The 60,948-nt window shown below is 46.0% G+C and overlaps 5 protein-coding genes across 10 annotated transcripts in view; 3 read left to right on the top strand and 2 right to left on the bottom strand.

The window, feature by feature from the left end:
• Positions 1-328: 328 nt before the first annotated feature.
• On the bottom strand, positions 329-9,682 carry beta4GalT7 (beta-1,4-galactosyltransferase 7). Its single transcript, XM_050185900.2, has 2 exons — positions 9,178-9,682; positions 329-8,342 (listed from the first exon to the last, which is right to left on the bottom strand). The coding sequence occupies exons 1-2, from the start codon at positions 9,451-9,453 to the stop codon at positions 7,746-7,748; spliced, it is 873 nt and encodes a 290-aa protein (XP_050041857.1). The 5' UTR covers positions 9,454-9,682; the 3' UTR covers positions 329-7,745.
• A 1,168-nt stretch (positions 9,683-10,850) lies between these two features.
• On the top strand, positions 10,851-24,743 carry LOC126539153 (uncharacterized). 2 transcript variants are annotated; one of them, XM_050185899.2, is made up of 2 exons: positions 10,851-10,919; positions 21,412-24,743. In XM_050185899.2, exon 2 carries the CDS (start codon positions 21,580-21,582, stop codon positions 24,553-24,555), a length of 2,976 nt encoding a protein of 991 aa, XP_050041856.1. In that variant the 5' UTR covers positions 10,851-10,919; positions 21,412-21,579; the 3' UTR covers positions 24,556-24,743. The 2 variants fall into 2 exon arrangements, with proteins under 2 accessions (XP_050041856.1, XP_054931197.1); XM_055075222.1 differs by lacking the exon at positions 10,851-10,919 and adding an exon at positions 18,164-18,338.
• A 3,312-nt stretch (positions 24,744-28,055) lies between these two features.
• On the top strand, positions 28,056-37,555 carry LOC126539152 (secreted frizzled-related protein 5-like). Its single transcript, XM_050185898.2, has 2 exons — positions 28,056-29,144; positions 31,210-37,555. The coding sequence occupies exons 1-2, from the start codon at positions 28,589-28,591 to the stop codon at positions 31,503-31,505; spliced, it is 852 nt and encodes a 283-aa protein (XP_050041855.1). The 5' UTR covers positions 28,056-28,588; the 3' UTR covers positions 31,506-37,555.
• Positions 37,556-40,857: 3,302 nt separating this feature from the next.
• On the top strand, positions 40,858-55,002 carry LOC126539150 (NHL repeat-containing protein 2). The gene is made up of 4 exons (XM_050185897.3): positions 40,858-41,926; positions 43,572-44,487; positions 45,235-45,457; positions 46,265-55,002. The coding sequence occupies exons 1-4, from the start codon at positions 41,752-41,754 to the stop codon at positions 47,015-47,017; spliced, it is 2,067 nt and encodes a 688-aa protein (XP_050041854.1). The 5' UTR covers positions 40,858-41,751; the 3' UTR covers positions 47,018-55,002.
• A 3,090-nt stretch (positions 55,003-58,092) lies between these two features.
• Positions 58,093-60,948, bottom strand: part of FipoQ (F-box/LRR-repeat protein FipoQ) — a 695,691-nt gene continuing 692,835 nt past the window's right edge. For all 5 annotated transcript variants that reach the window (XM_055075220.2, XM_055075221.2, XM_072285447.1 and 2 more), the window contains 3 exons: positions 60,940-60,948; positions 60,677-60,879; positions 58,093-60,062 (listed from right to left, as the gene is read on the bottom strand). The exon at positions 60,940-60,948 is cut by the window's right edge and continues 158 nt beyond it. In XM_055075220.2, coding sequence (XP_054931195.1) covers positions 59,711-60,062; positions 60,677-60,879; positions 60,940-60,948 — 564 coding nt within the window. In that variant the 3' untranslated portion in view covers positions 58,093-59,710. The remainder of the gene's footprint in view (positions 60,063-60,676; positions 60,880-60,939) is intronic.

The following is a 60,948-nucleotide window of genomic DNA, read 5'->3' as shown; positions in this document are numbered from 1 at the left end:
TGCCACAGTTGCCAATTGCTTGTTCACCAGCCTGCTTTCTCCACACTTTTGCAATGAAGTATACTGAGTTTGTACTTTTCTCATCGCTAATTCAACATCTTCGTAAAACTTTTCTGTACCTTCATCATTGTGAGTGTAGCGTGGAGCGTATGGTTGTACTACCTTTATTCTATACCTCCTATTCAGCTTTATTATGACTACTACTGCTCTCTCCTTACTGCTGTTGAGCCACAGAAGTCAGAACTGTGGTTGGCGCATCCCTACAGCTGCAACAAGAGAAGCATTCAATGACCGGAGCACGCACCCTCACACAGTAATCAGTCACACAGAACCAACTGATGCATATATTTTATGGCACAATTACACAGTCATGCCACTAGACCACCTTTCAAATGCTTGGCAAAATAATAACATGGCACTGCAATTACATCAGGAGTGCAGAAAATGAAGTCTGGGCTTTCAGTGACTTTAAACAGCCTGGCCTGATGCAAACAGCCCAATAATACAGTGCTACCGAGACTGTACTCGCACCACACTCATCACAGACATGCACAAGTGAAGCAAATTACCTTCACACAAATCCTACCAAGTGCCACACACTTGGTGTCAAAAAATCTAAAAAACGTCACTGTGCTAGGTCAAAAGTTCGGCCCTGCCAATTCCGTGCAGTAATGGAGGTACTGCAAGAGCATGAACCTCTTGAGCAATTTCTCATGCCACTTTTCAGTTCTGCCTACCTCTCTACAGTGGTGAATTTGATCGACCTATACTACTGTGCACAGATTTCAAAACTGCCACAGCCAAACATCTCTGAAGCAAAGAACAGATTAATGAAGCAGAGGTGACCTAAAGCACTTGGACAGCACAACAACACTGTTGGCCGAATGAGGGCAGACTAGTTGGTGCTTGACAGAAAGCCAAATGGCATATTAGACAGGGCTGAAGAATAGAGAGAAGCAGACGACACAATGAGGAACAGACAGAACAGTGCCTGTGTAGCCCGCTTCTGTCTACTTCTGCTTCATGTAGGGTGACTTGTGCTTTTCCCTTCTTTAGGTATTTAAGAGAAAAACATTGGTCATTATATAGTGCAGTTTGGCTGTGGTCTTCCTTTTGGACAAAATGCCAACACACACTGTGCAGTGGTGTGGTGAACTGCACGAGCTGAAAAGGGTCCATGATTTCAAAAGTAATAAAACTGATGTATTCCACGGATGAGTGGTTCCCATTTCTCATAATCAACTCTGCCACACTGAAAACCAAATCCTGCAGTACTGCACAGAATTAGCAAGGCTGCATATGTTCCCCACAGCAAAATATGGTTTGAACACAATACATAACTGGAACACCAAGATTTTTAAAAAGGCCACTACATATAAAAAAAGAAGTGATGCAACACAGGGAACAAGGACAAAAACACCTCGTTGAGCTCAAGGTTTCCTGCCAAGAAACTACAACCACACATACATACATTGCACAAGCTCAAGTTACAAGAAATATATTTCACAAAGCCATGCATCACTTCTCATACATGTATAGAAGAAATACTACTGATACACCCAACTATCCTCAACAAATGTGACCAGCCCTGTACTTCAGTCGACCAAAACAGAGATCCAAGTGCCACCTCTTAATTATATTTGTCTTAGATCTAGTAAACTCATACTAACATGAAACATAAACACACAAGGAAATTGCAGGAATAGATAAATTTAGTATAAGGCTGAAATTTGTTTTCCCCCATATAGAACAAACTACAGCCCACCAAGTTTCTAATCAACACCACTAGTTTCTCTTGAACGCAATGTTAAGATTTTCCAGTTTATTTATCTTTGCACAGTAGCATCTCTACTCGATGGCCACTCATTCGCCAGTACACTTCTATTCAAGATGTATCCACGATTACATTCTTTTTTTAATCAATAGTGGATGTACAAAGAATATCTTATGCTGGACCAAGCCAAAGCTTTTTCGACAAAGTGACTATCTTTGTCCGCTTGCCCAAACATTTGCTCCAGCCCAAGATGTCCCCTGTTTGCTAAAGCTGAAAATCAGGAAAGCAAGTACAGGCTGACCATATTTAACTATCATAAACAGACAGTGCACAAACAGAAAAACGAAAGAACACAAGAGCATCGCATTTCCATTCTTTTGTTCGTGCTCTATCAGTTTGTGCTACAGTTAAATATTAACTATTAAATATTATATTATGGCCTTTACCAACTCGCCCAATTCGTAGTACTTTTGTGTCCCCATTCTTGCGTGCTATCTTTTTATGCTACAGTTAATTATGGTCATACCTTGCCTGAATAATTACTTAGTCTCCATCTATTTCTGAATCTCCATCTCGCCTGGACTTTTTTTTTTTTCAGTAGTGCTATGTGAACATAATCGTCGACGGTAAGAAAACACCACGTGCAAAAAGCTGCAGAAAGAAAAAATTTCAACGAGAATCACGATTACTACTACTGTTCTAAATAAAAAAATTAAAGTGTAATAGACTAATGCATGCTTCTGTTGGAGAGGCAATAGTGCAGTGCCTGCTAAAACCTGCAACGCACGTCACCCTAAACATTGCAGCATCAGTAGCATGGTGAAGTGCCGCAACACAGCTCTGGCAATTAGCAGTAACAGCAGCATGAAATGCGACAGAGATCATCAGATTATAAAGCACATTAAACAATTCAAAGGAGAACTGACACATATTTTTGAAGTTGTGAACAGACTACCGCATGCTTCTAGCAAGAAAGAGGACGACGCTTAACAAGTATGAAGTCGTCATTGACATGACTGTGACACCATAACACAGAGTAACTCAAGTCACACATTTGCAATGGAGGGTTGCCAACTCTCGAGTGGACGAAGTCGGGACGAGGGAGAGAGACCCGACAGTACCAAAAGCCACCAGTCTGTAGATGCAACAAAGTTACACAATTTCTTCAGTCCTACTTTGTCGCAACATGCATCAGTAAAGGTGCAGTATAGTTGCCTGGTTAAAACGGCTACCAATTCAGATAGAGTTATGGTGAATGGTTAGGGCCTAGAACAGAACTAGAAGCAAGACTGAAGCAAAATTGCCTTTATGTTTATTACAACGCAAGAGAAGACAAAAGAGAAGAACATGCAACCGAGCTATCAAGCATTAAACATTAAATCTGATTTACTGATCGTTATTCAGTAAGGAAAAAGAAAAGTTGGAACATTTGCCAATACCGATTGGGTTAGGTCGGGACTCCGGCTTTTACTCAAAAGTTGGGGTTGTCGAGCTAAATTTTGGACAGTTGGCAAACCTGCACAGGTGTGGTGGTGTAGCTCATAAAAGAAATTCAAAAAGAAATGACAGGACTAGAACGTAAATTTGGTACTCCGTAAACTTATCATGGTTTCCAAAATGCTTTAGTACAAACGTGCTTGGATAACTGAAATGCACTTCCGTTGTTTTCATAGTAGTAATGGCAGAACAAACAAATGATACCAAGTCAGTCCACAAGAAAATAAGAACAATTACTGCATGCAACCAGTGAACTTGTTGAAGGCACCAAAGTGAGTAATGTCTGTAAAATACTGACAGCTGTGCATAGTGCCTAATGATAGTGAGTGACTGCTCCTGTAACGCAAAAAGACATGGTTATATAACCAACAATAATGCATCTAGGTCACAGGCACTGAGAAAGATGAACTGTATTGTAGAAATTAACACTCAAAAGTTGTGTCATTTAGGCACTTGCATTTCTTGCATGCATTATATAAAACAAGAGATGTGCACATCCATGCTGGACCTCTGCTATGTCAATGCAATGCATGCTTTGCATAAGAGAAATGCAATAACGTGTGAAAAACAAACATGTCACTGCAAGACAGGATGGCATTCATCAATGTGAACTGCTAGCCTGTCATAAAAAAGCCAGAGAATGTACGTCAGCGTAGTTGCAGAACATGACAAGGAATCAAAAGTCAAGGGCGTATGACAACTTCTGTAAGCAAGAATAGAGAGGCGCACACACTCATCTCGTATTCAAATATTGCACACAGCCACAGACGCCTGCACAATTCATCGAGAAGTTTGACAAAGTCAACATCACTGTAGATGAGCTTTTCAACAAACCATTAATCATGCATATCAAGAGGAGCCAACACACAAAGACACCAAGGACAACATAGGGGAAATTATTTGTACTTAATAATTGAATTAAAGAAATGATAAATTAATGGCAATGAAAGCAGATGAAGAAATAACTGGCCGCAGGTGGGGAACAACCCCACATCTTAGCATCACGCGTGCGATGCTCTAAACAAATGAGCCACCACGGCGCCGTTTTCCCATCCTCTTTCTTGGGTATTTCTGTTTTACAACTAAAACTAACCTTGGGAGTGTTAGCCAGTGCCACCACTCACAAACCTTGGTGGCAGATGACATCTATTGTGCCACAGGCGTCACGAGTACGTGATCTTTTTGGGTGAATGCAACTGGTCAATAAAATAAATTAATAAAAATTGGGCCCCTCGGTTAACCCCCTTTCTTCTTGCTCATAAATCATGCATATCACGCATAGCCTTAAAATTGCCAAAAGAGAAAAGTGACGAGTTTTTAAATGCGTAAGCATCTCTATCCCTACCCAACGAGAAATTTGTCAGTGATGTGTTTTTAAATGCTTTCTATGCTTACCCAATGAGACATTTGCCTGTAAGTAAGACTATGAATGGCTCATAGCCCCTTAAGCAATGGCTCATACCCACGTAAGGCAGAGGCTACAAACAGTCAGCAAAGTTTAGTGAACAGTGCATACATTAATTGAAATCACCCATACAACGCACAGAACAGCATACATTTCAATAAAGAACTAGCTCAAAAAAAACATCTGAGCCATCAATAAAGCATTGCATACCCCCCTCAGCAAATGTAGTGGTAGTTCTGCAACAGCTCCACTAAATTCGCCCTAATTCACTTTAATTAGCACCAAAAGCCGTAGGTTCGACTCCCACCAAAGATTGAGGGTTTGAGTGCCTTAAATAATTTTATATCAATGAACTGTAGCTAATTAACACCAATGGCCTTGGGTTCGAGTGCCATAATGAACTCTATCATAATTAAACTTGCATTATCGTCAAGTTCCATAACATTGATAATGACGCCGGGCTGCGTGGAGATGAGCACATGCCATAATGCTTACGCACGCTTAACAACAACTGCCAGAGGAGTTCCTGAATGAATTTTTTTTTCTCCCTATAACAAAAGAAATGTTTCCTGATCATTAAAAGAAAAAAAAAACGTTTTGCATCGTGCCAGCTTTAAATGCAAGCAAAGGACGCAGTGCTTGTCGACACCTACATACCACAAAGGTTAAAGATGCAAAAGTTTTTGCACACACTGGCTACTTGCACCTAAATGTGGATAACTATTTATTCATTCACATTCATTCCAATTATTTTACTTCAACTAAGAACTACAAATATTTTCCCTTATGCTGCCCTTCGTGCCACTGTTTGTTGGCTTTTTATGATTTAACTAGTAAATCGAGCGTTCGGTTTCCTTTCCTTCCGATCATAACACAGTAATTGATGGTCCCAAATACAACAGCAGTTTTATAGAAAGCTTTCTCTTTGTATTTCTACACTGTATTTTTTTTTTTTGTGAGTGTTTGGTGTAAAGGACCTATTGAAAAAGCAAAACGTGTTGAATAATTTCTTACAAATTTGACATAAGCAGGCTCAACAAAAACAAGGTAGACGTACGAGTTTGTGTCTCTTAACACACTCTTGGTTCACGAGAAATGCATGCCAGTCAACTTCAAATTTATTAATAATCACCTTATCTTTAGAGCTTGTTTATGACTGTCATACAGACACCAATACTATTACAATTTTTCATTTGCATCTAGTTCAAGGCAGAACTAATTTCAAAGGAATATATTTACAGTCACCGATTGATTCTTCAGAGTATTACTTTCTCTGATCAGTCGATTATTTCGACATACCCACAGTAGCGACTCTAACTTATAGAGTCGATGTATAAATGAAGTGGAAAATTCAGTTGTTGTTACATGAATATTCATGAATAAGTGTGATAAGCAATTTTGTTTGTGGCACAGCTTATTCATGTGGCCATTCTTACCAGAGCAGAGCCTGCTTACAACATCCCTACAAAACGATGTTGACAAACGTTTAACAATCAACATGTTGAGTAACCAAGCATTTTTTTTAGCATACTTTATTAAATTTTAGTATTTTCTAGCTTTAGATGCACTGTTTGGGGATTCTAAAGTTGGCAGGTCTGAGAAATGGTAATGCACGTTGACCCTTTCAATTTTTCCTGCAATTGTTTTTCATGCCATTCCATGGACCCTTGTTGCAACTTACGAAATGTCAAAACATGCCCTCATTTTTGACAGTAAGCAGCACCTGTCAGATCAGTGTCCTGTGCTAAAAGTCCAACAAGACTTGTACGCCTACTGGTGGCAGGCACTGTGTTCAATATTGAAAACTTTTACCTACAACTGCAAGCTCTGTAACCGAAACACACGAGTATGCAACCAAGAGATGGCAAAACAACTACAGATGTTTCATGTTTGCGCAAATGGGTGCTCTCATAGATTTGATAGCAGCTTCAGCAAAGAATTTAACAATGGAACCTTCCAACGTGACCTTCATGTGTATATATCAAGTATCAACCAACTCAAGATCTATAATGTGGTATCGACTTTGTCTGCACCTAAATGAGACTGTGTTCTGCTCTTGACAATAAGCTAATTTGTTAGCAATGCCAATTTGCTGTTTGAGGTCTAAGCAGTAAGTGAGAGTCATGTTGCCATGGGAAAGAAACATGGTGCTTGTGCAGTGTCAGAAGTTGCTAAGGAAAATTTTTTTTACAGCAGTCAAAACAGTGCAAGCTCAAAAGCAGCCAAAATAAAAAAGGCAGAATGAATATTGTCAAATAAAATAGAAATAATAGTTAAAAAAGTTGCAAGCACTTAAACATATACTACAGTGACTAACTAACGAATTATGCGCACTGGTGTTACAAGTAAACAAAGCTGAAAAATTAATGGGGCTAGTTGGTTCGTGTTCATTCTAAGATTGGATTGGCTTGAAAGCACAACACAAATTGCAGACAGACACACGCAGGTGTCTGTCTCTGTTATTTATGTCACGCTTTCAAACCACCGCACTTTTAAAATTAACAGAGCTGGTTGTAATCCCACATGCAATAACTGAAGCAGCTATCTTGTGGAACAAATAACTTCACAGAACCTGTTCCCAATGTTGAGTGGTGTGTAACCTGCAAAAGAATGTTCCAAGGTTAGAGTGCAAGACTAATATGTATAATGACAAATCTCTGAATACCCCTATAGTTCTGACAGTACCCAAAGTTTCAGCTTTCCTTCATCATAATTACATTTCTATGACACTGAAGGTTGCCCTTGAACAGGCAGTTATGGCACTATCATGCAGCCTGTTAACAACAAAAATATAACACCCTGAAGAACTGCAAAATTATCAACATATGGGAGCTAGTTGGCATTTCGTTATACGTAGTTCCACAACAATGTGAGCACAAAGTAACAAGTGGGAAAGCCGGCCTGCCAGATTGCAGCAATGAACACAGGCACTCCAGTTCTCACACATGTGACCGATGACAACATAAACACCTGCTAAAGAAAAAAGAAGGAGGGGGGGGGGGGACCACACCACTGTTTGATGCAAGAAAAGAAGAGTCCAGTGGACACCAAATAAAGTGTCCATGCCAATCAATTTACAGGTAATTCACACCATGGCGTGTCAGTACGATTGCAAAGCAGTCTAACATCAAGCACATCCACAGGTGCCCCGTCAATCTTAAGCTTGTGTCTTGCCTTGACTTGATACCTTATGTCACCCAGCCCAGTTCGGCGGTCCCTACGACGATTCTCGCGCCTCTGCTGTGCCGTCCGCGCTGTGTCTCTCGGCCGGCGCCGGCGGTCGTGCAGGTGTCGAAACGTGTCTTTTTTTCCTGTTGTAATGCCAACAGGTCGTGTAACGTTGAGGCCAGCTTCGCGAATACGTGCATAGAATTCATCATCCTCGAGTCCCCAACCCCAGTAGCGGTTCGAGATGCCGTTCAACTGGCGGAAGCGGGCTGTGCTCAACAGAAGGATGCCACCAACAAAGGTTGGGTAGTGGTACCGCGGATGCAGGCCTGGTGCAGCGAGGTGGTGCGGGCCACCATTGGGAGGGAATGCATAGCTCAGCTGGGGGTTCAACGGCAGGAGGTCAACGTCGTGCATGGCAACATAGTCACAGTCTGCCTCGCTCTCCAAGAAGCCAGCATTGATAAGCGAGCCTCGATTGAATCGCAGCGTGTCAATCTGCAAAATTCAACAAGACAAAACTACAGTACAGCTCAGCTGACAGTGTTTCTTTCAAAATGCAGTGAGACGTGTCCCTGTCTACACTCAGCGACAACATAAATGTTCTGTAAAGGTTCCACCCACAAAGCCACACTGTACTTGCCCATTATGCTTCTAATCTCCAAAACATTGTTCTCGAGAGGCGCCAATATTTAAAGTAGTTCACCTACGCCATGTTCTTATGCAAGCTCGTAAACACAAGTGGCTACTTGGACAGCAGTGTACTTGACACTTCAATTTTACATTGTCACTGGCTATAGGAGTCTCACTTCAACCTGTGAGTTAATCATTAACTTCTATATTTCTTATCACAATCATCAGCAATAAACCAAAGCCAATATTCTGATTGTACCTGCAGGTTCTATATCAAGCCTTCCTAAGGCACGTTTGGCAAACACTTCACACGACGGGTACTACGACAAGCGAAGGATATGTAATAACACAACCATTTGTGTACTTCTGAACTGTTCAGCGAGCGACATTTCTCACGGCAGTGATAGGATAACAATTGAAGCGCTAAAGTTTGAACTGAATGGTCGCAGAAACAAATGACGCCACAGGCAGAGTTTCATGCTTTGCGAAGCAGGAGGCAGTGCCGCTGAGACAGATTACTGCAGGAATGCGCTTGGTTTTAATTTAAACGCAGCCGTTAGTCAGGCGTCAAATTATGCAAGAGAGAAGTGCAAGAGAAGTGCATGAACACGCGGGAGGTGACAGCAAGTTTCGACATGACATCCCTAAAGAAACCACCGCGCTCTGACTTCACAGACTCAAGCAGCACGAAACTACGCACCTGGTTCACCACAACCAGCCTGTGCCGAATCCCCTGGTTGCGCAGAAAGCGGTGCAAGTGAGGCGCCAGCCGCAACAATTCGTCGAAGCGATCGCGAAACGGAATGATCACTGCTAATCGGTGGTCCCCCGCGCTTCCGCGTTCATAGTCATCGTCGTCTTCGTCACCAGAGCTGCAGGCCGTCGGCGAACGTAGCACCAAAGTAAACGGCACAAGCAGCGTGCAGAGCAGGCCGCACAAGAGCAGCGCGAGTAGCACGCGCCGCCCGTGCAACATCGCGATGTCTCTCCGGCCGATACAGCGCTGCAGCCCGTTGGCTGCCGCCTGACGCCGTTGTCATGCAGAATGTCGCGTGCACAGGACGCTTACGCCGTGCTGGCCGACACCTGGCAACGGCCGTAGCATTGCGCTCTTATTTCTCCCGTTCCAGCTCCAGTGTCTCGCCGTTCTCGACAATCACTCGAGTGACATGCCCACATATGCCCATGCACACTACTCAGACAACCTGCGACAATTAGTGGCTCCCCAACCATGTTTTCCTCCAGCCTCGGGGAACAGCAATTTTCTATGACCGCCGCTAAAAAGGTCTTGGCGCTGAGGTAACGAGCGTTGCTTATTGTCATCGCTTAGTCAACGTCTAGGTTTATTTAATGTGGACCAGAAGGCGACTGGTTGTGATATACAACCAAAGAGGTTTTAAACCTTTTGTATACAAGCACAGAATAGAACGTAGCCTGGAATTCCGAAGATTCCGAAGTGATTCTGTGAGATTTCATTTAAGAAGTGAGTGGTGCTTGAGAAAATAGTCTCAGATAGTCTGTTGAAGCTGCTAGGTCCTACACGTTTTTCGTAATAAGCAAATTGATGGAGATTTTGAATAAACAGGCGTTTTGGTCAGTGGTGTAGACAGCATTCCACAGAACTTGTCCAGAAACGCAAAATTACATGTCCGATTTGTGCAAACTTATGCCATAATTGACTTTCAGAGAGGGTTCGAAACTCGAAATCATACATCTGCCTACTCCTAGCTCTAACGCTCGGGATCAGCTCTAAAGTTTATGCGGTTTTGGCTGTAAGCGGTAAAGTTTAGAATGGCGTACGTACTTTAACCAGATTTCAGAGTTCTTCGGTCATTACTCTGGTTGCGGGTAAATTTGAAGGAATTTGGTTACGGGGCCAAGTCAGATATCTGACAGCCTTCTGTTTTAGGGGTAGACAATGGAGCAGCCTTTAGTTGCACTTGATGCAAGACACTAAGAAGTCACACGCACTTATCGCCTTCAGTAAGGTAGAAACTTGGGCCGGTTGGTTTAACATAGTTCAAATACTGGAAGACCAGCGCTTAGAGAAGATAACAGAGAATAACGACACACCGCAATGTGTGTCTCCTTCTATATATATTTGGTCTTAGCGCTGGTCTCCAGAATTTGAGCAGTTATCGCGGATGTTCGGAAGTATATTGCGGATTTCTCAGTTACTGAGAACGTTGAGAAATCAAGACATTGCACGTATGGCTCATGGCAAATTTAAAGCATATTTAATGTGTGCCTTAATGTAATTTCAGATATTGTTTTGATTTTCTTCTTTTTATGCCACCATGACAACTAGCGCCTCAAGCCACCTAGTGGCTGCTGCTGCATGTGTTCGTCGAAACCCATTCGAAGATATACTGACGTCGCACTGCATCGAGCATGGCATCGAGCCTTCTTGTGAGCGCTTTGGTCCCTGGGAAAACCATACTTGTAAGTAACCGTGTGCCTACTTTTTTTATATATATATTTTGTTGGGGCTTCAAGATGTTGCACGTTAAATATGTTAGATTGTGATCGGCTGACCAGAGAAAGCACATGTATTTACGTGCTCACAAAACGTATCGCAGCTACGGCGAAGCCTGGGGATTTCAGCTCGCTTGATTCCGTAGATCTTTGTGCTAACCGCGCGCGAAATTTGAGTTAGCAAGCTGCTGTGTTCACCGAACTACCACCGCGCTCGCATAATTGGAATGGTCACGACATCCCTCCCTTCCTATTTCTCTCTCAACAGATGTGTGAAGCCGCTTTGACCTCAGTCGGTGCGCTGTTGCCACTGCAGCCTGTCAGCATGCGAGCGTAAAGCAGTGGCGTCATTAGGGTTAGTGGCACCCGATATGGTGGACCGCCGAGTACTGTTAATGTTTTGTGTCAACCGGCTGAAAAACAAGAGTGTGTGCGCATTTTTTTTTAAAATAAACGGCGCAAATAGTTATCGTAAAATGAAAGTGCAGATTAAGATAAAAAAGAAAGGTGCTCATGACGTGAACAAGAAATGCAAAATCTGAGCATGTAGAAAGAGATCAATTTCTATGCATGTGCACACAACACACACTGTACGCATAGCCGCGTCCGGTGCACATTGCATACGTAGCCGCATAGGTGTATACAAGAACTTGAGAGGAGGGGAAACGAAGACGAATCAGAAATAGTAGGCACTGTGCGAAGAAGGATACAGTTACAGTAGAACACGCGGTATTTCAGAGCCCCTAAACAATCCTTACTGGAAAATCCATATGCCCCATAATTCCCATATCCAATAATCCGATATGAAACATATATGATCCCATATAAAAACCAGATTTTCCAGTGTCTAATGTGATGTTATTGGATATAGGAGTTATGGGGATCGATACGGAAATTTTCAGTAGGGATCTGTCGTTTTTTTTTGTTTTTTGTTTTTTACACATTTCAAGTAAATGCGCGCATCGTGTAGAGAATTCCGTGACCATCGTCTTTGGTGAATGCGGAAACGCTACACGCCGCGAGATCGCCACCTTTTTCATGGCGCGGCGGCATCAGCCCAAGCGGATTAGTCGCAAAACGTTTTGGAAAAGTCGCACGCCGCAAAGTCCTCCGAAAAAAAGAAAAGAAGCGCTCGGACGCGCATTGCTGCAAATACTCGCGCCATGTACCGCGTTGAAACTCCACTAGTAAGTCGACGTCGGTGTGGTGCCGAAAACGTGCGTAGCGTAAGACTGCAACTCCACTTTAAAACAGAAAGCGGCCAGAGCTTCGTCCGAGTGTTCCGGTCTACACCGTGAGCCATGTCGTCGCCGCCTGATGGCTAACAAATTTAACGAAAAGCCCCGTGCGTTACACTTTGGCGACACTTAAAAACACGTTGCCGACGAAGTCTTCTGGCAGCGTGGGCCCTCACTTGATGGTAGTGGCAGCGCGTGCCTGACTTCGCGCACTGGTTTAAGGCGCGGTAACACTTGGTCGATACGAGACCGACAAGACGCTCGCGCCAGCGATTGACCGTCTATTCAGCACAGTGCGTCACTGAAACCATCACAGCAGACCGACAACGACTCAACCATATGCAACGTAACTGACGAGCGCGAGTTGTACTGCGACGGGCTTTGTTGTCGACGGCACCAACAACATCAGCGTGCCGACCATCGTTCGACCGAACCCCGCGCGATCGGCCGTCGAACCGACAACACGATAGTGACAGCGTCTTCGCTTCTATATATAATTAATCGCGCTCAAAATGAGTCAAACATGCCAACCCAGTTGAAATGCACAAGCTTCAGCCCTCTCGAGCCGCGCACATGAAGTTTGAGGCCTAACACGGCTAAGCCTAACACGGCTCAGCTTGGCTGGTGAAGGCTAGTAAAGTTGCTCAAAACTAAGCGCAACTAATTGTTTGCTGCTTGCAGAATAACCTCTAAATTGTAATTAAATGCTAATACACGAAAGTCAAAATTATTATTCCTATCATAAAATGGTATATTTTATTTAATTATTTCTAATAGCTTTTCTTTGACGCCATAGTGGCGCTGTCAGCGCAAGACGCTATTTCAGGTATCTGTACAGGCAAAACATTGATTCACAGTGGAGGAAAAGAACTAGGAAGCTACCAGCAAGTATGCGGCCTGTGGGGTGGGCAACACAGCAACAAGGAAGGTCAAGCGGAAAGTCAGAGAGGCTGAATTAATCTCATGGGTGGCGGCAATGGAAAAGAAACCTACCATGAGTAACTACTGAAGAGGAAAAAACGTAATCAGGAAAGAAACCATTTATGACAACTCAAAGGGAAGCTCATTACTTTTCGAAGCGAGATCTGGATGCCTTAGAACACGCACCTATAAAGCGAGATATAAGAAGGAAGAAGAAGCATGTGCTTGCTGCGGTAAAGCTAGGGAAACGACGGAGCATATTTTATTAGAATGTGAAGACGTCTACCCAGCGGTCGATTTAGGCACCACTGGCCTCCTTGAAGCCCTTGGGTTCAGCGGGAGCAGTGGTAAAGCAAACAGGTCCGCAATAGACATTAGTAAGAGGCGATTGGAGGATTGGTGGAAGAAAAGTAGGGAAACGACAAAAGACGAAGACGTACAAAAGCACAATTCGCAATAGGGGATCAGAAAGTTTGGACGCGGTAGTTCATAGTGTTTTTTTTTTTCTTTTTTCATTGGTTAACCTAGGTAGAATATTAGGCAGCATAGTAGCAAGAGCTTGGTGGCGCAACCCACCGCCCCGTTCCAAAGGGGACGCTCATAACATCCATCCATCCACACCAGCTATCCGCAAACGTAAAACCCTATTCTAAAACTCTTCACTCCTACGTGCCCCAACGCTAACAACCGCAAAGCTCTTTGGGGCCCCAAACTATTGGGGCCCCTATTCTAAAACTCTCTAATGTTGACGCTGCCGTAGTCAGCGCATAGTGCTACTGTTCCCATCAGCGAAATGCACCCTGTGCCTTTTCGCTTGTTTGACGAATAACTATTTGCCGTTTCACGAGGATTAAATCAACGTTATTGTATAGTAGGCTGATATATATAGTAGCGTTTGATTTATCATATTTAGTGTGTTAACTATAGGCAGAAAAGTACGTGGTTGCACAGCGCATAAACAGAAGGTGGCTGCTGGTCACGCTTGTGAAGAGCCGACATCCCGTCGTAACGCGAGATCCACGAGCTGTACTCGCCTTCGGCACACGTCCGTAATGCGATATAACTCGCGAGACATGGTCTGCTGGTGCCGGTCTCGCACGGCTGTATTGCAGTGTGTTCCTTTGCACTTCTCCTTATTCCCTCTCATGGCCATTGTTGACGACAGGATTACTGCACAACTTGTGATCAAAGTGACCTTCTACTGTATCGGGCGGGGTTGAATGAAGTCGCTAGGGCAACGCAACGCGGCTCAATACTAAACGAAGAAATTATTATAGAAGAAATTGTTCTCAGCCACACCTTTAGCACCACCGAACCTGCGCACAGCCCACTACTGTCCAGGAGGTATACGGCGGTGGTAAATGACACTCAATGGTAACATTGCGTTTCTTGTCGCTGAGCTATGACCCACGTTTGAGGGAGAAGTGAAGTCAGTGGAAGAGAGTTTTTGGTTTTACCTTGGACAGCCTTGTAGGGCTGCGCACGTGTCAACGGAGAAGCCAACACCCATGTTTGTTCCGAGCCGTCTTGAAGTAATGCGCGTACACAATCAAGGAATAAAGCACGTAGACGTTTCTTGCAAGCGGTCGACTTAACGAGCCACTTTCTTTTTTCCATTGCAAGTAGCCGGGGGCGGGGCGAAGTGTAGCCGGGGTGATACCCATGCCAGTGCCAATGCTTAGGGTGCCTCGACACCAACCCCTAGAGTTACTACAATACATGGCTCCCTTTAGGGAGTCATAGTTGTGCCACTATTTTCCGTGCGCCGCTGGCGCCACCGCCAGTGATACTAGCGATGATGATGATGACGATGACTTGAGGCTGACGCCTTGGTAACGGGTGGGCTGCTTTAAAGCGCCCCAGCCAGAGAATATACTACATACATGGCGATAAAGAACAGTGTGTCTATGCAGGGGGTGGGAAGACAGGCTGACCCCAGCTAGTCTGTCCACAGCCCGACCTGGTGCACAGACGCTGACGTTGAGGCACTGTAGTTCACCTGTTCCCTTGAGAGTTGGTCATTCTGCGCCCTTGCCAAGTCACGCGCCACCACTGTGTGACTCTGTTCTTCGTTACGCGTACTGAATTGGGCACCGCCGCCTTAGGTTACTACATTTGCTACTAGTAAGCCATAAATAGTAACTCTTACTACCTCTGTTTGCCGAGCGCCATCACGTCCTTAGCAGGACTGAACTCCGCGCGCGTTGGCCCCTTACGACTAAAGCCACTCCATACACGTTTTCGCCGACCTGGATGGAGGGGCCTTACGACCTTCGCGAAGGGTATGTTTGCCCTGGAGGAACGCGCGCGGAGTCCTGTCCGACCGCGCTATGGAGAAGCCAACATTTTACAGGCGACGCCAACACTCCGCAAGGCCCGCCGACCAAGTACAATTGAGATCGGCACTGTTGTTGTTGCTTCTTCGATGCTGCTGGCCGAAAACAAATGCGTTTGCAAAACGTCCTCTCGGTTAAATTGCAGAATGAATATCGTACGGCGCACTGACAGATCCTGCAGTGTGTCGGGGTAAAGAAGAAATAAAATATCGGTTTATTTTCTTTTTCTCTAGGCGCGGAACTGCAGAAGTTTCGCAATTCCATGTACCCACGAGAATTTTTACACGTACAATAATTGCGTAATGCATGCATCCTTAATCAGCGCGTGTTTCTGCTACATATCATACACACAACACGGCGAAATTTGCCCATGACCTGTAAAACGCGACAAGATAACCGTTCTGGGTTCGTTAAATCAATGTAGTGGTGCATAGCCAATGCAAACAGTCTATGTGTGCATGCAATTATCTCGTGCGTTTCACCTGGATCATATTCATCACTCATAATTTAAACACGGGGAACGTTGGACGCGACAGCACTGTCCCCTGAATACGGCCATTCACGTCTTTCACCTATCGTGCAGCGTTATCTCTCACACACACGCGCGCGCGCACACGCACACTAAAAAGAGCGCGGCTCCTACGCGTGCAGGGAATGGCTTTCTCGCTTGACATTAGAGCCCAAGATGACAGACCTTAATGCAGCCCTGGATCCCTGAAGGGAGCCATGGCCGTATACAGTAACTCTGCTAATCCCTACAGGCGCTAATCCCCGCTTGTCCTATACTGGTAATAACAATTGCGCACGTTCGTTTACAGATGCTAAAGTTTGTCAAAGTGTGTCATCACGATAAATGTTTGCAGGCAGGATAAGCTCCAAAGTGGTGCAAGGTTTTGTCAATCTGTAACGTTTCCCTGTTTCCCTAATACTTACTTGTTACTCAAGCCGACAAAGCGTCCTTGGGGTCGAAACTGTCGTCTTGACCTATACTGCCAAAGGGTCTGACGCATAAAACTCAGTGAAACGGAATGTGCAGATACGTCCAGAACACTCGTGAGGGGTCGGGCGCTTTGTTTTAAAAACCCACTCGCTCCTCCCTAGCCAGCTGACGACAAATCGCAACGCACCAGCGAACTTGCTGGGTCAGCGGGCGTGCAGGGAACATTACTTCATTGCCCATTGCACTACCAGAAAAAGAAAGGGATCGGAAAGACAGCTGTCGATTTTTTTACTGTTTTTTTTTTCACTCGCGTCATTTTGTTCTCTGAAAATGGAAACGCGAACCACCTCCGGAGTCAGAGTAAAGCATTACGCCTACTTTACAGTTGTAGTACAGTGTACTAGACTATTCTAGTATACTTCACCTACGGTACCTTGATGTACTGGCTCTACTCTGCGGGGGCGCGCGCATGGCACACTGGTTGGAGAGGCTTCGCGCGCTGGCCTGACTTTCGGTAATGCAGTCCTGTACTCGGAGGTTCGAGTAAGGTTGCAAATGAAGCAACGTGGGGTGGGTAGGCTTGCTTTGGGAGCGCACGGAAAAACACCAGATCACTGCAGGGTACATATGGTGACATGGGATGGACATCGTTCGAGGGCAGGCAAACTAGCAGCAAGACATAATTTGAGAAGCGACTGAGAGAAATGCCGGGAAAGTGGTGGGCTAGGAAAGTTTTCAGTTACTTGTACATGGAGGAATGTTGACGCAAAATGCAGGAAGCGAACAAGAAAGTTGAGCAAATATTTGGACAATGGCGAAAGGGGGGGGGGGGGGGAACAATAAACATCGGTTTAGAAAAGGGTAAAAGAAACAGAAATGAGTCTGTGAAAAATAGGGATGCAGACGACATATCAGCACTGGAAACATACAGAACTTTCAAGAAGGAAATTGCCAAACAAAATGTCGACGACAGTTCTAGGGTAAGGTCTTTGTTTTTTGAAGCCGGGACGGGAGTATTGCGGATTAAGACGTACCGAGTCATGTACCTAAGGGGTAGACAGGTTATGCGGTGCGTGTGGAGAGGAGGACGAAACGGCTGAACACCTGATATTTTTCTGTAAAGGGCTTCGCCCTACAAATGGGCGAACGGTGAACGGGGCTGAATTTTTGACAGCATTGGGGTTTAAGGACAGCTTGTGGAGGCATAATATACTTTAAGCGGGTAGAAATAGCCAAACGGAGGTTATCTGATCGGTGGCTGAAATCAAGGCAAGAGTGAAATTTCACCCTCCACTTGGTACGAAATATAGCACTAGTCACGGCTAGGTGGCGCGAGCTGGGGCCCGATTTGAAGAGTTCAGCCTTATCCATCCATCCATCAAATGGGGAAAAGAAATCTACAAACATGGGTGTACAGATCTCTTCACACAGGGCTAATATAGCAGTAACCAAGTGTATTCCACTTTGCTGCCGGTGTAAATTTTCGACAGGAGCGTAATCGTGAAGACATATTTTTAAATGTTCTACACTTGGTTACAGCTAACATTATCTATGTTGAATTCGGAGCGCGAACTACTAGGACAAAAGCAAAGGCACGAGAAGAGACAAGACACAGCGCTGACTTCCATACCAACCCGCCCATTTCTTTCGCTTCTGATCGCGATTTTGTGTGTTCGGCTGGTTAAGCTCTGCGCCACCAGGTGGCTGCACCGTGCAGGACGCTCTAGTTCACGCTAAAGCCGCTTCATGACAGAAAGCCCGGCTCACCTGCGGCGACACAGGCGGCGTACATCGCGCAGTTTGGAGTGGTGAGCCAGGATGACTGAATGTGAAAGTTTAGGCGCGCAGGAGGATGCAGTAAATATCTGGCGATGATTTCCCAACTCCACCCCATACGGTGACCAGTGGCTCGGTAATTAGGCAGGCGCTCTTCAGCGACGGCGGCTTCAAGGTAAGTGGATCGGCTCACTCAAGGTGTCTGCACTGCCCAGAAGGGTTATTAGGTGCCGCGCGCACAGCCGTCACGGGTGCCAAAAGTCCGCGATGAAACAGCGTTCGGTAAAAACTTCGAACGAACAACGTGCACGGGGCGCAGCTAGCCTCGTGATTATGTGTTCAATCAAATGTATTCGCAGTCTTTCCGTAAAGCGGGGTTCAATGAAATGGGTGGAACACGGATCATATCCGTCTTCATATGCGTTACATATGCGGTGGAATGTCTCGGATGACACAGTGTTCGACGAAATAGGCGTAATCCGGTCTCGCAGAGCACGTGTCGATCCAGTGGACGTTTCACCTGATGCGCCGAAACAGCGCCACATGTCGCGGCAAACAATGCCGCAGGCTTAACTTTTTTGGTTCAAAAAGATTGCACGGTGACGTCATTATGCTTTGCGGGTGTATTCATGCACACAAGGACAGTCAGAAGAAGGTACCGGCTATATTCTAATCTAAACGAAGTTTCTATGTGACATGAAACTTCTCTACACATCGGAAGTGAATTTACTTTTTCAGCACACGCATATATTTCAGCATGATAAAAATTATGCAGTTCCCGTGCGTTGTGTGATTCGATGCAAGCGAAGCTTTCTGTGCTCTCTGCTTTAATTGGCTATAATTAGCGTTGATGTGGACGGCCTATGTGTAATTTCTTTAAAGTTTAGACCAACACGAGAGCGGTGAGTTGACGTTGAATGTTACCTTGCGTACGCCGCTGCCGTTTGTCTTCGTAATACACAGAACACACAGAGAGGTGTTTGCATGAGGCGTTGTTGTGCGCCATATTTCATGACCTCTGAGAGGGTTGAGCGTTGTCATTACTCACATGGCGCATCGCATCGTGGCAGAAGCATTAAACTTGAATTAGATTATGGGGCGGTACGTGCCAAAAACCACGATCGGATTGTGAGGCAGGCCGTAGTGGCGCACTCCGGATTAATTTTGGCACCGTGGTGTTCTTTAAAAGCGTGTCCCTAAATCAAAGTACATGAGCGTTCTTTAATTCATCCTCGTCGAAATGCGGCTGCCTCGGTCAAATCCGCGACCTCGAGCAATGCCATAGCAGCGAAGCTATCGCGGCGGGCACACAAGTGTTGATCTGACGTGCGACCGCTTCCGTTGTGTCGCCTAGGCCCTGCGGTGCGCTTTAATTAATGCGGCTCTGCTTCTGCACGCCCCGCATAAGTTGTCCGCTAGACATATTTGCATGGTTTTATTTTTCAAAAATAGCAGAAACGCACCGTACCGTACGTTGAACTTAAGTTTATCCAGCGTTTCCTTGCCTTCTCACGTGGCAAGGTTGCTATTCACTCGTTTCGGGACTGCGTCGGTTCTACCATTCCCTGCCCCCTATCCGCCCTCCTCTCTTCCATTCAATGTAGCTTCCCTCTGGACTTGCACGCTGGTAGAAAGGTAAGCGCTTGCGGGGGTCACGGATAATTACAGCTGTCAAGAGGCTAAAGTGGCAACGACCCGGGAGCTCCGCAGGGCATTGTGCACATTCGACGCGCTGCGGTCCAAACGAGTTCCTCGCGTCTTTTCTTCTCTGCCACGCTTCTTCCAAGTATATACACGCTCTGAACCCCCCCCCCCCCCCCCCCGGCGCGTTGTGCCGGACAGCAGCAGTAGTGGGAAAGTCGAATGAAAAGGCAAAGAAAGCTTTGCTTTAAAATAGTTCAGAAGCTCAAGGAAAGACAGCACGTCTTGGCGACGAATCGCACAAAAACAGTATTCTATGTATCGGGCAAAACATTTTGGAGCGGTCTTGTACGAGGTCATCGCAAAATTTTCAAGTGCCCCTAGGGCGATGTTTGCACAGGCGACGGAAACGGAATGGATGTCGGGAAGGGCAATGCAAGTTCAAACGCCTTGGCGGATCATCACATGACTACTAACCACATGATCGATTGGGATGCTGCGAGCATAATGGCGATAGAGAAGCGCCTATCTTCAAGACTACTCTTGGAATCTACATATTGAGACGTCTAGGAGCGCGATTAGCCGGACACGGTTAATTTCCCAGAGATATACATGCGCACTCTGAGCCACCTAACACATAAATCGCCCCCTCTTGCGCTCATCTTCATTGTGAACAAAGGAGCCGTAGCGGTCTCGAAACATCATTTTATGTTTTATTTCCTTTTGAAACTTAGGTGAGTGTCAGTTTATTTGACAATGTATCACCTCCGCCTGAAGAGTTTTCATCAAACTTTGGGCTATGAGGAATCTAATGTGGCGACGCCCAGGGAGCTCCAGAGGGAACTGTGCACATTTGACGTGGCGCAATGACACAAACGAGTTTCTTGCGTCTGCTTTCCTCTCTGCCACGCTCCTTCCATGGTTCCGCGCTCTGAACCACCCCCCGATGCCGTCTGCCAGACAACAGCAGCAGTGGGAAAATCAAAAGAAGAAGCGAAGAAAGTTTCTCTTTAAAGACGTTAACTGAGGCAATGTAGAAAATGCGGCTTACACAGTCGCACAATGTTCCCGATTTTCAGAGCTTAAAAAATTATATGCTTTCGTACTTTATGTAGCTGCTTTAAACAACTTCTGCCTACTCGAAAAGTACATTAGATTGTTTGCGCAAGCCTCCAACTCATAAAAAGACTGCGTAACACTGTGACACAAAAGGTACAGGATCCCTAAACGTTTCTTGGTGCGTGTTGTACTTTTCCTTCCTACACCTGTCATCACCAAATTTGACACATCGCCGGTGAGTGTAAAACATCGAATTAACCACTTCACATAGATTCCACTAAGTGCGTTGTAGCTGCATGAGTTTCATTAGCAAAGTTTAAAGTAAATGTGCGAGGAGCACACAAGCATAGAACTTTTCGTTTCCTGTGTGTGGAGATTTTGGTAGGTCTTACAAACATTTTGTTGAAATAAATTAATATAATAGTCGAGAGCGCCCCCCCCCCCTCCCGAGTGTCGTTATCTGAACACACCATCGTGTATAATCCCCCCTTACGCATTGGTAAGCCTTCCATAAAAAAAAAATTGATTTTTGTTTTGTTTTATCGCAGGTCCTTTCAATGACTAAGTAGTGACGGAGGCAAAGAATCTGGATCTGGATATTGGACATACCGGACCATCGCGTTTGAGAACGTTCCTGTCCCTCGCATCGCTACGAGCCTTGCTACGTTCTACCCACTGCCTACATTTTGTCAAGTCTTGTCGTGGACCGCGCAAGCATGCAACCTTCGGCTGGACCTTCCCGCTCACTTCCGTCGACCTCTGCTGATAATGGGCAGTACGTGGAGAGAAATTACAACCTACCAACGCAGAGTAACCGCCAAGTGCTCAAGTTTAGTCTGACACACGAACTTTTCCCCGACTTGCGTCAGCCTGCTCCCGCAAACGAGAATCGTACGCTTGGGCCTTCCAGCAACTCCCATCAAGTTAGCAACCCCCCGAGAGATACCTACATGCAGTCGGCGTTTACTTCACTGCGCTGCAAATTCTGTGGATCAGAGTGCGCGGACAAGGGTAGCCTTCTCCGTCATTTGCGAAGACACAACCGAGTGCTCTCTCGCGAGATTGATGTCTTGCTGGAGCAATTGGTATTCACTCTGGACGCGATTGATGCCGACTTAGATGACGCGCCGAGGGCAACGTTTTCCGGGCAGAACAGAACAGCGAATGTAACCTTAGAACAAACACAAGTTCGTGAACGTCTGGCAACACAGCGCAGTTGTCACGTGCCCGACCAAACGGCACAGCAAACCCACAGAGTAAACTCGTCGAACAATGTTGGTGTACCTCCAGGTAAACCCAATGCTCCTGAACAACTCGAAGGCTGTGTAGACAGGGCGAGTCAAACAAGTCAGACACAGGTGCTCTCTCACCGAAGGCAGGTTTCTGCGCGCCGAAACAGTGTAGGCCCTGTGGTGGAATCTTCTCAGAACCTGACAACTTTCGGGACAACTTTAGAAAGCTGCCGCACTGCACTTGGCAACGGATGTGTAATTCAGCAGCCCGCCCAGCAACCCACAGTGCCCGGTACGACGGTCGAGGACAATGTTCGCCGCACCTTGCAGCCAAACTGCGCTGGAAGTGTGGAATATCGATTGCAAAGCCAAGCTGTGAAAACGCGCAAGAGACCGTCGCCGCCGGAGCCCAGGGCCGCCCCTGATTCCGCACGCTGTTCTGAAGGGCTAGTACTGGCTCAAGCTACGAGTACTTTAAGCCCTACGCAATACATACTGTACACAGCGAATGCACCTGTAGGCGATTCAGGGAGCGACGTACTTCGTTCGCCAACAGAGGTTGCCCCCAGCAACGAAGACGCCACATCGGCATTTCTCAACATTGCGAGTACTCAGCACTTAGGCAGTAGCACTACTACTTCGTCGCTGTATACTGAAAGGCAGGGTCTCGCTGTGCAAATAGAAAGCGCTACTCTGCTCATCTGTTGTACCGAGAGATCAGCATTGGATGGGTCCTTGGTGAATCCCCTAGACCTTACTGAAGACGCCCACGGCCCTTGTATCACAGCGTCGACCTCCGGGCTAAGTACTTCCCGACCAAAACGCGTAAGAGCAGTGACCTGGATCCCTCCACCGTATGCGAACAACGACGACAACAGACCTTCCTCGAAGGCATCAGGAAGCACTCCCTGCCACGAAAGCATAGGCGACGAGGTGACATCACGACCGTTACCTACACCGTGTACTGAAGCTAACGCGCATGGAACCTCGAGCACAGACGAGGTCACACGTGCGGTACGGGAGCCATCATATGGCGGAGACCTGGTCGCCAACATCTCCATTCATCATGAGCAGGAAGACCGGCGTACTGCTTGCGACGAGGACACTGCGGACAATGCGAGTTGGGCGCAGCACTGGGAACAGGAATTAGAGCATGTCAGCACACACGAAATCACGCCGTCTCCACCACCATGTGACTTAGGTACTCGCGAACGGCATGCCATAAAGCAAGAGAAAGAGGAGGCCATCGCCAAAGAGGGAAGCCTGGAAAAGCCAGCCTATGACAACGCCGATACTCCGCTATCTGCACCATGTGTCGCGGACCCCACGTGTGGGCGGGGCATCGTCAAGGACGAGAGTCTGGAACATCCATCGGAAGAGCAATCCCTCGACAAAGCTGAACTCCCGTTGCCTGCGCCAAGTGTCGCGCGCCCCCAAGGCCTGAAGCGCAAGAAAGGTGTCTCCCGGGACAATGTCGCCAAGGATTCAAGAACGAAACAGCGATCGAAACAGTTCCAAGTCGGTTCCGTCGACGAAGCAGAAGTGTCGGCCGCTCCGCCAGGCATCACAGAGTCCGCCTGCGGGCTAGGTACTTCCCGACCGAAACGCCTAAGAGCAGTGACCTGGAACCCTCCAATCTATGCCGGCGACGACTACAACCGACCTTCCGCTAAGGCGTCCGGAAGCACTGCCCGCCACGAGTCAGCACCGCCATGCTCGAAGGACGACAAAGGAGTTCCCGCGTCCCCGCCAGGCGCGGCCAAGACCTGGCAGTGCCCGTCGTGCACCAGCGTGCTCTCGAGCAGGTCGAGCCTCTGCCGACACCGCCTGCTGATGCATACCAGACAGAAGCCGCTGAACTGCCAGCAATGCACCAAGACGTTTCGCTTGAACGAGACGCTGAGAAATCATGTTCGCACCGTGCACACGGCCGAGACCTGGCAGTGCCCGTCGTGCTCCAAGGTGCTGTCGTGCAAGTACAGCTTCGACCGACACCACCTGCTGATGCACGCCGCTCAGAAGCCGCTGAACTGCCCGCACTGCACCAGGACGTTCGGCTTGAAGGAGACGCTGCGGAACCACGTCCGCTCCGCGCACACCGGAGAGCGGCCCTTCGAGTGCCACCTGTGCCCCAGCTCGTTCGCCCAGAAAACGTCCCTCCATCAGCACTTGGTGTGGCACAGGAACGAACGGCGCTTCGAGTGCAAGCTGTGCCCCAACACGTTCATCGTAAAGGGGCACCTGAAGCGTCACATGCGGAGTCACACCAACGAGAGGCCGTTCTTGTGCTCCCTGTGCCCCAAGCAGCTGTCCAGCTCGCACGCCCTCAAGAGGCACTTACTGACTCACACCGGCGAGCGGCCGCATAAGTGCGAGGTTTGCGGCAAAACGTTTCGACTGCTGTCCACTCTCCAGGCCCACGTTGCCAGGTTTCACCCGACTGAGATTAGCCTCGACTGAATGAGCGGGGGTGCCTTCCACGCATTTTGATTGCTCAGCTGTGCATTTTTCACACGCCTCTGGTTTTGGGGCTCCACACATTGCTCCCTCATGTGCCTGAGATTGAGGTCGGTTGTTTTTATCAAAGCCGCGAAAGAAAGATAACCGACGCCCTGCCTAGTTAAAGTAATAAAGAGAAAATACTGTGCCGTCTCTTTTGTTTTTTTTTTCAGTAGTTGTATGTATGTGTAAACCCGTGGAGTGAATGTGCGACATCTATCATGCACTCTGGTCGAAAACTTCACTTGTGCTCTTATGTTGTGAACTGTTTTAACAAGTGTCGCATCGTTTGTTGAGGTAGTACTCGCCGAAAGTAAGTAGATCACTTGACGAGTTCCGACAGTTCTCGCAGCACGTTGTTCGTCTCCGCCAAAAGCGACGGCGTGTTCTTTTTGAAATCCTCACTGTTAGATGAAGTGTTGTACCGCGTTTCATACGAGGGAAAATATTCACCCTTTGTGAACGCTTTATGAAAAAATGTAGAAGCAACAAAAGAATACGTGCATGACACGATATGCGTTCATGTTAGGCTAACACCACAAGCTGTGCGGACTCTGTTTACTTTTAATTTTTAAGACCTACATATGACTTTATTTTCTGCTGCTGCATCGGCAGTCGTTATTTCGTGCAACTTCGTTACACTTCGGGCGTTTAATTTTTTGAGGACCTGGGTTAACAGCACCTCGAGTACAGTTTAGGGGTAACTTCCGCCATCAGTTGAAGTGTCACGCCTAGTTTGCTCAAACGTGCGCAGCACGAGTGCATGCATACGTACTGTCGTCTTGGGGTTGCTGTGGTGTGGACACCGCGCATGTACAGGAAGGAAACCGCCAAAATTGTCATCGCGAACTACGTTCTTGCACGTCAGTCGACAGGTAAGGTACAAGGTGTTTCAAGACTTTAAGTAGTTTTAAATGGTAGGCTTTCGGAGGTAGAATTGTTCTTGCGTGAAGTGATCAGGGGCCGCGACGGGCGCTATCGAACGGGTTGCAAGTGCTATTTAGGGGAATAATTAACTAGAATTTGAAGCTTTTTAATTCTAGTTGGGTGTCTGATTGTAATGAGGAAATTTTAGTGGATCATCAGTCCATACGGTATCGATTGTTAGATTTGCGAAATTTTAATTGCGCGCCGAGCTACAGCGCTCATAACCTCAGCTGAGTGACGCAATGCCGCGCCCACGCGCTGATATAAGCTGGAGCGGTGCGCTTACGAACATCCCGCACTTTTTCTGCAGCCCGAACGGAAACTGGTGCGTCGTGGCCGCCGTTTGCGTGCGGCGGCCATGACGCACGCGCAAGTAATAATAATAATAAAAGAAACATCAGAAACTGGTAACTTCGTAATCTAGAAATCCGCGGTATCAAGTGCTTTTGCAGCGCGTCAGCATCGGCTGTTTTATCCTTTCCGCCACTCAACATGGCTGCAGTGGCGCGAGGCCATTTTTCGATGAATGAGGGAGTGGACATGGTGATTGCGTACGTAACGCGAATCGAAACCGAACTTTAGCCGCACGTCTGTACGCTGCACGACACCCCGGTCGTCGCGTAAGTTCCTACGTTCAAGACGGTGTTCAAGCGCTTTCGCACCACCGGAGCGGTACGTCGTCAAAGAAGACGTTATATCCTGAGCGAAGATTTTGAGACCGGCGTCTCGGCCTACTTAAAGCGGAAGCCACAGGCGAGCGTAAGAGAAATCGCTGGTGCATGTCAAGGCAATGTCGCTTCAGTTTGGAGAGTGTTGTCGAAACATCAGTTTTACGCCTATCGCCTATCTCTACATCAGGGACTTGCGGACAGCTACTTCCAGCGGAGGCTAGACTTCTGCAACTGGTACCTCGTCCAGTGCTGCACTCACTCCTGTGAAAGCAGAACGATGGGCAGCTTTCACAATTTGCGAGGTGGGCTATCGGCATCGCTCTCACTTCGCAGCGTTGCTGGCGGAGGGACGCTTTCTTTTCTAGAGGCTGCTCAGATGGAAGAATTCTGCTTACAAAATATCCACGCGCATTTGGAACTGCTGCAGGTGTACACTACCGAGGGTGAGATTTGCGTTGCGCCATACAAAAACTAGGTCCTTAAAAATCGGTTGTCAATTCCTTTAATTACATTGGCATTCATTTTAAATGCAGAAAAAGTTCGCAGTTCCGCCCGAAAGGCGAAGCACCGACTACGATACCAAATTCGTAGATAGCTGTACGCTATCTATGGCACAGGTAAGCATGAACACATCTCGCTCGATGACAGCGAAAACTGTCTGAAAACGCTCGAGTTAGGAATCGTGATAGCAGCCGCGAGCCAATTGACCTCCGTGCATCTGTCGCTTCAACGCGGACTAAAACGTGGAAAGCACAGCGCATACGAAGCTATCGGCACTACGCGTACTCTGCAAACATCGTAGATCGCTTTCAAAACACGTGCGCCGGCAACGCGTCCCTGCGGCGTCCTTGATTCGCGTGGCCAACGTCGTAGTAGACGCCGCGGTTGTCTCCAGGCCCGCCGCTCCGTAAGGAGCGGCGGGCGAGAGCATTGAGGCACCCTCGCAGCCGCCAGAGAACGCCCCTCCTCCCTTGCCTGACCTCCCTGCCTCGCGCGCCACAGGAGAGGGCACGCGTCTGTGCAGCGTTCCTCGCTGCGCACGCGAGATTGAACCGCGTTCGCCGGTTCACCCTGACACGCTTTCTCTCATACGGAACCTCACGGCGACGGCAGTAATGCGCCTGGAGAGTCCATATAATTGCTATCGCAATAAAAGCTACCCGGCCGGGCAATCGTGCTTCAGGAAACGGTAGTGCCTGCGTAAAGCGAAGGCGGGGACTGTGGACTACAAAGAAGAGGTGTGCAACTGAGCGTGTCCCTTATAGCCACTCTGTCTAGGGGTCTAAATATAAGGAGCTTGACTACAGCTAACGTTTCGGTGCGCTGACTACTGTATCGGTCACTGCCTGGGCACCGGTTTACGGCTAAAGAACAAAACAAAAATAATAATCTTGTTTTCGTAGGAGTGCAAGCCTCAAATGTCAACAATAACGTCCGTGCCTCAATAGAGCGCCGTTCTATGGGACGCGAGGGATGAGCTACGCGAACCGTGCTGGGGGAGGGGCATTGGGATGTCGAGGACGTTACGCACGTGCAGCGCGCCTCCACCTCAGTAGCCAATTAATACTCTTCTCTTTCAGTATTACTTTTTTAACTCTTCTAACAAGGGGGCGGAGGGTCTGTCTGCATTCCCCGAGTCTCTGATTGCGCCCTCCTCGCGGATATTTTTTTCTTGCCGCGCTTGTTCGATCTCTGCGTGCCTGCACGCGCCGGCCACCCTCCTATCTATCGCCCCCCCTCGGCGACGAGGTTGGTTGCGCCGCGCTCGAGCAACGAACGTGCGACGCACGCCTGCGGAGGGGCGGGGAGGTGGGTGGGGGTGGCGATAAAAGCGTCTCGTCTCTCAGCGGACACGCTCGCGTTCGTGTTGCTTGCTTCTTTCTGCTTGTGGCGGCGCACTCGCTCGCCTTTTCGAAAGGCGTGTGGAGTCATCGCACGGTAAAGAGAGGCGGTGGCGTGTAGGCCGCGGCCCGAAGCGAGGAGGCACTCCGCCGTCTCGACGCGACACGCGAGTGCGTTGACAGACATCTCGGCTGCGGTAGCAGACGACGGACGGGGAGAAGAGCGGAGCAGACGACGCGCAAACCGCCAACGAACGGCGAGGACGCGAGGGTGCGGTTGTTTGGGACTGGTGGGTGGCAGGCGGGGGAAGTCGGTGGCGGGTGCGACGACGGCGGGAGGTGGTGCGGTGGGGTGCGCAGGATTCTTCCCAAGGTTGCCGTGCGTGCGCGACAGATTCGGCATCAGCGTCCGCGCGGCAACGGCTTTCGCTCGCCCCTGTGTTTCTCCAGCGACGGGACCGGAGAACCGCTGGCGGCGCGCCGGTGCCGCGGCGGGGAGCTGCATCAGCAGCAGCTGGGCGCGGCGGCAGCATCATCCGTGGAGGGGGCAGCAGGATGGGGTTTGTCCCGCTCCTGTTGCCGGCGCTGCTCGCCGTAGCGGCAGCGGCGTCGGCGGCCGGCTTGGACGGGTTCGACTGGGCCGGACGGCTAGCGCAGCCCACCTGCCTCGAGATACCGGCCAACCTGACGCTGTGTCGCGGCATCGGCTACACGCGCATGCGACTGCCCAACCTGCTCGAACACGACAGCATGGCGGAGGTTCAACAGCAGGCGCGCTCCTGGGTGCAGCTGGTGAACCGGCGCTGCCATCCGGACACTCAGCTCTTCCTGTGCTCGCTATTCTCGCCCGTCTGTCTGGAGCGGCCCATCTTTCCCTGCCGAAGCCTGTGCGAGGCCGTTCGCAGGGGATGTGAGTCCACCATGGCACACTACGGCTACCCGTGGCCGGACATGGTCCGCTGCGACAAGTTTCCCCTGGACAATGACATGTGCATCGGTGTGCAGAGCGCCGCTGCAGCAAGCGAGGCCTCGGCGTCGGTCGCCTGCAGGGCTTGCCAACAGGCCAACACGACGGAGTCGCTCGTGGACAACTACTGCCGCGCCGACTTCGGTGGGTTTACCCCGCTTTCGAACCTGTCTCTAATAAATGCGCACGCGCTCACGATTTCGGTGCGCTTATTTGTCGGTTTGCTATCGCCGCCTGCAAATCGTCCACGTGTGTTTCGATGGAGCGCGTTCGTGCCCTAGGATGACGTCACGCGATGACAAAGCTGGCAAGGATGTTTCGTAACGTGGGGTCTGCTCAGCAGTTTAGCTTTGCAGTGTTTTGATGCCGTCGAGAAATGATGCTTCTTTAGGTAGACGAGAGCTCACATTTGAGCACTAAGTTGCTGAGCCGTTTGTATAAGGGAGACTCGACAGTTTTCGTTGCCATTTATCAATATAATGTGACACAGCTGGCAGTTATGGCTCATGTAGCTGAAGGATAGGAAAGAATGAGAGCCTCTTTGTCAGTTTTCTACAGAATGATTGATTGAAGGTGTGCATCTGTCACCAGCCTTTTCTAATGTATAGTGACAGATGGGCGTATTGTTTCCATTCTCAGAGTGTTTCACATGATCTTCTTTAACTGCGTTCCAACAGCTTTGCTAGTGTGCATAATTTAGGTATTCTTTCAGGTATATACTTTTTTTCAAACATCTTGTTAGGTTGTACAGAACAGCTGGTTAACTTTTGCTTTAAATAAGGTAACTGTGGTACTGTTATTGTGCTTTTGCCCTTGCTTTAAGTGCAAAACCTTTTAAACGGGAACAATCTGCACTCTTGCTGCAAGTTGTCTCAAAACCATTGCCACGCTGCGTGTGATGGGTGGCATTTAAAGGGTTTTACAATGTATTTACTCAATTCTTGAAACAGCGAATGATTGTCAAACTAGTTGGTTAATCATGTGACCATAGTGCTCAACAAATCGATTAGAAAAGAAATACCAATTTGTTTGACATTTGTGTTAATTTCAAAAGCATGGATAACGTTGATATAACAGTTTTTGCACTATCAGTTTCAAATTCAAGGTTTCTTTGGTAGTCAACTACAAATTGTCACAAATTTAGCGACATCATTTTGCCCACTAGCAATACATACCAGTATGCAAGAAAATATGTATGTGCAATGAACTTGCAATCCATCTGGTTGTAAGTGCATCTATATTTGTCCCCTTGTTTCAGTGCTTGGGAATGACATGGCACACTAGTTTGTATGCGCATTGGTTAAATTTTCTTGCAAACTTTATGAAAGATTCTTGTCATACTGCAAGGGTTTGAGGAAACAGATGAGGCTGACATGAGTCTTGCATGCTCTTCTTTGAAAAGGAATTTAGATGGCTTGTAAGTGACACACAGGACAAATGACAAGACATGCTTAGCAAAGAGGCTGTTTTGTGTCCGCAATCACTCGTAAACATAGCCCCATCAGTCCAGAGCACCTTTGCATGCAGTTTTACATGTGCAATTTGTGATTTGGTGTGCAAACTCCACAGTGAACTTTGAAGTTTCAGGCTGTGAATTGCACCGATAGGGCTTTATATTCTGAATCTGCACAACGGATTGAAGAATGCCACAGTGGACAGCTCCAGATGAACTCTCAACATCAGATGTTCTTTAATATGTGCATCACAAGGAAGCATTTTTGCATTCAGTCCTAATTGGACTATGCTGCTGCTGCAGTGTGGAGTCAAACTTGCGAACCCACACCATAAGATGTGTGTGACTGTGCACCCAGGTTTCCGGGAAAGTTTTTCTTTTCACTGATGCCATTTCTGGCCACATTTCGCTGCAGCTATACTGTTCTTTCACTAGGCCTAAATAAAGCGCTGACTGGAAAGAAAAATTAGCTGCTCAGTGGCAAAAATAAACTGTACTGTTTTTGCACACATGACTTGTGTGAAAACAAAAGTATATGTTCTATTTTGTCTTTTCCATTTTGTGTTTTGCTTTGGCTCACCAGTACATAACTGACAGTCTGGTTGAGTTCATATTGCATGATTAAGGTAAATGTAGCCCAAGGAAAACAGTCAAAAAGGAAGTATGGACACATATAACACCTCATGCCGTGCCTCTGCAACTACTCATTTGCATTCTGCAAAATTGTCCCGACTTTCTTCCATTTTGTGACAACAGTGGTGCGTGCCCGGGTGAAGCGCCTTCAGGGATCTCAGCTGCAGTGCAAGCGCTCAAAGCTGCTCAAGCTGCGCCAGGGCCTGCCACGACGTCAGCTTCGGCGCCCTGTCCTCAAGGCGCCAGACTTCGAACGCTGTTGCGGCCCGCTCAAGGGACAGCTGCTGCTCATGGGGCTGCGTGCCGAAAACGGCAGTCTGGCCCCTTTGCTCATCATGCCCTGGCGCCGTACCACGGCCTTCCGCAAGGCCCTGCGGCTCATGCGCGGAGTTGACTGCGCCAACCCGCTGCAGCACTAGTCGGTCTTGGAAAGAAGGAAGGTTGGCTGTGCCACGTTTCCCTTCGTACGTGCAGCTGAAACCCAGAACGTCCTGTCTTCCAGCCCTACGATGGCCTAGACAGGGGCCACGCATTTCTCTCTTGCTGGAGGGTAGCCGGCATCGCAAATGACTCAGATGTGTTGTTCCTGGCATGTCTTTGTTGAGGGTACACGAAACTAAATGCTTGACTAATTTGCCTGCAACAGCAGAAGTAAGGTCATGTCCGAGAGGAAGGCAGACAGGTGCTCTGACTGTTCTGTATTGCACTCCATTTCGCACTTTACCGAGGTTTTGCGACAACAGAAAGTGCATAGCATTCTACTTTTCTACCACTTCCTGTTCCTCGTACCTCCTTAGTGCTCTTTTTTCCTGTCTTTCTTTTGCCATGAACATTAAATATGCACGTCACCATGCAAGAAAGGCAAGAATTAAAAGCATCAGTACTCCTGATAAGCATATCAGAAGCAAAGTTGCCAAATCGAACATGTCAGTGTTGTGAAGCAATGTAGGCGTTTGGTATTGTATGTCTTCAAACGAGACATCATTTTGTAGTCTGTTCAGTACTACTGTCTGTCATCTAATAGAAAATGGAGGTGCATTTGGTACATCTCTGCAATCTGCACTTCATGCAAGACTGCAGATTTCATGCTGCACAGCTGATGCTGAACACAAGCGATAAGCTTCTGTGCCATCTATGCTTCATATACAAAGTATGGCTGGCAATGACATTAGCATCAATGCCCTCTCGGAAGAATTAGCGCCTGTGTGTATTGCTCCATCACTGCAGTGATCAATCAGTTTTCAAAATATTGCTTTCCATTTTCTCTGACTGGCAATACAGGGGAGTAGATGTGAACGAAGAACTTGACAGACACCTTTTCTGTGAGCTTTGTTTTTAATGTTACACATCTAGCATTTGTGCTGACAGGATGAGTCGCTGACATCATGTGAACAAACGGCTATTCCCGCAGTAACCTGCAGCACTGATGTTCCACTCAAAGGTAAAAGTAACCCTCAGGTGGCCAGTTAACCATATTACTCTAGCACTCTCAAAGGTGTAGCACCCTGTTGGGTACACTTTTCTTTTATGACAATAACTGTCATTGTTGTGAACATTTTCTTTTTCTTGTGCTGCTTACCTCGCAGGGGTCGTACACAGTCCTGGTGAAAAAGATGTGCATCCCAGCTTGAAACTATAAACATGTTTGAAATATGTTTCTGTTGACATGGTTGAAGCCCACTGTCATTTTAGCAAACTTGCTGTTGAACTTAGCAGAATTTTCTGTAATGGCAAAAATATGCTTTCAGCAAATTTGCACAAAGCATTTAGTCTATTCTAGCTGGTATTAAATGATGCTTCAGTGAAATCATAGGGGGTGGGGGGGGGGGGGAGAGCGAAAAAGAAAGGCAGCACTATTTGCAGTGCCTGTCTTTGTAAACGTTTTTGGCAAATTGTATTTCGAAATATGGAATATTTTTTCAAAGGCACCCAACAAACATTTTTCTATAACGTAAGCAAACACTGCCATAAAAACTTAAACATCTTAGAAGTGCCTTTCCAGTATTCACTGCATTGCTGTCATTATAATTGAAAGTTTTGCTGAACGAAGAAAAGTCTGATAATTGCATTGGAACCTAATTTGCTTACCATATCTTGGGAGGATATTTTTCTAACCGATTTATCATACCACATTGGCATATAGCACATGCAAAATGGCAACACTCGAGGTTTTGCATGTTAGTGTGCAACAGCAACGTATACAAGGTGACTAACGCTTTTATTTCTGGGTGTATGTAATTGCAGCTGTAACACTATGGTACGCTTCAATTACCTTTCTTTCTAGGCACACTGTCACGGACAAATGAAACACTAGCGGGAAAGTATAAAGTAGGACAGCTCTCACAAGTAATAACTCTGGAGAGAGTGCGGTTTCGCGCCGCTGTATACCCGGTTGCCGAGGGTGGTGGAGGCTCCAAGCTAGCCGTGCAAGCTGAAGTTGTGCCGACATCAAAGTGGCAAAAGCGGAGACGAGAGAACGCATTCCAGTTAGCCCTAACTTGTTCGTGTTATATTTATCCATGACAGTATGTGTCCGAGTACATGCATTTATTAAAAAAAAAAAAATTCTGTTTGCAAAGTGAGCGATACAAGACAGATACATGTGGCCTCATTCTTGCATGCTGTTGAAAGTGAAAGCACATCTTTTATATGTAGAGTTATTCTTTATATCATAATTTCTGCCTCTCTTGTTTTATCCACAGCAGTTTAAGTTTTGTACTCCATTGTGAATTAGTCCTGCCTCTCACTTTCCGAATGATAACCTATGATGTGTGGGTTGATAGTAGTTAGATAATACTGTTCTGCGCTGTGATGGCCCCAACAAATTTTTCTGTAAAGAGGTAATCAAAATTCTTGTCCTTTGGTGCCGCTGCATGTCCTTATGGAGCCTGCATGCCATGGCATTCTGACGAAACTGAAATACAAGATGGCCGATTCATTTAAGTTGATTGCTCTTTTTCCCTGTGCTACTTCCTACTTTTCTTTGCACATTTGGGAGAGCTTTGGCTAACTTTCATGTCAGAAAATAACTATCAGTGTGTTTTACCTGTATTGCAATATAGCCATTTGTGAGTTCAAAGTTTGTCTTTTATTTCTATTGCAGCCAAACCCTCATTGCAAGCTAGTTGATCATTCACTTCAACATCGAATGTGTCTGACTGCTATGTGCAAGCACATTTCCTGGCTTAAGTAATTTCAACACTTTACTTACTGTGCCTTGCGTGCAAGATTTAATTTCATCCATGAAAGGGTATCCAAGCTGTTTATGTTCCGACACAAAAAATAATGGTTGTAGTGCATATTTCCTGTGCATTAGCATATTTCACAGGCAATTTCAGAAAGTTATAACTGGGGCAAATTGGTGGAGGCAGGCATTGATTGTCATTCTTATCCCTGTTTGATATTGAACTAGGCAATTGTCTTTTCGAAACAATGCAAAATTGAGGTTTGGTATAGTTTCAACAAATAACAAATGCTACTGAACTCAAGCCCCAATCACTTTCAAGTTAAACTTTGTGGACCCAGCTTGCTGAGGATTAAAAGGAAAAAAGAAAGAAATTTGCATTGAGGTGGAATTAAGAAATCATTTGGGTAACTTGAGGAAACCCTTCCTTGGGCACCTACATTGCTTTATGTATATATATATATATATATTTTTGCGCTGCAATTCCCAATTACTTTTCTTGGCTGGCCAACTTGATGCTAAGGACATACCAGACTCTGCTTGGCCCTGAGGAAAACTAAGTAAAAAGCAATAACCCCAACTTCCTAAAGTCAATAACATGCCATTAAGAACAGAGGCTGCAAATTTGACATCACACTGCTTTGTTAGGTACAGCATGCCAACATGGCACTATCGACTTGAGCAGCTCTCCGAAATAGGAGGAGCTAGAAAAACAAACGCAAGAGCTTAGTAGTTTAGCTGTAGAAAAAGCAGCCATGAAACCCATGTGCCTTTTTCTGACAATTGCAAACTGCAGTCTTACTTGTGCACGATAACAGTGAACATGCCACCAGTTGTTCAGACAGGATGCCAGGCTTGCACGCAATTACTGCTCGCCAACTGGTGAGCGGCACAAGAGGCTTCGTATTGTCACTTTAGCTGTTTCTTTTTAAGGCTTTTGCGGGAATGTACATGGAACTTTTGATGTTAGATTTACTTATCTTGATCTACTACAGTGGCCATGATATTTTACAGCAGTGCACTAGATTGCATGTTCGAATTTCTGAAATTTAAAAACTCTGCTGTAGTCCTCATGCGAGCAGAGTTATGACTAGCAGGTCATACTGAAATGTTTCAAATGTGCAAGCTTTCGTTAACGAGGTGGCATGACCACAACTAATTATGTCTTGTTTAAATAGATGTAGCCACTGGGGGAGTGATATTGTCTCAACACTTCTAACCTTTCAATACTACTTAACTAGCAAATAACTGGTGTGTTTGTAGCCTGTTGTGTGTAAAGACTGAGCCATCTTGAGCCCTCTTCGTCCAACAATCATTTATCTTTTGCATTTAAGAATTTTCTTCCTACTGCTTACGGTTGCTTGTGTTCATAGCTCCAAGAATGACATCTTGTCTCGGAGTTCTGCATTTTATGTGAAGCTTCAGGATCTCTCTCTAATTCTTCGTACGTGAGATCCCCATTGAAGTGCGCATTTGATGTCCGAGACCTCCCAATGTCAGTGCCATATTACACAACATAGTGTTATTTCAGATGCAAGGCTATGTATGAACAAGTGAAGCTTTAGTAGATGTTTTTCTTTAGAAGTATTTTTTTCTTCCATTCTTTCATTGGAATGAAAGATAGTTACAGGTGTTGTACCAACTTTTTTGCTAGACACAGTCTACCATTGCCAAATTTTTATTGATTGAAAGGTATGTTGTTTTGTCAGGTAGCCTTAGTATGCAATCACTTGATCTCTAGCTATATATGGTAAGTGCTGTATGTGGGGGATTTACTCCAAGTCAACCAAATTTCCAGTAGGCAGGTTAAGCAGAACTCAAGTTGATATTCAGTTCAGGTAGAGCGCTTTACGCTGGCTCTGGTTCATCATGACCAGCTTTGCCCTTTGCATCATTTTCAGGGCAGATAACATTGATAGCTCTTTGTGAATTAGAGATTTTTCATTTCAGCAGTGGCAACCCGCAATCTTTAATAAAAGGATGCTGAAAAAATTCATAATGTTAAGCTCGAACGGTAGACAGAACATCTTGAATACCAAATGTGTCAGCAGTTGTGAGCAGCGCATGGTTGCAGTGTTGTCGTGCCTGGCGATGCTGGTGGCTGGCTCGTTATTCGTTATTATGTTATTAGTCCCCTACGCTCCCTTCGCGCAGGAACTTGGTAAACCAGAAAGGATATGGGAATTAGACTTGAAAATCCACACACACGCTCTCATGGACATCACAGATGGAGACATCATTTGCTCGAAGCCAGTAATTTACTAGTAAAGGGCGATTTCAGGGCATTCAGAAGTATGCAATGACCTAGCTTCAGAGCTTCTGGAAACTTTTGCTAAGCATGAACAGGCCCAAATATGCAAAAAATTCCATTATATCTCTGATGACCTATCGATGTCATTTTGTTCCATGGTTTGTGTGTGGACTACAATTTTCATTGCTGATATTTGACCTTTTTCTACCAAGTATGTGCAAATTTGAGTTTTGAGAGTGCACTTTACCAGTCGAAATTGATTTGTTTGGTCTCTAGCATCCCTAACAGCCAAATGTGCCATGATAGTGCCAAGTTTTCTTTTACTAGGTAAAGAAGTGTTTATACTGCAACTCTATTTTGCCGTGTTTACTGCACAATGCCTTTCCTATGTGGCTTGCATTAAACCTACCCGAGTTTGTTCTGAGTATTTCATTCACTATTTGCTGTTTTGAGAGTGCTGTTTTCACATTCATTTGTTTTCTCACTTTCAGTATGTGAACTCTGTCCCTTTGCAGGTCACAATTTGTCTGGTTTGTCTTGAAAGACAAGTTTGAGTGAGGGTCGAGTGAGGCTTCAGCTTGCATTCAGCTGTCGAGCACTCGCTCTGAACCCTAGAGTCAACCCTGTGTGCCAAAGGATGTTGTGTGTGTTTTTGCTTTGTGGGGTAGCTGTTGTAGCTGCCGTTACTGTGTGCCGTGATGAAGGAACAAAACAAGATAACCTATCACATTCGAAGTGACTATCAATTTTATTCGATGGCCCGTACAAAGGCCTTAGCTTGCAGTCAAGCGCCACAGATGCATCGGCCAGAAAGCTTGTACATCAAAGTCATTTACTGGCACACCCACAACTTAGTGTTCATCTTGTGTGTGCTTTGTCATATTTGTTCTTCCACTCCAGTGTGCTTTATTGTGGTTTTGTACGAACTTGTGAACAGCGTTAATTTCCTATATCTAGCATGGACGCTTGATAGGGATGCCACCTGTAGTCCCTTGGCTGTGATAAGCTTTTAGTGAATAAAGTGTCGTAATTTATTCCTCTCTGTGCCAATATTTGCCCTCAACGTACAAGTACTGCGGGCCCAGTGTTGGTGACGGTGCTGCAACATCTGTTGTTTGAGATCTCAATTTCTTGCCTTATGCACAGTTTTACTGCAATTTGAAGCGGCTGCTGGTATTTGGAACAGTCTATTCAATTACACCATAGACCTCTTTCCACTATTCTCCCTACTGCCCAAGGACTGAACTACAAAATTTCTTGCTTAAAAGGAAAGAAGCCAGGGAGAATGATCAAAATGTTGGCTGAAATCAAAGCAGTGTTAGAAACAAACTCTTATGTACATTCAGTCTTGGATCTCACTGTGAGACTGATGAATAGTGAATGAAAAAAAGAATGATAAGCAGGCCTACACCTGAAGGGTAGTTCTATAAATCTTTCCAAGAACTCGTATACGTTGCAGTAGCGTATGCTGAACTCTCGGAAGAGTTTCCTTGTCCAGATGGTGGGTGAGACCAGAAGCCATAACTATTATTTGCACTCCATGGCGTGTGCAGATCAGTGGCGACAATAAATTTCATTTTTGCAGGTCAGCACTGCATTCCTGGACCAAAAGGAAGATTGCATACATTTGAGTTGGGTTTACTTGAGTTCACGTTATTTACCACATACCTGGAGCTTCAATAGCAATGCTAGAATGCTATCCTAATATGAAAAACACTAAGCACCATTTTCAGTCTTTTTTTTATTGGGAAATATGTTTTGATGTCTATTCTTGAAAAATCGCACAAGTTAGTCAAAGATCTTGCTTATACATCGCTTTTGTTCAGTAATGTCAGCTGGTGATCACAAAAAAAAAAGCTTTATACGGGCACTATTTAAGTTTGTGCATGTACAGACGCTTTCATACAAGCTGCAAAAGGGTGCTTGTGACCAAAGGGGCTTCGAGACTGCACGACAACGCCCCGAATAACAAAAAGTTATTGACATTTATTTACCCTGTTTTTCGTGCATTGGCGCCGCTCCGTAGTCCTGGAACCACTTCCACCACTGGCACTGTGTTGCATCTCTTATACGAGCGATTTCGTTTTCACCAGTTTCCAGGAAGTTTCAACTTTTGAACATCCTATATAGCAGAATAGGAGTTAGCTGCCTTTACTGCCCATTAATTTACACATTTTTCAAGATTTGTCTATAAACAACCACATCATAGATGTTTAAAGCTTTGTGCACGACCTACATTTACAACCTAAAAATTACTTCCTTTGGCATTTGTAACATGTGCTGCCACACAGTGGAAATAATGCCAAGCGTGCTATTTTAGAATGTGGTCGTTGCGATTTTCGATGCCAATTAGTGGCGTTAATAATCTCGAAGGCCATAACTAGTGAGGAATGACGTGGACTGGTCAATCCGTCATGCACCTTTGGGCACTGCAGTTGTATATATATTTTTTTACTTACATTTGTCGGTTTTCCAGGCTGCGCAACATTATGATATGGTAGAAAGAAAGAAACAAAGAATTGCAGTTCTGCCCGAAAGGCGAAGCACCGATTTCGAAAGCAAATTAGTAGATAGCTGTACGAAGTAAGGATAGTAGTTTTATCAGCCGTATAAACTTGTAAACATTCGCTTACTAACTAAATTAACAATGATAAAATGTGCAAGCGTGACTCAACGAGGACATAGAAAGAAACCGACTCACCGACACTTTGTGTGTCTGCTTCTTTGTATGTCCTTGTTCAGTTACGTTTACACATTCTATCATGGATTCAAACGAAATAGCCCTTTAACGTCTGTTAACTAAATTAACCAGAACGTTGTCACACGTGGACAGGTAAGGATGAACACGTCTCGCTTGATGAGCGCGGAAACTTCATGTGAAAATTCTAGAGTGAGCTATTGTGGCAGCAGTAAGCAAATTGGCCTTTATGCATGTCTCGCTTCAGCGCAAACGAAACGTCGAAAGCACAGCGCATGCGAAGCTACCGGCACTACACGCACTCTGCAAACATCGCGCATGGCTTTAAAGCCGAGGCCCGCGCGGGCGCGTACTTCAGCCACGTCGCAGATCGCTCTCAAGGCACACGAGCGCCGGCAACGCTTCCCGACGGCGTCCGCGATTCCCGTGGCCAATGTCGTAGTAGACGCCGCGGTTGTCTCCGCTGTGTACGGAGGCGCGGGCGAGGACATCGAGGCACCGTGGCAGCCGCAGGAGAGGGCACGCCTCCGGGCCGCGTTCCTCGCTCGCGCACGCGAGTTTGAACCGGGCTTGCCGGCTCGCCCTCACAAGCTTTCACTTATGCGGAACCTCACGGCGACGGTTGAAACGCGCCTGGAGTGTCCATATAATTGCTATCGCAATAAAAGAAAGGTGAAAAGTACCGCTGCGTAGCAGCAGAGCAGCGTGCTCGGCAGACTTTCGTTTGCATGTAAAATTTGAAAGACGGTGTAAGAGGAACAGATGCTCGGTGCTCCTACGGAAGCTCGCGGCGCGTCTCACTAATGTTGGGGCGCCGCTAGGCGGCGCATGCGACTACAGGGCTGGTGTCCGGGGGTGGTGATGGCCGGGATGCAGATATTGCCTGGTCACATTGCTGGCAGCCCGCTTTTCAGCCTGCTGTTAGAGTGCCTACTACTGTATTTAACGATAAACCTTAAGCCACTGTCTTTACGTTGCTATATCTTAAAATGTGATTTCTAATTGTTGATACGCTTGGCTACCTTTTCTGAACAAAAGTGCATAATATTTCTCTCAGTGCGGCAGTCACAGTTCGTCTTTTGCTGAATCCGCTAGTAACCTAATTTACCATCGTTACTTCTGCATGAACCAACCATCGCTATTTGTCACAATACGCAGCGTTCTCGCTTTCATTTCTTACGAAGCAGGGTTCTGAGGAACGCTGCATACGATTAGTTTCTGTATAAATAGAAGCGCCTTCACCTAGTAAAGTAAGTTAACGTTCATATACTTCACTGTTTATACTCAAAAGAAAAATGATGCATAGCCGTTTCACATACAGAATCTATGCAGAAGTTCAAAATTCTAGAAGCCACAAATTGACAGCTAATTCCTCATAAACCATGCTGCCGTGGAATACGTGGTATCAACGAGCGTACTAAGCGTCGAAAAAATAAATTCAGGGTTTTTGGTTGCCAACATCGCAGCGCAACATGGGCTTCTTTAACTTGCACCTTAGCTTAGCCATATTTCTCAAATTTGCTCCTCCGGACGTGTCGCAATAACAAATTTACCGTGGACTGCTTCATTACGGAGACAGTGCAAAAACTTAAAAAAAGAAAGAAAGGCGAGACAAGAAAGATCAACAGGACAGCACCTGTCCTGTCAGTATTTTTTATTTTTATGGCGCTGTATCCCCATAATGAAGCCTTACCAACAAGCTTCTAAATTTTAATGTGCACTGTTTTCCTTTGTACTTGTGACGTACACCGGGTCGAGGTGCTTCTCACATCCGTAGTCGCAAGACTTGGTCTCCACGTTCGAGAGCATCCTACGAACCATGCGTTCGACTCTTTTCACGTAATATGGAAACTGTCTTCGTACAGGCAAAACCTGCTGTTGCAGTCGGTGCGCATCACTCCTTGCCTGCAATCAGTCTTCACCAGGCAACGTCGCAGCCCGAGATATTGACCCCTCTTCACTCTCTTGCGATTCTGACTGTTCGTCTGAATTTTTAAGCGCTTACCGACAACGACGACGAAAGGTTGCTCAATCTTGAACATTGCTAAACTAAGAGCGTATCGTCTGCCCGCAGCACTTGTCGGCGACCGAGCTGCGGGATTCATCGTCTGTTACGGCGCCTGAGGGATTTGAATGATTATAGTGGAGGACAGGAACAGTGAAAAAAATTTGTTTTAATTTTTTTCAACGCACTTTGCATACAGTTACAGGTGCTTACACGTTCAAATTTTCCGCTGGTTCTGCCTTTTAACGTGTGCTGCTGTGCAGCGATGCAGACGTGAACCACCACCAACCATGGCGTGGCCTCCGTGATCAGCTCCGGCAGCGCGCCGTTGCGCGTCGCCAGAGCTGATCGCGGAGGCCACGAACAATGAGACGCGTTTCTCACCAACCGCGTCGTCGGAACACCTTTTCTTACACCGTGCTTTGAATGCTTGGAGCAGTTTGTCCGTGCTCTACCCAAACGCCGTGTTCACTTGTTGCTGGTGGTCGTCCCGTCTTGTTACACGCGGGGTGTGTCCCGTTCAAACCATGGAAACGTGCGACGATTATCCAACATCATTGGTCAAGCTTCGAAACAGCCAGGAAGAGTTTGAAAATCAGTTCTACGCGGCAGAAGAATGCAAGCGAAATGAAATCGCCGCAAGATATATAGCCGAAGTGTCAAGTTCCGACGATCCTTTCATCGTCGCCGACTTGGGAACGGGCAAGTTATGCTGTTCTTGCTTCTGGTTAAACGAATCTGTCATTTGTAACCTGTCTCTCGTGTACGACAAGCTCGGAGGTGGTTGATAACACGGCAAAACCAAATGCTCGTGATCGATTAGACTGTGCAACACATTCCTAACAGGGGCACGCCTATCCCGGAGTTGCTGAGAATCCTGCTCGTGTTAAACAGAGAGAGAGAGAAAGAGAAGCTGTTTAGATGAACCGGAAACTACAGGTGTTTTACTAGAGGGCCATCTGGTGGGCTCGCAGAACCCATCACTCCCAGGACCGATAATAAAGTTTATGACTATATTGAAGTTGGCTTGCTGGATCGTGCTTTGTGTCGATGTGAAACGGGTAACACATTCAGCATGCACTATATATAGCAAATATATAGCACCGAAGGTAATGACAGCGCAACTATATACTGAGCAGCAATGCCTTCAGTAAAACTGGAGATTACCATTTCGAACTGTAATGTATGTGTCTATGTTCAGAATGTGCCAGGTCTTCTCGCGCTGCATTTCAAAATGAAATGTAGTGATGTTCCATACCTTGCAGAAGAATTCCCATTCCTGTGCACGGAAATTCTCTATTTGCGCCAATTTCCCTTGCAGTGCTATAAGAAAATCCACATAAATTTCCCTGCACATATTATTGTTATTATTATTATTATTATTTGTTTTGAACACATATACAGAGTTAACAGGAAAGGGAAAGCGAGGAGCAGGCTGGCAACTGCCACCGGAAGGGGCACAACGCCTGCCTACTCTTCTGAAGGGAGGTGACAGCAACACAGAAATGGAAGCTAGGAAGGAGGGGAGGAAAGAGGAAAGGAAGAGCAACAGGACAAATCTAAAGGCTAAAGTAGAACACAGTACACTACGCACGTTCTTCTGCCGAGTTTCGACTCTGCAGCCAGAATTAAAGTGACGCCGCGTCGAACAGCCTACACGACTAGGTTAAACACACACACACACACCAATGTGTCTTGGCAACTGTCTGTGAAGTCATGTTCAAACCCTTGCAGTTTTTTCAACGTTTCGGTTGGACAGCAATGTATTGAGGACTGAATTGCTATAGCGGCATTTTATAATCTCGGTTCCCAACATATCTTCTGTGTAGACAGCACTCTAGCATCAACTAGTACTGGTGACTCGCAGCTCTTTATCGATTATGAGGAGGTTACCTTATGCAATATTGATGCAACAAACTGCAGCTCACATGTACTCAACAGCACACTCACAACAAAGACTATTAGAACTTGAAGCTGACCAACTCCTAGTTTTGCCCGTGCATTGAAAAATATGTGCTGTCGGTTATCAAAGTGATGGCTTGCTCACAGGCATAATTCTAATATTTAGTTCACCAATCTTAAAATTCCCTGTAATATCGCAAAGACTCCCTGTCGTCTAAAAGTGTGGCCGAAATTCCCCAAAAAAGGAAATTTCTGCATTGAACTCCTGCACGGAGCATCACTGATAATGCTGTAGCTTTGTGTGTATTGGTTGATGCCAGATTTAGATTGATCTATTGACTGCAGCATTACAAGCAGCGATAAGTAATATAGCAACTGAATGTAACCCACAATGCATGCCATGGGAAATACCGGGAAAATACAGCCAATTCCTGTATTTTTCCAGATTCGGAGTGGATAAACACATCACGACCTTTGGTGGCCTCCGACCTGCGTGGCCGGGTCGTCGTGCTGGACTTCTTCACATTCTGCTGCATAAACTGCCAGCACATACTGCCCATAGTGAAACATCTCGAGGAAGAATTCCCCGTCCACTCTGGTCTCCTGGTGGTTGGGGTGCACTCGGCAAAGTTTGACCATGAGAAGGAGCTAGGCAATGTCAGCAAAGCCCTAATGCGCCTTGGCATCATTCACCCAGTAGTAAACGATGCCCAAAGCTCTCTTTGGAAACGTTTGAAGATCAACTGTTGGCCCACATTAGTTGTCCTTGGACCATCAGGACAGGCTCTGCTGTTTCTTGTGGGTGAAGGGGCGATTCAGCTTTTGATACCCTTCTGTCGGGTGGCAATGGCCCACTTCCTTCCTTCGTCTCTGACCTCATTGCCATTGGCCCCGGGTGTTCTTCCCACAGGGATGTTACGCTTTCCAGCCAAAACGTGTGCCACTGAGACAAGACTTATCATTGCAGATACTGGTCATCATCGCATCGTCATCACGGATCATAGTGGCAAGGTGCTTCAGGTGGTGGGAGGCTCCGAGCCTGGTTATCAAGATGGTCCTCTAGATTGCACGCTGTTCAATGAACCAAATGGTGTTCAGTGGCGAGATCCTCACTTCATTCTTGTTGCTGACACTGGGAACCATGCCATCCGTGAGGTCAACCTTGAGAATAGCACAGTGAGCACTTTGGCTGGGACAGGGCAACAAGGGGAAGACACCGTGGGAGGCCACCTAGGACAACAGCAACCGCTCAACTCACCATGGGACATCTGTTTAGTGGACGACATAGTGTTCATTGCCATGGCTGGCTTGCATCAGATCTGGGCCTTCTTCCTTCAAGATGAAGTGCTATTTGGAAAACGGCAAGTTGACTTTTTGCTTCTTTTGTAGTGCAGAAATCAGATGAACATATTTAGTGACATTTCGAGCGAGTGCACTTCGCCTCGCTGAGTGTCACTTTGGCGGCATGGTGCTAGACAGAAAAACTAAGTGCCATTTGGGATCAATGACAGTGACAATCTATGAAGCCATAAGGGTTGATGTCACTCTCGGCATTTTGAGTTTTAGAAATGGTTACTGTTTTATTACACAAAGATGTTTCTGTACAAAAACTGCCGCCATCAAAAATAGAAATGCTGTAATCCCATCAACACACCTATTTGTTTTGAGCCAATACAAGCAAGGGACATATCCAAAATCCACAAGGTCAGAATTGTGGAATCCAGCAAGCATTAACGTTTCAAGCTTTCTTTCTTTTTTTTGAGGGGGGGGGGAGGGGGCTTCATTCATGACACAAGGAAGCTCGTAACATTTGAAATCATGAAAAAGTGGTATAGGATTAGTGCCGACTCTGCCGTGAGCATTTATTTATTTATTCTTGACACATTGTTGTTCAGACTATACACTTCAACACAGCGAAGGGAGTTCTTTAAACACGTTCACTGGCAAGTGCACTCCACAGCAAGTGTCACTAAATGTTTCCATCTGACAGCCTGCGAGTAATGTTATTGCCAAAGTGCACTCACTCGAAGTGTCAGTAAATTTGCCCATCTGACTGGGGTATAACACTACATATGGTGTGCCCACTCAACTTTACTTTTGCTTTCCAGGACTTGCAGTGCAGGCACATGTGTGTGTATTGCTGGAAGCGGTGCTGAAGGGAACAGAAATAACAGCTATCCTCTCAGAGCAACATTTGCCCAGCCATCAGGGCTTTGTTTTCAGCCACCCTGCTCTCTGTACATTGCAGACAGTGAGAGTTCATCCATAAGAGTGCTGTCGCTGAAGGACGGGACGGTTAAAAATGTTGTTGGCGGAAGCCTTGATCCTACGGTAAGCTACCATGTACTTGTTTTTTGACTGAATGCTAGCCTTATGTTTAGAAAACAGCACAAATTCTTGGACAACACACGAAAAAGGGACATGATGCAATTGCTGACTGGCAACAGTGAGTTTACTTCCATTGGCATGAATGCATAAAAATCAGGAAGAAAGTTGAAAGGTGATTCAGCCTCTAGTCGATGGCGATCAAAGCTAATGTGTTCCAAGTTTGGGTCAGAATGGGGTGAAGTCACTGCGTGCAACACTCTGGTTCATCATCCCTTGCATGAGGAGAGTAGGAGGAGGACAATGTAAATTTTTTTTTTATGCACTATCTTTGCGATCGGGCCACATTTTCAGACTGCACAACCTCCACGATCCATTCACGCAAAAGGCTAGAAACCCAGATACCCAATAATGAAATGTGCTAGTAACTCGCTAAGACATCGTCTCCAAAACAGAGCAGTGCACATGCCCCAACACTAATTGAGCTCAAGGTTGAGGTTGAGCTCAAAAAAGTCATAACTTGAGTACACAATGCTGTAGATTACCTGCAGAGTCTAACTATGCTATACCTTTTTTGTGCAGTAAAACAAATGGCTTGCTACAATGCAAGTGTCTGTAAACCTATCAATGCTTCTACTACCAGACATTTAAGAGCAGTGCTGGTGCTTAAATCTGAGAAGCAACTTGACCTCAGAAAATAAAAGCGAGAGGTGTCCCTTTCAAGTGTCTTGTTCATATATTTTCACTATATTTCAATGATGTCACCCAACCAACTCACCCCATCTTCTATTCTTGTGAACTTTACTTCCACAGGACCTGTTCTGCTTTGGGGATGCAGATGGTGTAGCCTTAGATGCAAAGCTTCAGCACCCCCTCGGTGTTGCCTGGAACACTGCTAAAGGAAAGCTTTATGTGGCCGATAGCTACAACCACAAGATACGAGAAGTGGACGTGGAAAAGCGATTGTGCAAAACATTTGTTGGAGGTGCAAGTGGTAAAACTCTATCTGAATCGCATTCACAATCAGCAAAGTTTAATGAACCTGGAGGTTTGTGCACGTTTGGAGGCAAAATGTACATTGCAGATACAAATAATCATTGCATCAAGGTTGTTGACCTAGACTCTGGTTCCATTGAAGTGCTTGCCATTGCTGCTCCTCACGTCACTGACTGTGATGGTTTGAGTGAAGAAAGTGTGAGTGACGGAAAGCGCGTGTTCAGTGTAACACTATCACCCGGAGGCCACATGTGTCTTAGGTTTGAGCCTCCAGTTGGCCTAGCTACTGGAGCTCCAAACCGATGGAAAGTTCATTCCAGTCAACATGTGTGGACGCAAACTCCTCTGCCTGCAGGAACACTGCAACCTGCAATGCAAGCCACTGCTGAATTGACACTGCGTGAACGCTGTATTGAGCGGAACCTGAATGTTCAAGTAACTTTCGAAGTTTACATTTGCAAGGGTGATGTTTGTGAACCTCATTCATGGAATTTTTGTGTTGCGGTGTCCATAGATGACAAAGGTCCAGCAAAACAAGAAATTTGCTTTTCAAAAGACTTGTACGTGTAAAAACACCAGGTGCAAAAGCAGGATACCACGGAAGCTATGCAAAAACTACATCTCTTTGTATGGTGTGCCTATAGCCTGCATTGGACAGGTGCAATACATTGGTTGTGCAAACACGTTTTTATTTATGTACATGGCCAGTTTTAAAATGCTTTATCACAGCACCTGTGCTGTCATTCAGAACCTATGAAGGACACAGCCAAAAGCAACAATTAAAAAAATATTATTACACTACATTAATGAAGCAGAATTTTGTCTCTATCTTTCATACATTCATTCATTTTCCCACATAGCCTCCATTCGTCTGCATAATTTTGTTTCCTACCAAATGGGAACTTTGAAGGTACCCCTCCAATAGAACTCCATTCCAGCATTGTAGAGAGTGTTACACTGCTTCACGGATTGCCGATATATCACGGAGTCCCACATTCTTGGCCTCGCATTTGAAGCAAGTGTAGAAGCATTTCTCTTCCATTTATGTGATTCTCTCTATTAAGGGACAAATGTGAGGGCAGGCATTACATACTGCAAAGCGACTTTTCCTGTAGGTCATTTATCGTGTTCTGAGTGACTGTGCACCATTTGCGCGTACCAAGAAGCATTTATTTACCTGTAACCTGGGCTTTCAATCCTCTCCCAAACTGAATTTTGCCCCATTTCAAACATTCTTGCTATTTTGGCTATTGCTACTTGCCCGTTTTCTCTGACGAGTGCATCAGCGGTTTCCTTACTGCCTTCACTCATGGCTGTCTGAGGGTGACCATTCCAACTTTAATCGCGATTACTGGTCTGGCCACATTTATTATGCCAGACCCACCTTCACACACTGCTCAAGCTCTCTAACATGTCACCATATGCAAGCTGAAACCTCTTATAAATTTCTATGGCTGTAATTTGCTCTTTCACCAGATAATGTATTACTCACATTGACAGAACAAGAAATTGTGTGCCGCCATTTTGTTTAGTATACTGGTGACTGGATTATGCTGTCTGTTGATGCCAAATGTCCACATGATTACAACAAAGATGGTGCCACATATTACCAAACACTCATTCTTGTTGACTTATGAACAAAAAGTTGGATCATTAAATTTTGTATGGCGCTCACAGAGTGCTGGGAACAAAAACATGAAGCGAACACATTTAAGTGTTTGTATGTGTCCTCTTTCATGTTTCATCGCTCCAGTGGCCTAGTTTTTTGGTGACGAAATACCAACTAGCTCAACTATCCATCCTGCCTGTATTGTCCACACTTTCGCTCCTGGCACTGCTAATTTCGAGGGTACTTGACGTCTTTCATAATGAGTTCCAATAAGCCATAAACATGTTAGCTTTGGCTCTTTTAATGAAGCAGTGTGCTTATCATACTGTAAGTGTGTGCTGTAAGCAATAGGCTTTGTTGAAGTCACAGACATCTGTGCAAAGACATCTGTGAGCTGTTTATTGTATAAAGCAACTTTACAGCCAGCAGACAACGACCACATGTGACGTCACTGTACTAACCTGTTAAAACTAGCCTGCCGAGGATGACAAGGCTGCCTTTGATGAAGATAGGTCCTCCTATTAAAACTTTGACCAGCCTTTCTGAGGCACTTTATCCATGTTTTAAACTTTTATACCACAGTATGATATTCCATCTCACAGCCCACCTCTTGATTTTGAATAGGAGTTAATACTTTTTGAACTTCGATGCAGAGAAAAGAGAGGAAGGAAAGGCAGGGTATTAATTTGACTTTGCGCAGTTGGTTATCCCACTTGCAGTGCAAAGTTATTCATGGGAACTCTTGTCCAATGACTGTAAAATAAAAGAAATTGAGCGAAAGAAAATCACCAACATGCATGCTGAATACTTGGTTTCTAGGTGTGCTTGTCCTTTGTTGTTGCTAATCACATCATATTTGGTCGTCCCCGCTAGTTGGCTGCCCCGTGCAGGCCGTTCACATTTGCACTTCCGCTTAACCAGTAAAACGCCCATCCACTTGTGCTTGCGTTTACCCAAATACCTGAACAAGCTAAAACCCTATCGTGGTAGTAATCCTCCAGCGGGAAGTGACGGCAGGAACCGCGTAGATGCTGGTGCTGGTTGGATACCGACAGCCTGATGTGCTGCAGCCACTCAATTTGCATGTTGCCTTGTAGAGCAACATGATGTCTCAGCTTGACACGTAGCTAACTGTTAAGTTTACAGCCCACAATGTAACAAGGGCGATCCATGGTGGTCGCAAAAAAGAAAGCTCGAGACCAACATTCACCGCGCAGCTCGCGTCAACCTGGAAAATTTTGTAACACAAGCAGATGACGCTTGCTGTGTGCCAGAAGTGCGCATATGTAGTGATAAACTGTCGTGTATTCTCCTTCTGTTCATTTTTTATAGAAACAAATTAACCAACATTCCCACTATTATGATCAACATTTGTCCACCATAAAGCTAAATTATCGAGCACCCAACCTGGGTAGCCAATCGGATAGTCAATTGGGCTAACTAGGTCAATGGTGTGGGGGCAGCTGAAAACTCTGGCAAACAGCGCCGCTGCGATCGGTAGCAATGCACAGTTTTAAAACCTTAAAATAAATTACAATAGAACCTCGTTGATATGTTCCTGTTACGTACATTTTGTCGGATGCCAACGTTCGCAATCGAGAATAGAAAGAATTACCCAATAGAGTTACGCTCATTTTTTACTGGCTCATTCGCCACCAACGTTCAGTATGTTGCCAAACTGTGATCGTATGATACGTTTTCCAGCCGCTAGAGCCCATGTAAACAAGGAAATGCACGAGGCGTGTGCGATCAATAACAGTATTTAGCTTCACCGCAATACTTGGCCGCCCGTCTCACGTGAAAACGCCGGCAAGCACTCAGTTTCTCGTTTGGGTACCAGCAAATCTCTTCCGGGGTCGTTGCACGCTGCATTCACAGCTATCGCAGCCAAATCTATTGCGATAAGCATCTTCACTTATCTCTATTACAGTGTGAGGTGCGTAGTGCCATAGGTAGCGTACTGCACGATTTTAGTAGGCGATAATACAAATGCTCTGCCGTTCCCTGCTGCCGGCGGCGTGATGTGGGCATTGTGTTTCTCTTCGGTGGTACCCTGCGTCGCCACCCTGCTCGATTTCGTTACAGTTTCCCGTCGCCCTCTTAAAACACCATGCAATAGGAAAACAAGAAAATGCGTATCGGGCCACCGGAACACCACCAGCTCCACGCGCATTGGCATCCCGTGCCGCAATGATCTACGCAAAGCTTCGCATTACGTAGATGTCAACAATAGTTAAGTCTAGAATTTTTTGTTGTTATTCAGATCGTACATTTTTCCGGTTAGTACGTTTTTCTCGCATTTTTTTTTTCCAAGACGTATGAACCAGGTTCTACTGTATACTCTTTACATGGAGTACTTAAATGCATCACTCAATGATCAGAAGGATCTACCCTAATTACTCAGTTGAGATAAAATGAACCAAGAAGAAAATGAAGTGGAGTCAAATTAGTGGAAGTCCACTGTATTCGTTTCAAGTAGATGCACCTTGCAAACCCACAGGTTACACTTCATAAAATGCAACATGTGCCGTAACGTAATTAGCGGATTATTCGTTTTGATTTCTCATGCAAGTAATGTTCACCACTTCGAGTAATATAGCTCAAGGACTAGCATAGTGCTGTCTGCTGCAGTTGATATCTAAAAATTCTGGCAGAACCCATCTCATTATGAACGTTAACGTTAATGCAATTAGCATTGAAGCAATGCAGCAGCACCTGTATTTGTCAAGTTCTTCACTTCTGTGTGGCCAACTTCAATTTTACGTTACTGGCATCATATTCACTTCTCCGTACCTCGACGCTCCTTCCTGAATGCAATGTCTCATCCAATTCTGCTCAGTTGACTTCTTTCTCTACACTCGGCTCATTTGATGCCAACCATTTCACTTCTCTGTAGCCTGCTTCTTCAATTTTCTGTTGCAGACTTCTTCACTTCGTGCCTCATGTTCTGCTTGTCTATAGAGCCTCCTACCCAGTGGCACAAAGCCATCCTAGAGGATTGTCCAAGGACATTCAAATAACTAGTGTCACTTACCCAGTCACACATGGCCCGTGTTGCCTATTTCGGCACATACCCAATGTTCTAAGTGGGCTTGAAAGAGGTTAGATACAGAGAGACATACGAAAAAATGTGTGATTTTGCCAAAGAATGCTAATCTCACTAAAAAACACCCTGTACATTGTATTTGCTGCAAAAGCTGTGGTAATGACTATGTGTGAGAATTACAACTTCGGTCACTGACCTGTCCAACTGCTCTGTATTTTCTGTTCCATCACTGCTTGTTCCATCATTTGCTCTGAACACTTAGTTGCAGTGGTGTGCAACTACTGTTCGTAAACAAGCCCTGCTTTCTCACTGCTCAAAATCTTCCGCTTAATCACCTTGTTAAGAAAAGCACTTGTTTCATGATACATTGCCAATTGTAAAGTAGTAACTTGTTTATTTTTTTGGAATGAACACATAGCAAGAGCACCCTTACCTATGGTGGTGGTGATGTAGCAACAGGTGGGTTTAGCCTGGCGATCAAGGCCGGCAACTGCTCTGTGCAAGCGTCTCTTATAACATCACTGTGGTGTTTCACCACATTTCCATCAGACCAGTCCCTCTTATCCGATAAGCAGACATGAAGTTTCTTTGCGGTCTATAACTGGTACTTCGGGGAACACAAGGCATTGCAGGCACATATGTGGAAGGTCCCTTTGTTGAAGATTTTTCAGGACGGCGTCCCTTTCGTCTCGGAATTTATGGTATGACTACAGAAAATGTACAATGTCCCCTGTCTGGTTGCATGTCGTACAGTTCGGAGAACTGGTGCACCCCGTCTTAAATAACCATGCAGGTGTACTGGCAGATCCTGTCCTTATATGATATAGAGTCAGGCTTCCTCTTGACGAAATCTATTGGTTATGTGTGGCTGATGTGGTGGAAACCAAAGTGACCTAAAGTGATTTCAAAAGTCAGATTTCTTAGCTTGATTGCTCTTTGGGCCCTTGACTTTGGGAGGACGACGGAGTACGGTGCATACAAGAGCATCAGCTTTTTCTTTGCCAGCAATGCCAATGTGGGAGGGAATCCACTGAATCTTTACCATGAAGCCTTTGTTGTCGATTTCTTTCATGAGGGCTAGTGATTTGTGTGGGAACTTGGACGGTAGGCCACGGTACATTTGTTGCCATGCGGCCCTTGAGTTTATAATGAGGACCACATTTTGTGGAGGCAACATCTTTAGTTTGCGCAGAGCAGCAGCTATTGCCATGCCTTCAAGGACTGTCGACGAAGCTGTACAGTCCAGACGGCCAGACCACGCACATCTCAGAGAGCGAATATAGGATGCAGCTGCGCAGCAATCTTTGTCTAATTTGACAGAACCACCTGTGTACACTTGGAGGTGATTCGAGTAAGTCTGTAATGTTCTCTACAGTAATGGCCTACGCGACAGTGTCAGACCACCTATTTCATGACGAAGACTGGTACATAGCTAAGATGTTATGAAATAAAAATTGTAAGGGTATCCAATTGCTGAACATTCTGATATGAATATGAATATTCAAGAAAAATTATGTCCGCATATTGTATCAAATACTGAATATTTTCCCACCTCAACAAAGTGAAGTATAATGTTTCCATAGAGTCCGTCTGGTTAAAAATGGTTATTTACGTTACTCGATATGTGCATGTGATGCCAAACTGGAAATCCAGTCAAATGAGAAGCTTTTAAGCAATAAACTTCTTTCAGCTATGTTGTGCACATTGGGAATGACCATAAGAAAACAAGAGAAACAACATGTCACTGGATGCACACATATTGTTGTGCTCATTGAAGGAGCCAATTATAATACCACAGCACTGAACGCTGGTTTGAACGAATGTGACCAGGATGACACTGGCCAAACAAAGACAAATTTGCCTAAATCAAGACAACAACCATATAGGTCACCTAAAGGCGAGGCATTCATATTGTTTGACCGCACGTGTCTGTAAGTTGGCTGCATTCACTGAGGAACTGCTGCCTATCTATGGCACTTGTGGCTGTCCTGCAGAAGCGTCTTTAGGAAAAGCCTCCACTTTCATCAGTGATCCTCCCACAGAGCTCTAATAAATGTTGCTATTCCTAATATTCGAACAGGAACAAATATTCTACAATTTAGACTAATGAATTCTCAAATCGAATAAACAGTATTCGAAATACTGAATTTTGCACACACCTAAAGATATTTTTAAACATTTAATGGAGGGTGCATTTTTTTTTAAATTGGTTCATAGGTTTCAAATGTTATGTTGCCATCAATTTGAAGTGCGCTACAGGAGAAATAACACTGCATACATTAAACCATACATGTATACAGGAGACGCATGAAAAGCACCTCCAGTGTTTCTTCATGTGACCGACTTTCTCATGGTCTGGAGTACCACTGCAATTGACCTCTTGTTTTGGAGCATGGTGTCATGGCCCTGGACTCACTACGCACATGAGTGGAGCCATGTATGCACTAATTTAGTTGGTGAAGAGTAAACATACCACACTGTGGATAAGAATGCATAGGTTAACAAGTAGATTCCTATTTAAGGTCAGACTTTACAATATAAAAAGAAACTAGCTTTTGGCATGAGAACGCACATAAAAGCACACAACTTTTTCGGCAGTCATACACTTATTTTATGGTATTACACCTCTATGCATTCGAACTATTGTCTAATCTAGAGAATAAGCCAATGTGTCTTCACTGATAACAAATTACGTGCAACCAAGCCTTACAAATGTTAACATACAGTTCTTTCAATAGCAATGTCAATTTGTGGTTACAGGTTTATAATTTAGAATGACAGAAAGCTGAGCGAGTTATGAAAAAAGCAAGCATAGAAAACAAGAACAGATGTGGAACTATACAGCACTTCTGTTGCTTGTTTCTCTCCTATCTTTTGCCCACCTTCTGAGACCATCAAGCAGGTTAATAATATATTATATGTGGTGAATTTTGCAACTACAAGATTGCAGGTTTCTTCTTCTTTTTTTTTTTTGACGAGGCAAATAATTACCCTCCAGAACACTTTATTCTGAAGTCCTCCCTTGAAAAAAAGTGAGCACGAGATTCGAGCACGAAGTTGACTTTTGCATAGGTTATAATGTAGTATACAAGCTTCATTTTGTATCATTCTAATTTTGAAACACAACTGTTGTAAAATTTATCAATCATTCCTTCGGAACCATATTACCAACCATCTTAGATGCTGCTAAAAAACGAAATACTAAAAACTGTATACTTTCACCTGCATCTAATTCACAACAGCTTTCCCAAATCGCATTGCGAATTTTATGCAGCTTATAAAGATTCTGTAGAATTGTTGCTTGTTTATCACTTGCAGTTTATCATTTTTGTCTGCAACCCGTTGCGGTAGCTTACTAGTTATGCCAACTCCCTGCTAAGCTTGAGGTCGCGGGTCCGATCGTGCACGGTGATGGCCTCATTTCGATGTGGCAAAATAAAATAGGATTTTAAAAAAGGAAGCACCGATCGGTACTTAAGTTTAGGTGCACAAAGAGCCCAGGGTGGTCAAAATTAATCCGGATTCGTCCACTACACGGTGAGCCTCGTAATCAAATTGTGGTTCTGACACGTAAAACCCGACCATTTATTAAAGTTTATTTGCAATCGTTTTACTCTCATGCAATGTATTTATGCTTGCTCAGTTATTGTATCCTGTTCTGTTAAAGTGCTGTTCTTTCGTTTTGCTCTGCCACTGTTGCCGCTTTGTTTACCATTGACAGGAGGTCCCATATAAGCCCCTCCATAACGTTGTCCCCATATGGCGACGGTGGCGCATAGATGGAGTGGCCAGCTCTGGAATACGAGACTTTCCTCTGCAAGGCAGCATACTGTCGCTCATAAGATTTATTAAATGTTATCCTTCAGATGATAATAAAAATGTGCCTTTCGTATTAGTAAATGTAGAAACTCCTCCTCCTTCTCTGATCATCTCCCTTACTGGCCACATGCCACATGGCACTTTCTAGCACTTCCGTACTTCAGTCTCGCCCTCGGCGGCGCACCAACTTAGGTGACCCCGCAAAAGAGTCGTGATTGTATACCTCTAACCATCTTTCACCGATAACGGAAGCTGGAACATTGTTATATCAAAGTTGAATTCATACTAAAACAATCTTTGTTCTATCCGATATATCGTTATAAAAGCACAGTGGCATCAGCTGCAACAGCCATTGCGAAGTAAGCGCAAGCATGATGTCACGTGCCGGCACCGCAAGCTACCAAGGGCTCGGAGAGTATAGATGCATTTACTGGACTTTCCGCTGCTTCACAACGCTAAATTATGAAGACGCGCCTAGTCTTGAATGTGCAGTACGTAAGCTTAAAAAAAAAAAAAGGTTCCGCCCAAAAGGTGAAGCACGGATTGCAATAGCAAATTAGTAGATAGCTGTAGGAAGTTAGGACAGTAGTTTTACTGACCGTATAAACTTGTAAACATTCACTTTCTAACTAAATTAACAATGGTATAATGTGTAAGCGTGACTGAACAAGAATGTATAAAGAAACAGACACACAGCGCTGTCTTTGTGTGTCTATTTCTTTCTACGTATTTGTTCAGTTGCGCTTACAGATTCTATTATGGATTCAAACCAACTAGCCCGCCAGCGTGTTTCAACTAAATTACCTAGCACGGTGTCACCCGCGCACAGGTAAAGATGAACACATCTCGCTCGATGAGCGCGGAAACTCGCTGTCAAAATGCTGGAGTGAGGAATCGCGGCAGCAGCAAGCGAATTGACCTTCGTGTATCTCTGACTTCAACTAGAACCAAACGTCGAAAGCACAGTGCATGCGAAGCTACCGGCACTCTGCAAACATCGCAGATCGCCTTGAAGATGAGGCCGGCGCATACTTTGACCACGTCGCAGATCGCTTTCAAGGCACTCGAGCGCCGGCAACGCGTCCCTAGGGTACAGCCTATGGCGACCGCTAAAGGCGTCTACTATGGTGTCCGCCATTGGCGTGCCCAACGCCGTAGTAGGTAGCGGTTGTCTCCACTCTATGCGGTATGCGGAGCGGCTTGCGAGGAGGAAATCGAGGCACTGTAGCAGCCGCCGGAGAAGAGCGCCCCTCCTCCCTCGCCCGACCCCCCGGCCTCGCGCGCGACAGGAGAGGGCACGCTTCCGGTCCAGCCTCACGGCGACGACACAAATGCATCTGTAGCATGATCTGTAGTGTTAATCCACGGAGGAAGGAAACTCAGGAGAGGCTCTGACGTCACTCTTTGTGAAGCAAAAGTGAAGCCGGAATTTGGCGTTGCTCATGGCGATGCTCCGCCTTTTGGGCCACCCTCCTCTCTTGTTTACATCTTTCGCGAAACCACGCCGCGCTGCGCGTGGTGTCGCGCGCGGAGCGCGCGCGCTCGCGCAACATCTGGCAGAGCACGGTGCAGCTAACACAGCGCAACAAGACATGGTGACTAACGCAAACCCGCCCACTCAGCGCCTTTGCCACGGCCCGAAACCTACCAGAGCAACACGTGTGAGCGTTCAAAACCATAACGCCGCCATTGTGGCCCAAAAGGCGTGACCATACAACAAAAAAAAAATAAAAAAGCAGCAAAAAAATGAGAACCTACTACGTCATTTCCGCCACACTTTTCTCCTAGCGCGCGGAGGGGGTAGGGCCTCTCCTTAGTTTCCTTCCTCCGTGTGTTAATCCAACTTTTTCATGGCGCATGCGCCCTGCCCTAGCGGATTTGTCGCGAAACTTTTTGGAAGAGTCGCGCGCGTGGCTGCTCGTCGAAGAAAAGAAGTGTCCGGTCGCGCACTACTGTAAACACTCGTGCCGTGTGCCGCGTTGAAACTCCACTGGTAGCTCGACGTCGGTGCGGTGGCGAAAACGTGCGTAGCATAAGACTGCAGACTGCAACACCACTTTGAAACAAAAAGCGGCCAGGGCCTCGTTCTAACTGCACCATGAACCACGTAGTTGCCGGCTTGCATTGACAGCTATCAAAATTAATGAAAAATTCTCAGTGCCCTTCCACTCTGTGAGGAAAGATGACCAGCGAAGCTGTATATGTAGGCCCCTTAATGGCAAACTGCACCTCCGCCGCGGGTCGGCCCTCGTATGGGGAGTGCTTAACGCTTGCTTCACCTCCGCCGCAGGTCGGGCCGGTATTTCACTATCTCCGGGATTGACCCACGTAGGGGAAGTTTTCTTGCGTACAACGACACGAAAATTTCAAGAGACACGCAGCAGCATAAACAACCGCTTCGCTCACTTACCAACGGTGTCGGCTATAGCAGCCGCCTTTTCGCGAGGGAACAGCACGGCCTATAAATGAGCACTTATGCGAGCACATTTTTCTCTAATAATGCTTTATGGCACGGGAAATCGTAAGAATGAAGGCGTTATAGAAAAACGAGAATCGGTAATGAATCAACAGCCCGTAATACCTCCATCTGGATCACAGCTGCCGTTGTCTAAGTGGTTCGGCCGCCCATATTGACTCGTCTCAGGGTGGAACAACACGGCGTATGTGCGCAGATACATTTTGCTACGCTTTGACCTTTCATATCAGCGATGCAACTTTTCTCCAATATTTGACGCTAACAACGATCTGTGGCTGTAGGTGTCAGGGCAAACAAGTGCACGCTTTGCTTAAACTTCGAACACTTCGAAGATACAAAAAGCGTGCTCCAAGTGCAGAAATCAGCGACAACAAACTCTAAGGCAGCCGTATCGGCAAACGGAACTCAGCATGCCTTTATCGGCCGCACTGTCTGCAGAACAGCGCACCCAGGCCTGCTCACCCAGTAGTCGGTGAGTGCTACATGGCTTCCAGGAACGACATGCTACTCCAAAGAAGCCATTAATAATGATTCGCGATCCAGGAAACGCGCAACCAACGCGCGCTAGACGTGGGCGCAGGTACAAAAATCAACCGGCAAAAGCCCCGGCACCCTTACAAAACGTTTTCAGCGGCGTGCGGCTGCAGAGGGCAGCACAGGAAAATGAAAAATGCGGGTTGCTATCGCAATAATAATAATAATAAAAAAACTTTAATTTACTGTAAGGAATAAATTGCCGTGCGACTTTTGACGGTGTTTCGAAGTACGATGCTTTCAACACCTTCGATTAATGAAATCGCCGTCGCCAGTTCGGCTTTTCCCACCGTGACGAGCTTCTCAAGGCATGGTGCATTAGATGGTGCGATCGAGGTGACCATGCGTACGAAACTTCGGTTGAGCGCTTACGAGCAACTGACAAAAAATGCGCTCGCGCATTTTAGAATACGCACTTTTCTGCGTGCGCACGTCTACTATATGTAGGGTTATTAGCGGGACAAATATTCGCTTGCTGTAACCGACAGTGCGATTGATTTTGCATTTCGTCAGAGCCGTAGGAAGCCCTACGACACCAAGCCTGGCCATCCAAATGTAAACTTCGTTTTATCGATAATACGTTATATCCGTGTTCGTCAGTACTAAATCTTAGTGCAGCGGCGTTTACGTGAATGCGACAAACGCGGGTTGAGTTTCCCGGTCAGTTAGGGTGAACAGGTTAGAGTGAGCGCTCGCTTGACCTACAACTGTCTGTAATGGGGTAGGCGGCACACTGGTCACGTGACCCTCCGGCTCCACTGAAATTTCTGGGTTAGTGTGCGGCCTGCCCAGCGCCTCTCTCTCCCACGTCGCCCTCCCCGCCCCCGTCAAGTGCGGCGGACGAGAATCCATAGAGGATACTCGCCCATGGAGTACACACCGCAGACTCAAGCGAGCATTCTGTCGAACGCTGACGGCGTTGACGCCGACACACCACCGAGAGAAAGAAGTGGACGCATTCCCTCTCCACAGTTGTCACGAAGGAACTCCGGGAAGGCGAGGGAATGGGCGCGTGCTCCGTCGCCGAGGGTTTCCGCATAATATTCTTGTCCTATTAGTGTGCGCTGTTTTCATTCTAAATATCATATATCAACTGTCCTAACAGCAAACTCTCTTGAGGGAAATTTCGCCATCTGCCTTGGGCCGAATTCTCTATGGCTCTGAGAGATCCAACTGCGTGTATAGGAAACAGTCAAAATCTTTCATGTGGGTTCAAAGGTTGACCGTTTGTACTAGTCGCAAACGCGCAAGAAGTTTCGCACTTTGTTTTCTAACTTAATGCCACGCTTTGTTTTTCTTTTTTCCTAAGGGAGTCGTGCACGAGACCGCACTTGTTGCAGCATGCGGTGGACGGGCTGTTCGGAAATACATCATCTGAGCTTTATTACTCAGCAGCTCTGGGCTGTCATTATTCTCAGAAAGCAAACCAGCGGGCAGGACATGCTATGTACTGAGCTTCAACAAGCATTCACAATTGCACAGCTAGAGAACCTGTACTTTCAACCTGTGATCTCTTTTTATGGATGTTCTATGTCATGGACAGTTTCAGGCTGATGCTGTTTCAGTTCGCTTCAGGCATTTTGGTGTACCTACAGGTAGGATCTTGCTAAGGACACTGTGGTTCCTTTGGATCAATTTATAAATTTAGCATGAACAGTAAAGATTGACTGACGCCAGATACAATTTTAGATGGAATAAATGTCAAAGGTTCTTCTGCATCCTTCGTTGTTCATTGCTCGGACGCTTGTTCGAAATCAGTAACACAAACTCCCGTGGGAGTCAGTTAAAGATAAGGTCCTTGTAGCAGGACAGAAGGTAGACAAGCGTCACCCGGCAATTTGTTGTAGAACGGACCAGCGTGTGTCTGTCCGCCCGATCGAAGTTTGACTTAACGAGCTCAAAATACTTGCCGTCGCAAAGAACGAGACAGCGCAAGCGGAGACACTTGACTCGCACCGTATCAATGGCCTTACTGCTGCGGTCACTAAAACGAAGCGTTTCACTGTCCCAGCCAATCTCCAGTCTCTCAATCTCGGCACAGTTATTGGCAATGGCGTCAAGCATGGAGTCGATGTGAATCTTCTGGTGAATCTTCTTGCAGCAGCCAGTCGCCATTCCAGCAACGAGAATCCTGGTGGAGAAGAAAGCCGAGTTTAGATTGCCGTTCGCGATATTCAAAATTGAGATTTTTAACTTCCTGCTCTACTTTTAACGCTTAGACCACCTTCCAGTTTTGCATCTGCTAGCTGAGCCTCAATCTTGTGCGGCTTGGCTAACACGCGGAAACATGCCGGCTGGCGGAGAACGGTTGAGATAACGGTAGACCGAAAGCGGTTCGCTAAATCTGTCTAATGGATAATTTTAGCTTGTAGGTACTGGGTAGGATCTGTTACCCTCAGCGAAATACTGTGTTACTGGTAATGTGAATGGAAGTAGCAACGCCAGTAGCGGCTTACTGTGACGTATTGCACAGCCAACATATTAGAAAGGTTCTTTTTTTATTACATCAGTTAAAAATAAAAGAACTGCACGCTAACGCTTACGTCGCTGCCGACACTTTGCACCAGCAGCTAAGTAGAAATAGTTCGTCACTGCATTAGTTACTTTATGCCCTACCTGTTTAAACTCTTCGCTACAAGAGGGCGCCACCAACGCGACAGCTCACGTGCACGTCTGCGGCAACCCGATGTCCGTAAATGGTAATACGCATGCGGACAAGCTAAACATTTCGGATGTTTGACGTACCGTATCTTTTTGATGATCTGCAAGGTGCTTTGCCAGAACTGTTCGCACAGGTGGGGAATGCCAGACAGAACAAGCCCCTGAAGCATGTGGCCCTGTACCTTAAGGAATTTCAGAAGCGCTTCCTCGGACAGGTTCTCATTCCTGTCAAGATCCAGTGCGATCAGGTTCTTGACGTTCCCCTTTTCCATCCAGTCTTTCAAGACCTGCAATGTTTCACCAGTCAACTGACATTGCACATTTACACGCCTCGTTCAAGCCAGGACCTGATCAGT

This window comes from Dermacentor andersoni, chromosome 11, assembly GCF_023375885.2.
Source record: "Dermacentor andersoni chromosome 11, qqDerAnde1_hic_scaffold, whole genome shotgun sequence".
NCBI classification, from domain to species: Eukaryota; Metazoa; Arthropoda; class Arachnida; order Ixodida; family Ixodidae; genus Dermacentor; species Dermacentor andersoni.
The sequence above is the reverse complement of the archived record's forward strand: the minus strand, read 5'-3'. Positions and strand labels throughout refer to the sequence as shown.

Excerpts from the sequence above, each read along its gene's own strand:
- LOC126539152 (XM_050185898.2), top strand. The coding sequence starts at position 28,589 with ATGGGGTTTGTCCCGCTCCTGTTGCCGGCGCTGCTCGCCGTAGCGGCA. Across the intron at positions 29,145-31,209 it reads CTACTGCCGCGCCGACTTCG|TGGTGCGTGCCCGGGTGAAG; the intron begins GTGGGTTTACCC and ends TTGTGACAACAG.
- beta4GalT7 (XM_050185900.2), bottom strand. The coding sequence starts at position 9,453 with ATGTTGCACGGGCGGCGCGTGCTACTCGCGCTGCTCTTGTGCGGCCTG. Across the intron at positions 8,343-9,177 it reads GGCTGGTTGTGGTGAACCAG|ATTGACACGCTGCGATTCAA; the intron begins GTGCGTAGTTTC and ends TGAATTTTGCAG.
- LOC126539153 (XM_050185899.2), top strand. The coding sequence starts at position 21,580 with ATGCAACCTTCGGCTGGACCTTCCCGCTCACTTCCGTCGACCTCTGCT.
- LOC126539150 (XM_050185897.3), top strand. The coding sequence starts at position 41,752 with ATGGAAACGTGCGACGATTATCCAACATCATTGGTCAAGCTTCGAAAC. Across the intron at positions 41,927-43,571 it reads CGTCGCCGACTTGGGAACGG|ATTCGGAGTGGATAAACACA; the intron begins GCAAGTTATGCT and ends GTATTTTTCCAG. Across the intron at positions 45,458-46,264 it reads GCGGAAGCCTTGATCCTACG|GACCTGTTCTGCTTTGGGGA; the intron begins GTAAGCTACCAT and ends TTACTTCCACAG.